General features: G+C 36.7%; 1 protein-coding gene across 1 annotated transcript; it reads right to left on the bottom strand.

Moving 5' to 3' along the window:
* Positions 1-28629: 28629 nt before the first annotated feature.
* On the bottom strand, positions 28630-29526 carry LOC121463469 (transcription initiation factor TFIID subunit 9-like). Its single transcript, XM_041675707.1, has one exon. The coding sequence runs from the start codon at positions 29413-29415 to the stop codon at positions 28630-28632; it is 786 nt and encodes a 261-aa protein (XP_041531641.1). The 5' UTR covers positions 29416-29526.
* Positions 29527-72089: the final 42563 nt, after the last annotated feature.

Raw genomic sequence — 72089 nt, 5'->3', positions numbered from 1 at the left:
CTTGCTCCAATGTTATTTATATTATATAGAGCAAAACTGAACCACCGAGCTGCCTCTGTTGAGCTGAAAGGAGGTACCCTTAGGGATGAATACATGAATAGCTTGCTATTAATTTCCAATTTCTAGAAATTCATCTTTGAAATTGCTGTATTTTACTGATATTTTTACAGTGATTTATGTTTATTTATTTATTTATTTTAAATGTGTGTGCAGTCCAAAGGGAAAAATGTGGGGTGGAGTTGCTGCAGTAACAGAATAATCATTTTATGTTTTTCCCTTTTGGCTTGAATCTTGCAAGATTGGCCATGATTACTAACTGAGCACCCAGACTAACTTCCTCTGAAACCGACATTAAGTTTCTCAGCTTCCTGTTCTTCCTCACAGAGATAGAATGAGAGCATGCTGGAGAGTATTTAAACAAGTGGTGTGATGGTATCTATGCTATCCTCCTTTGCAAAGGTACAGACTTGCTGGTCAACTAGGAGTTCCCAGAGGCTATTATTAAAATCAAGATATCCCATGTCCATTATTATCTGATATCCAAATTTTGTGGAAAAGAAATGCATTTATAAGTGAAGCAATAGTTTAATCCTTATGTAAATATAATTTCCATTTTGTTTTAGACTTAAGCCAAATTGAATAAACTGTTACTAGTTAGTTTTCCATCTTGAAGTAGTTATTTTCATATTCAAAATAAGCTTCACGGTGGTTATAGATAAGGTAACTGATATTTAAAATAACTATAATATAGTTTGCAACTTTTGTTTTATATCTCATCTAAATATTCATTAGACTATGCCTTTCATTATTATTGATCTTTTTTTACGAAAACTATACTTCCCAGCTTCCCTTGCAAACTACTGAAGTGATTTCCATTTTTTAATTAATTTTTTTGTTGAAAAGATTTCCGCCCCCTCCCCGCCTCCCATTTCCCTCCCCCTCTCCCCACTTCTCTCCCTCTCCCCCCACTCCTCTCCCCATTTCCCCTTCCCCTCCCCCACTCCATTCCCCCTCCCTCTAGAGTCTGAAGAGCAGTCCAGATTCCCTGCCCTGTGGAAAGTTCAAGGTCCTCCTCCCCCATCCAGGTCCAGGAAGGTGAGCATCCAAACAGGCTAGGCTCCCACAAAGCCAGTTCAAGCAGTAGGATAGAAACCTAGTGCCATTGTCCTTGGCTTCTCATCAGCCTTCATTGTCCACCACGTTCAGAGAGTCCGGTTTTATCCCATGCTTATTCAGTCCCAGTCCAGCTGACCTTGGTGAGCTCCCAATAGATCAGCTCCACTGTCTCAGTGTGTGGGTGCACCCCTCGTGGTCCTGACTTCCTTGCTCATGTTCTCCCTCCTTCTGCTCCTCATTTGGACCTCGGGAGCTCAGTCCAGTGCTCCAATGTGGGTCTCTGTCTCTATCTCCATCCATCACCAGATGAAGGTTCTATGGTGATATTTCTATAAAGAGCCACATTCTATCTCCTTTGGACATTTTGGCCACCTGCTCAAGCTACAAAATGCTTCCTCACCTTAAATAAATGTGGTCCTTCCTAAGGTGACACCAAGCCTCTCTTTCCACCTTCCATCTCTGTGTCTACATTTGCTCTTTTAATAATCTAACAATTATGATTATGTATGGCAAAATACTGAATAGCTAAAAATCAGAAAACAATTTATAATTCTTATTTTATTGCTGTTACATATATAAATTCACAGCAGCTGTGGATAGACCACAAGATTAAGAGAAGTAAATAGCTGTGATGTCCCACCCCTATCTATGGAGATAAAAGCTGTTGGTGGCTTCTGGGAGAAGGAGTGTTGTTCTTAAGGAAAGTGGCTGTTGGTAGGTCTCTCATACTCCAGGGGATGACTCACCCTGCCCACAGAGAAGATACACACAACACTAACTAGACTTAGTGGGTTATTTAAAAATAAAATACATAAAGCTGGAAAGGAGATGAGAGAGATGTTTGGAGTAGAAGCTAGAGGGGAGGTGTGAGGATAGATATAAACATGATGCATTGTGTATATCTGTGACATTTTCAAAAATATTCCTAATACAATAAAATTCAAACACCAAAATTCAAGATTAATAGAAATCATATTTTATATAGCATTACTCATTAATTTCCTAATTCTGATCCTTGTAAACATTAGCAAATATCAATTATATTTAACAAAATTGTGATTATAAAATTAAACATATTGCTAATTTATTAATCTCAACCCTTGCTTCTAGTACTTAAAAGCCCCATTCTGAAAGAAAATCCTTATATTTGTCCACATGGGAAGAAATAATTTTCAATTAAATTCACCTTGGAAAGCATCACTGGATACCTCCTTAGACTGGATTGTGAGGATGTTGTGCCAGAGGATTTGCAAACATACTTGCAATGGAGTTTCTGAGTTCACTAAAGAGTAAAGTGAATTTGTTAGGGTCAGTTTCTGAGTGATGATTTGGCCAAAACCTAGCCAGTGTGTAATGTTTTTTGTTCAGGTAATGGCACAGCAACAGAAACATATTGAATTACTAAAGGCTACTGAAGTATATCCAATTTGGTGAGCTTCTGACTTCATATAATAACAGATTTTAAATAATACTCACTGTTGGTAGTTCTCTCATACTCCAGGGGATAACTCACCCTGCCCACAGAGAAGATACACACAACACTAACTAGACTTAGTGGGTTATTTAAAAATAAAATACATGAAGCTGGAAAGGAGATGAGAGAGATGTTTGGAGTAGAAGCTAGAGGGGGGGGTGTGAGGATAGATATAAACATGATGCATTGTGTATATCTGTGACATTTTCAAAAATAATCCTAATACAATAAAATTCAAACACCAAAATTCAAATTGATTTAGCAATTCAAGTAAATAACTAATTCTATAATCATGTTTTTATTTTATATAAAAACTAAACGTTTACACTACCTTCAAAATGATTATAAACTTGGATAAGAGTGGTTCTACTAATTCTAATTTCAATGTGCGTATTTTAGTTTGTTGACTTTAAGTTGTTAAACTTTTAATTTATCATCACATCTAATCTTAGATGCATGACATTTCTAGGAGTCACAATAGCACAGCACACTGCTTTTTCCGCTGAATCTTGCAGTCTTTTCGTCCATTCGTCCTTCGTAATTCCTGAGTCTTGGGCCCAAGACAAGTACTATAGTTACATCAGCTGTGATTGAGCGTAAAAACGCTTCAGTTTGGTATGTCTGCTGCAAACTGCCTCAACGTTGCCTGAACCGGGATGACACCACACCAACAGGCATGCTAATGTGCAAGAGGGAACGTTTGTGAGGTTGCAACCCTAGACAAAGAACTTCAGACAACTAAGAAATATTAGGAGTAATAGAAATAAGTCTTTCCCAGTAAAGAGCAGACCAGTTAGCTATCCAACAGCTAATGTTAGCACCAAAAACATATATGTAAGTAATATAATATTTAATGAGCAGGATATAATAAATATCTGTAATATATATATATATATATATATATATATATATATATATATATATATATATATTGAGAGAGAAAGGAGAGAGAGAATTGAGAAGAGGAGCCCATGACTGGAAGGTTGGGAATAAGGGAAGAATGGATAGTATATGGGAGGGTTTGAAGGGAGAAAAGGGAAATAGAAACGATATGATTATAATCTCAAAAATAAATATTTACAAACATTACATATCTTTCCAATGATGCACCAACTTAAAAAATTAATCTACATGTGAAAAAATGGTTAAAAGGAAAACAATGTATTTTATTTTATTTTATTTTTTTGCTAAATGTTTGCATTGGTTGGCTGAAAGTGGTTAAGATAGAACATCATACATTTATTTTGATCTATTGGGTAGGTAACACAAGAGGGAGAGCAGAAATTCATTGGTGTACCTGAACATTAATGTTATTCTTCGTAATACATGTCTATAAGTGACTACTCACCTCAGAAGGGAGAATAATTTGTTCTGTTTAGGAAGCTACCACTACCTTTTAAATTGTTGAGTTGTTTTCTATGATTATTTCAAATTTCCTTTCTATTATTGAATAATTTCTACATTATCCTAAATCTATTTGAATATCTAATAGGTTTTTAAATAACCTGACATCTGGCTCCATGTTATTCTAGCCTTATTGTCTTCTCTCTGCTTTTCTACTCATTTAAAATTCAAGCAAATAAACAGCGAGCTTATTTTAGTATCTTTTTGTATTTTAATGGCACATCACAGTTTTATTGAAATATAAACTTTAATATTTTAAACCATTAATGCCTTTTGTTACATCTCTTTTCTTAGCATTCGTTATTGTATTATCTTGAGATTTTTTGAATTAATCATGGAATTGAAATCAGGGTAAGTTGAACTAATAAATAAATACATTTTTGGAAAAAATAATGTGTTTGACTTACTCACTTTGTTGTATTCAATGATGTTTTGGATATTATACTCTGAAAGTTTTTTTCTTTTCTTGAAAAATACATACATCTCATAATTCTTACTCTAGATGCACTTTAAATGTTGTCCTTATCTCTGCCATACTTACTGGAATCATAGTCACAACAACTACTTGACACGGTGATTTTGACTGATGCATGTGTGAATGGTATTCTACGAAACACAAAGATCTATTATTTATCTTTGGAGTAGAAGTTTATTTTTGGCTTCACAATTTCTTAAGAGAAATTCCGTAAGGGTACAATTTACTTTGGATAAAGCTCATTAGCTCCAGAGAGCTTATTTGAACAATTACCATTTAGGGATCTTCTTTATGTTCATAAAACCATAAAATAAATAGGTATTTTCAAGTTTAAATTTGAAGATGCCTTTTTGAGGGCCAAGAGAGAACCCTACTGAGAAGAAGTAGAAGTATTCCTGAACATGAATTTCCTGTTTGGAGACCAGACTGTTCAGATGGGAATGTTGAAGACCCAGGAAGGGCTACCACGGGGCAAGAGATCCTGAGGGGACTGGAGCTGGTTACCATAGGCTTCTTTGCAATGCACGCATTCATCTGTCTAAGACCACTGAGGTTTGTCTTGCTTTCCAAGATCATGATGACATATTCCCATTCAGTCCTGTCATAGGGTTTCGAGTGCTGTGATAAAATATCTTCACCAAAAGCAACCTACAGAAGAAAGGGCTCACTTCACCTTACGTATCCTGATAACAGTCCATCAAGAAAGAAATCAAGGCAGTAACCTAGACTAGGCCAGGACTGAAACCGAAGTCAAGAAGGGCTGCTTACCGACTTGCCTTCATGAGATTCTCAGCCTGTGTTCCTCTACATCCCGGGACCACCTGTCCAGAAGTGGCACACCAAATAAGGCGAGAGCCCTCCCACAACAATTGCAATTAAGAAAATGCACCACAGGCTTGTCCACATGCATTTTCTCAATTGAAGTTGCCTCTTCCAAAATGACTCTAGCTTGTGCCAGGTTGACATAGAATGTAAAGAACAAATTCATTATGTTTGTGAAGATGGTGCTTAGAATGAGATGCCTTCCACAAATCTCGGGCATTTAAATTTCTCCTGTATGGAAAGGACTTGGAAATGTGGGGGTTTTTTTTTGTTTGTTTGTTTGTTTTTCTTTTTTTCCGTTTATTTATTTATTAAAGATTTCTGTCTCTTTCCCGCCACCTCCTCCCATTTCCTTCCCCCTCCCCCGATCAAATCCCCCTCCCTCGTCAGCCCAAAGAGCAATCAGGGTTCCCTGCCCTGTGGGAAGTCCAAGGACCACCCACCTCCATCCAGGTCTAGTAAGGTGAGCATCCAAACTGCCTAGGCTGCCACAAAGCCAGTACTTGCAGTAGGATCAAAAACCCATTGCCATTGTTCTTGAGATCTCAGTAGACCTCATTGTTCGCTATGTTCAGCAAGTCCAGTTTTATCCCAGGCTTTTTCAGACCCAGGCCAGCTGGCCTTGGTGAGTTCCGGATAGAACATCCCCATTGTCTCAGTGTGTGGGTGCACCCCTCGCTGTCCTGAGTTCCTTCTCGTGCTCTCTCCTTCTGCTCCAGATTTGGAGCTTGAGATTTCTGTCCGGTGCTCCAATGTGGGTCTTTGTCTCTGTCTCCTTTCATCGCCTGATGAAGGTTAATATTCAGGAGGATGGCTATATGTTTTTCTTTTGGTTCTCCTTATTTAGCTTCTCTAGGATCACTAATTCGAAATGTGGGTTTGTTGAAGGTATGTGACTTTAGGTTTCAAAATGATTTCAGTATCCCAGTAAGCTCTTTTCCAGTTTGTATATCAGGATATGAGCTTACAGATGGTGCACCACTGTCATGCCTGACTCCCTGTTGCCTTCCTCCCTGTCATAATGATCATGGGTTCCTACCTGTAAAAACTGTAAGCCCTAAATAAACTCTTCCTTCTATAAGTCGCTTTGGTCAGGATGTTTCATCACAGCAGTAGAAAAGTGACTAATATAAACCCCTCAGTTTCTACGGAGCATGTAGAAGAGTGTGTCCATCTTACCTGCTTTGCTGCTGACTCTCAGCTTGTGCAGGGGTACAGGACTTATCCTTGTGATCTCTTTAGTTCATGAAGAAGCTAGGCATAGTCTTAGGGTGTTTCTCTCACAGTCTATGAGGTCTTATAACTAAGCCTGGGGATCCTTTAATAGTGTCATGCTTTCAAAGTGTCCTGTGGTTACCTTGAAACAGAAATATGATCATGTCAACAAGCATTCACCTGCACTATTAATGTGTGACGGTGTATGTGGGACTCAATTTTTAGCATTTGATCTTTGTGAGAAGCACTTCTCCAACATCATAGGTTTAAATGTTTCTATTGATTTTCATGTCTAGATTTATTGTGAACATATAACCTCCAGTTAGCCTAAAGCAGATTTTCTGATTTTTTAAGAAAAAAAGAAAGAAAGAAAGAAAGAAAGAAAGAAAAGAAAAGAAAAAAACAAACCAGTTAAAACTTAATAGTAGCACTATAAACCTATGTGATCAATGTGTGAAAAATAGTTATGGTCGTAGTAAGAACTTCATATAAAAATTTCTAACAATGGTGCTTTCAAAATATATTATAATAAGCAGTTTTGGTGGATCATGCAAACTTAAATTAGCTTGAAATTTCTTAATGTGATTTTATACATAGCAAATACAAAAGTTTCTTTAAAGTGATATGATACACTTACAGAGGTCAAGCTGATTTTGGCAGATCTGTGGCTTCTGTTTCTTCCTATCAGACAACCAAACTGTATCATTTTTCTGTACATTTGTGATTATTATTGATGCTACTTTATATAGGAAAACTGATTAGAAAATTTAGAGAATAAAAACCATTCATTTGTGGTTTCTTCTTCTTCTTCTTCTTCTTCTTCTCCTCCTCCTCCTCCTCCTCCTCCTCCTCCTCCTCCTCCTCCTCTTCTTCTTCTTCTTCTTCTTCTTCTTCTTCTTCTTCTTCTTCCCCTTCTTCCTCTTCTTCCCCTTCTTCCCCTCCTCCTCCTGATCCTTCTTCTCCCTTTTCTTTCTCAAAAATACATTTGTTTTATTTTATGTTTATATGCATGCATGTGTACCTTGTGTGTGACTGGTGCCTACAGAGGCCAGGAGAAGGTATCAGACTCTTTGGAACTTTAACTACAGAAATGGTTATGAACCATAATATGGGTGTTGGAAAACAATGAAACCCCTGTCCTCTTCAGTAACAACAGGTGCTCTTAAGCACTGAGCTGTCTCTATTCTTATTTAATGTTTGAGAAATTATTTTAAAAAGTTAAAAATCATGCTATTTTTTTCTTATAACATTTTAGAATATATATATATATATATACATTTAAGATAAATCACATAACTTCAAATATTAGTGTTTGTCAAATGCTACAAAAGAATTAATTTTAGTAGTTGTAGAGTGGAATACCAGATCCAGCAGAAATGATGGCTAATCTTTTTGTCAACTTGGTGGACTTGAGAAATCACCTAACAGGCATACCTCTGTTAGGAAGTTTCTAGGAAGGTTAACTTGAAATGGGAAAATTCTCCATTAAATTAGGCGGTACCACGCTATGGACCAGAGTTCCAGAGTCTGGATAGAAAAGAAGAATGGTGAAAGTGTGAACACCAGCCTTCCTTTCTCCGTGTGTCCTAACTGCCAATGCAGTGTGACCCATGGCCCCACATTACTCTCACTGTGCCTTCTTACTATGATGCACTTTATACCTTGGACCCTGAGCCAAAAGAAATCCTTCCTAAGCTACTTCTGTCAGGTAGTCGTATTCTTACTTCAATCAAGTATTTCCTCCATTAGTGATGAGAGCAACTAGTACAAATAGCAAGTATTTCTACACTTAATATTTTCATAATTTACTATATCATAATTTAGGTGTTAATTCTAATCTTGTCAACACAACGAACTTATAAATTCCTATGTGTTCCCCTATAAATAATGGAGAAAACTCATAATACTCATCTTCAGTAAATTTATTAAATAGGAAAGTTAGAGTTGACAATGAAAATGTTTTATTCTTGGTGGAATTAACAACTGAAGTAGATTGACCTCATGTATGAAGTTAGATAAAACTTACTAATTTAGACAATTAATTGCTTATGATTTTACTTGCTTACATGACTTCATATTTTCTATTTCCAATTTCTTTTCATTGTAATTTTTGTTGTTATTGAGAATCCTTTCTTCATTTGACCTGCCCTTTATCAATTTCATTATTTCCTTACTAATGTTTATAATCTGCTCATGCTAATAATTATGACTTAGCTTGTTGATTTATAAAATATGAGCTATCTATTTATATTCATCATAATATACTTTTATAAATTTGTGATTGGACAGATTTTTTTTAAAGAGAAGAGACCAGAAAAATCTGCTGTAAAATTGTTATTGCATAAAATGACTATATATGAATTTATATGAATATCAATATATAACTATGAGTGTGTGTATATGTGTGTAGAAAGAAGATGCCATGAGAGATTAGAGGAAGGAAATGGGTGAGAAAATGGTGTTATTACCTTTCTAATTTTAACAATCAATAGAAAGCTACGTTTCCCTAAATTCCTTATGTCATTAAAGTGGTAGAATTCAAGGAAGCAAATATTTCTAAATCTACTGACACAATTGCAGACCACCACTTCAATGCATAAACAATTGTCTTAAAACATTCTGACAGAATAAAATGAGCAGCCAATATTAACATGTGGCCCAGGTCACTTGGAACTCACTGTGAAGTCCATGTTGTCCTCAAACCTATGGTGCCCATCTTGCCCAGACTGAGACTGCTAACATTATTGGACATTAATTATCACACCTGGCAGGAGTAGTCTTATCATAACAACTTCATCAGAAATTTGATATTTTACTTTCAAAGAAAAAGAGATGTTTTGTTTGCCCCCTCTTCTTCCCTCTCTTATGGCTCTAATGTCTTTAAACCTCCCACTCTTTGGTTCAGCTAGTTCTTGATCTTTCTAATTGCCCTCAGTCCATTTATCACAGATCATGCATATTTTGCACTTGTCCATATTGGGAGATGTATGGAAGAGGAAATAGTGCATGGAAAGGAAAATGAAGTGTATCAATATAAACCAGTATGTATATTGTTTATGAGAAAAGCTACTATTATGTTCTAAATATATTACAAGTTGATATTACCATAATAACGTCTTTCTCCCTAGTTATTAATCTATACTACAAAAAATCACATGCATATTTAATCTTTCTTCAAAGGAACTAAGCATATTTACGTGTTCTATACAGAGTATAGTTTTAAGGTCATTTTAATATTGGCTACTAATTTTATCTTGTCAGAATGTTTTAATGTAATTACAAAGAGATGTTGCTGGGTCTTAGTTTATTTAATCTATATTTTCTGTGCTCAACCTTTCCTGTAGGTATATATGAAAGATATCCACACCATCCTACAAAATTCCTAGCACAAGATTCAGAGAAAAAATAACAAAATCTCAACAATAATTATTTTGCATACCCATACCTTGTGATCTGAATCCTGTGACAATGAAAAAGATGAAAACAGTCAAATATATGGCTTCCTTGTTGCTCACTTATTCAGTCCCCTTAAATTAAAGTAAATAACATATGAAATAAATGGTTTCCAGGGAGTACAGTTCCTTCTCTCTGGTGACTGTATTTACTTTTAAGTAATAGTGCTTACAGATAATTTACAAGAGTCGTCATAATTCTTTCCTTTATTTGACTATAGAGCCTGGATCTCAGGAAGAGGACAAAGAGCAATTGGTTTGTTTTCTGAGTTATTTCTGATTCCATTTGCATGTCGGACAGACCATGGTGTTACTGTTTTAATTTGGATTGTTAACATAAAACCGGAATCCAAAGTAAAGGAAAACTGTGAAAATGAACTTGCTAACAGTATAGGAGAACAAAGCATGGGCATTATGATAATGTAATCATCGAGGATCTGAAGGAAAATCCATTTTAAAGACAAAGTTAATGGTTCCCTTTGAAATCTCCACGTAAAAATTGAAAACACAACTTTAATAGAAGACAGACACAGGTAGGGTATGAAGAATTACAGCTGGGGAAATTAATAAAAATAGTATCTAAAACAGTATTAGTAAGATATGAAGCTCATTCATTAATGGTCTCTAGGATAATATATCACTGAAAATGTTGCATGAAGGACAGTCTTTGATAGGATTATGTACAGTATAATAGCAAGCTCCTGGAATTAAAATTCACCGAGAAGATACATCTTGTGAACTGAAGGGTAAGAAGATAATAATGGTAACATTAATAATAGTAAATAACAAGAATAAAATGACTCACATAAATAGAATTTCCATCAGCAACCATTATTGCAATTATAAGAATGATAAGCTAGTAATCTGGGAAAATAGCTAATCTTTATTGATTCACTGTTTAATTTCTTTTTATTTTACAGGCTTTAGAACTGCTGTCAATAACAATAATGTGTACCCGAGGAAAAAAAGTTATGCTAGGAAAGAATAGAAGAAGAATGTATCTCATTGTGCAACCTAAAGCATTTCTAAAGGTTCTTTTCAGAACTGCATTTATATTCTATTGTGGAGGAAAACGAAAAACTGCATTCAAAAGATTCCCCACCCCCTTTTAAATGATCCTTGTGGGATTTGCTCTAACTGAGTTTACAGGGTTCCAGAGACAAAGTCAGAAAACACAATAGTGCAAGCCCTGGCTCTTTAATAGCACCGAGTTCAGGATTATTCTTCCTCAGTGACACCTGGGAAAAAAGACAGGCCATCAACCAGCTGACCCTACAGCAGCCCTAGGGGCAGTTCCACCGCCACCAGCAAAGTGGGCGGTTAGGGAACAGAGCACTTCTCCAAGGTCCAGATAAGAGCAGGGGCAGCAACTCATTTCCTGATGAGGGAAAATAGTTCTTTGTTTAGCACATGGTTTCTGGCAGCCAAGTTTCTTCTAGCGAATGAAGGTTAATTTTCTCTAAATGTAAATGAAAGATGAGAACGCGAAACGATGACTCATGGAGGCACTCCATCAGTGGCATGGATGAGTGGAGGGGTTGCTAGGAGATGGCTGGAAATTTTTCCTGCATTTGATGTAGAATAGAGGAGAGAAAAAATTACCGCCTTCTTTCTTTTTTTTGTAAATTAGATCAGACAATTCATACTATTCTTTTTTTTAAAAAAAAATTTATAGAGAAAAAGAAAAAAAAAGTTTCTGCCTCCTCCCAGCCTCCCATTTCCCTCCCCATCCTCCCACCCTTCTCCCCCTTCCCCCACTCCTCTCCCCCTCCCTTTCCAGTCCAAAGAGCAGTCAGGGTTCCCTGCCCTCTGGAAAGTCAAAGGTCCTCCCCCCTCCGTCCATGTCTAGGAAGGTGAACATCCAAACTGGCAAGGCTCCCAGAACATGAAGTAGGATCAAAACCCCGTGCCATTGTCCTTGGCTTCTCATCAGCCCTCATTGTTCGCCATGTTCAGAGAGTTCGGTTTTATCCCATGCTTTTTCAGTCACAGTCCAGCTGGCCTTGGTGAGCTCCCAATAGATCAGCTCCACTGTCTCAGTGGGTGGGTGCACCCCTCGTGGTCCTGACTACCTTGCTCATGTTCTCCCTCCTTCTGCTCCTCATTGGGACCTTGGGAGCTCAGTCCGGTGCTCCAGTGTGGGTCTCTGTCTCTATCTCCATCCATCGCCAGATGAAGGTTCTATGGTGATATGCAAGATATTCGTCAGTATTGCTATAGGATAGGGTCATTTCAGGTTCCCTTTCCTCAGCTGCCCAAGGAACTAACTGGGGACATCGCCTTGGGCTCCTGGGAGCCACTCTAGGTTCAAGTCTCTTGCCAACCCTAATGTGGCTCCCTTAACTAAGAATTGTGCTTCCATGCTCCCCTATCCAACCTTCCTTTATCCCAATCATCCTGTTTTCCCAAGTTCCCCCCATCCTCCCCTTCTCACTTTTCTCTCCCCATCTCCCCTTACCCCCATCCCACCCCACCCCCAAGATCCCATTTTTTTCCCCAGCAATTTTGTCTACTTCCCATAGCCAGGAGGATAATTATATGTTTTTCTTTGAGTTCACCTTCTTATTTAGCTTCTTTAGGATCACCAGTTATAGACTCCGTGACCTTTATATATGGCTAGAAACCAATTATGAGTGAGTACATCCCATGTTCATCTTTTTGGGTCTGGGATACCTCACTCAGGATAGTGTTTTCTATTTCCATCCATTTGCATGCAAAATTCAAGAAGACATTGTTTTTTACTGCAGAATATACTCTAATGTATATATTTTCTACACTTTCTTCATCCATTCTTCCATTGAAGGACATCTAGGTTGTTTCCGGGTTCTGGCTATTTCAAACAATGCTGCTATGAACATAGTAGAACATATACTTTTGTCGTATGATAAGGCCTCTCTTGGGTATATTCCCAAGAGTGGTATTGCTGGGTCCAGGGGTAGGTTGATCCCGAATTTCCTGAGAAACCGCCACACTGATTTCCAAAGTGGTTGCACAAGTTTGCATTCCCACCAGCAATGGATGAGGGAACCCCTTCATCCACAACCTCTCCAGCAAAGGCTATCATTGGTGTTTTTTGATTTTAGCCATTCTGACAGGTGTAAGATGGTATCTCAAAGTTGTTTTGATTTGCATTTCCCTGATCGCTAGGGAGGTTGAGCATGACCTTAAGTGTCTTTTGGCCATTTGAACTTCTTCTATTGAGAATTCTCTGTTCAGTTCAGTGCCCCATTTTTTAATTGGGTTAATTAGCATTTTAAAGTCTAGTTTCTTGAGTTCTTTATATATTTTGGAGATCAGACCTTTGTCTGTTGCGGGGTTGGTGAAGATCTTCTCCCAGTCGGTAGGTTGCCTTTTTGTCTTAGTGGCAGTGTCCTTTGCTTTACAGAAGCTTCTCAGTTTTAGTAGGTCCCCTTTATTCAATGTTGCCCTTAATGTCTGTGCTTCTGGGGTTATACATAGGAAGCAATCTCCTGTGCCCATCTGTTGTAGGGTACTTTCCACTTTCTCTTCTATCAGGTTCAGTGTGTTCGGACTGATATTGAGGTCTTTGATCCATTTGGACTTGAGTTTTGTGCATGGTGATAGATATGGGTCTATTTTCATTCTTCTACAGGTTGACATCCAGTTGTGCCAGCACCATTTGTTGAAGATGCTTTCTTTCTTCCATTGTATACTTTTAGCTCCTTTATCGAAAATGAGGTGTTCATAGGTTTGTGGGTTAAAATCCAGGTCTTCTATATGATTCCATTGTTCGACTTCTCTGTTTTTATGCCAGTACCACACTGTTTTCATTACTGTATCTCTGTAATAGAGTTTGAAGTCAGGGATGGTAATGCCTCCAGAAGATTCTTTATTGTATAAGATTGTTTTGGCTATCCTGGGTTTTTTGTTTTTCCATATAAAGTTGATTATTTTCCTCTCAAGATCTGTGATGTTGTAATTACACGGGGCTTGGGGTGGGGGGGAGTTGAAACCTTTTATATACATTTCAAAAACATTTCACTTAAAATATGGATATGTTATTTCAACATCTAAGTTTCTGTATGAGCTTAAAACTATGTGATGATCATTACAATATGAATTTCATTTATTTATTTACTTTTAATTTCAGATTTGATGGCACATTTCCATTATCCCAGAACTGGGGAGATGAGGCAAGTCCAAGACCAGCTTGATATACACAGTGAGAACTAGTCACAAGAATTAAGACACAAAAGGAATGCAGAAACCAACAGGAAAAGAAGAAAGAAAAGATTTTCTGAATTATTTTGTTTTACTCTTTGGCTCACATATCTTAAGTACTCCAAACTCTGGAAAATTCTGAGCTCTGCAATCAAATCAAAGCTTCGATACTCTAAAGTTTCAGCAGTTAGAATATAGATCCAAAGCATGAGAACTGTGTCCTTGTTTAATAATGCTCCTTGAAACAGAGATGCAGTAACTTCTCTAATTAACTGCAAGCCCTGCTAGACTATGTCCCATCCTCTGCCCTTTTATCCCAAGAATGCACCTGCCACAATTTGTAATCAAGCAATCATCTCTTTCTTGCTCTATAAGTCTCTCAATTCAGTCTCTCAGAGACTTTTCTCTGGCTCCAGGAAGGCATATTTTAATGTTAAAGAAATTTAATATCGTTAAGTTTTTGGTTTATTTATAATAGAAAACACCGTAAGTGGCATTGTTAGATCCCAGAAACTACTGCTGTCTTTGCTCCTTGTTGGGAGTGGTGGCACCTCTTCCAGGTGCAGGGAGAGAACCTTTGTTTGTCCACCACCACTGTGATTTTGAGGTAGCTATCACTGTAGATGTGCATTCTTTATTCATACAAGTTTGACCTCTATCATCCTCGCCCCTTCCTGTGACCATAACGAGACGAGCATGCAAACTTCCCTTTACGACATTCCTAGAGACCCAAGCAGATTCTATCTCCTATATCTATTCACAAGTTATGCCTCAACATAACTTTTATCAGACTCAGCTCCTCTATTAAATTTGTTTGTTTGTCGTTTTGTGACAGTGTCTCTCACTATAGCTCTGGCTGTCCTGCAGCTTATTGTGTTGCATGGCATGGCCTCTAACTCACAGAGAAGGCTCCTCCTGCCTCCAGAATGCTGGGATTAAAGGCAAGCTTGATCACACCTTGCAGCAAGACTCCTAACAATTTGTAGGTGAAACTAACGGAGATAAAGTGCAGAACAAAAGAAAGGTCTCTGTAAAAAAGTTACCACGGTTACCGATTTATCTCTGGACCCAAATCTACTCATCCACTCATTTCAGGTATCCGGTCAACCAATTTTAATTACTCATATAGTATGTGCCTGTTAGCTACACGTGGGCTGTGCATTGGATACAACAGCTGACCCCAAAGAGAGCATCCATTCTTTCGGAGGGGACACCAAGGGCACCCGGGAGGCCTTTACATAGAAGATGATGCTTGAAACAAAGCAGACTGGGAATGGGAAGAATGAAAAGCAGTGAGGAAAGAAACAGATGTTCAAAAATAGGAGACAACGTGTATTTTAATTTTTAAGTTTCTATATGTGTGCATAGTGTATACGCATGTTTGTATGTGCCTGTGTGTGCGTGCATGTGTATGTGTGTGTGTGCATGCACAGGTATTTGGAGGCCCGAAGTCTACACTGTGAATCTTCTTCAAATACTCTCCATCACGTTTCCTGAAGCAGGGTCTCTCAGTGAATCTGAAGCTCATTAACTCAACTGGGCTGTTTGACCAGGGAACTCCAGGGACCCCTTGGTCTCTGCCCTTCCAGTGGTTGGTTAACAGATGATGACTACCACACCCAGAGTTTGTATGGACGATGGAGATCCATGCTCACATTCTAATGCATCAGCAGCAGGCACTTTACAAAGAGGCCCCTCTTTGTGTAGTTTAAATTGGAGGCTGTAAAATGTAGTCCACAGAGGAAAAATAGGGCACTAAAGAGGATAATGTGAGGCAAGTAAGAGGACATTTTCTCATTAGACTATGTGAAGAGGCAGATGTGATCACCTTGTGCGCATCTTCAGATGTTTCAAACGTGTTCCTGTCAAAGTGAGATGTACACTCTGCAAAAATAAGGAGTTGGAATCTAGCAGAATAGAAGCCATGTCTATTCTCCTCTTTCCTTTATCTTCCTGTAGTCTCTGACCTCTGATGAATGAATGACTTAAGCCCTTGCTTTCTCTTCCCAATGTCACCACTTTGATATCTCTGCCTCTTTCTGCGCCTTTCTCCACTTTATTCTTCCCATCATTATTAAAAACACAAATCCACATGATGTCACTGCTTAACATTCTTAATGGTGAGTAATCAGAGGATGAGGCATTAAGTTCTCTTCATGAAAGATTCCTGCTATTCAAGTCAGTGTCATTTTCACCCCTGTCTCCACACATTACAATTTCATTCTATACATTTGGTCCTAACTGCAGGTCCCCCCAAACAGGGTTCTGGCCGAGATGTCTGTAAATTTGTCTGGAATTCACTCTTCTTTCCATTTGGTGATATGAAAACTCTTGGTTCGTCTTCAAAACCTCAACCAAGTGTGTTGACAGAGATATCTGTCTTGCCTGGTCCTGCAGTCATTCAGTCCCAAAGAAACACACAGAGGTCTACATTAATTATAAACAGATTGGCCTAGTAACCCAGGCTTATATGTCTTATATCTTATTAAGTTTTATATCTTAAATTAACCCATAATTCTTGTCTATGTTAACCACATGACTTGCTACCTTTTATCAGTGAGGCATTCTCATCTTGCTTCCTGTTTGTCTTGGTGACTACAGCAGACTGAGACTTTCCTTTTCCCAGAATTCTCCTATTCTGGTTGCCCCACCTATACTTCCTGCCTGGCTACTGGCCAATTAGTGTTTTTACTAAAACAATACAAGTGACAAAACATTACAGAGTAGAAGACTATTGTCCCAAAACACATGTGTCTCTTTTTGTATGGCACTGTTGCTGCTCACTATCAATTTGTGTAGAATTTATGAATTAACCAAATTTATCTGTGTTTCTTGCAGTATTTCTGCAGCACACACACACACACACACACACACACACACACACACACACACACACTTGTATCTGTGCTGACCTATAGGAAATACCTAATAAAACAGTGAATTGAATTTAATTGTATTAAGTAAAAGAGGTGACACAAACTAGGGAAAGGTGGTGAAGACTTTTTTGTTTACCAGAAGGATCCTGTGGAAGAGGAAGACATAATAGCTGGACATGTCCAGCTAGACAACAAAAAGTATTGTTTTCTTTTGTGATTTTCCTGTGTATCTGGAATCAGAAACACAAGTAAAATAGTTTCGAAATGATAGAGGAAAGAGCATTTGGGTAACACCCCATCCTCAGAGAGTACACCGTGCTTTCTTCCAGAAATTCCCTACTTCCTCCTTGCCAGTACTTTCAGCATTATAGTAAATTTTCCCTCCTACACACAGCACAGCTTTTTATTTGATATTCCATGTTCCTTACCTCAAAATCCTCATGATTGTGCATTTATGATGCTCATCAGGTCGTCTCTGTCTCCTCCTCCTCCTATTCTCCTCTTTAGAACTTCAGAGACAAGTACTGGATTTAGAGTATTTCCACCCTATCTTATATTCCATCTAAGTCCTCTCTTGTTTCCTCTTTAGATCCTAAATCTATGTTTTATTCTTTTATTATATTGCTACATATACATACATACAAATACACAGATGTATATATAAATACAACCTGGTGAATTCTTTTAGTGTTGCCCATATATAATGTGTTTGACACTGATAACTGGGGATTGGATAACATTTCCAGGGCTTCCTCCCTAGAGATGACTGATCTCTCTCTTACTTTTACTAGAGTGCTATGCTTTAGCGAAATAAATATTTTTTAACACATAATGTATTTATATGGTATGTTCTCTAAAAAAAAGAAAGTATAGATATTAGAAATTAAACACCGGGGAAATTTCTGGAGCCCTGACATTTTCTTGCAAAGACACAAATATTGTTACTATTTTCTCATCTGGGGGATGAGGCCTTAATGTGAGCACCTGAAGTTTTTAGGACGCAGAACATGCCTGATGAGTTAAGGGATAAATTGTTCACTCTATCAATTTCTGACAGTGATTATTTATGAAATTAACTATAATTTTTGTCCTGAATGTTAAAATGTGCATATTTCGTTTATTTAATATGGTCTTTCATTGCATGCTGCTTTACTTATGTGCTACGCAGTGATTTTTACTGGAGGACTCACTGATGTTTGTCTTAAGTTCTTAGGACAATGTGTTTGTGTCTCTCTGAGTATAATCAAGTGTCTCAGTATTTCTGTAATACACACATAAAGGCAAATATGGAACAAGGCTAGACTTGTTAAGACTCGAAGGGAGACACATAGAGAAAGAATTGATGCAGTATAAAAACACAAATATTAGACTCCATGAATACATAAGAGAGAATGATACACCCTAAATGGAGCATGCAATTTTTGAAAGAATAAAGCTTTACAACTTGGCTGTTCCGACTATTGTTAATTAGATAATTTAAGTATAAAAATTAACCACTCACTTTAAACTAGCACCTTTTCTCTAGTTTCTGTCTGCTGTTGATTTTCAGTAATGGCAAAATGATCTTACAGTTATTTGACTGCTTTCCACTTTGATCTGGGTATTTTGTATAAAATATAATACAGTACAGATGTCAGCTCAGGAACTAAATAGCACATATTTCTAAAGAACCATAAAAAATAATAACAATATAGAAACAATGGCTCAGTAATTACTTTTTGCTGTGGAATGGGGTTAGACATTTATCCTTATGGAGTCCTAATACACTTACACTCAGATCTGCCCCTGTGGTTCTTTTGCCGTTGTTGATAAATGCATAGTGCATGTGCCTTGTATGGCCATGATGGTATTTGAGGTCATCCTATACTGTTAGCACAAATGGTGTGAACAATAGTTTATATGCCACTTAACTCCTTGGAAGAAGTGGTTAACCTTGCTAGAAAGGACAGATCAGTCATGTATGGTTATTAAGGTCTAGCAGGTTTTGTTATGATCTGAAATCCTTTCATACGATTCAGTGTAACTGTAGTCAGTCTGTTTAAGCAGAAAAGCAAAGGATGGAGATGCCACCTCTGAAATTTTTTTTAAAAATGTGTGTGCGGGATAGGAGATGGAAGTTTCTCCAAGATCTCTTTCATTAAGGCATGTACACTGCAGAAGTGGCAAACAGTATCTCCCTCAGAAATGGACTTTCTAAAAATGCGTAGATGAATGAAGAATAAAGGCTTCACAGATATAAAAAGTTTTTTTTTTTTTAAGAAAAAATTCAGCCTCCTGAAAGGAACTAAATGTGATCACTTTGTTTAAAGGTTTCAGAATAAGCTTATTATGTTTTAACTGACTGCTTTTGCTATGAAATGGAGGGTCCCTATTAAATTTACTTCAGGTCATTAGCGGACTTCATTTAAAATTAACTTCCAACCACTGCCCTTAGTAACTATGTATTTTTAATCTCAAGAGTCAACTGCTGATGGTAGTCTCAAAAGGAAAAGACTGAGAATAAGACAACTCTAAGCTTCCTTCTAATAATTGCAAGGAGACCTGCCTCCTTATTCATGGCCAGGAAAGGGTTTAATGTAAGAATGTCTCTCTCTCTCTCTCTCTCTCTCTCTCTCTCTCTCTTTCCCTCCCTCCCTCCCTCCGTCCCTCCCTCCCTCCCTCCCTCCCTCTCTCTCTGTCTTTCTTGCTCCCTTTTTATTAATATCAAACAATACTCTCTTGGGTTAAGTGGTGAGTTTTTTTTCCTAAAATAATTCCTGATAATATTTTACAGGTGCAAGTGTTAAACAGACAGAGACAGCTAGGTAGATAAACATGAGGAAGGCAATGTTTCCCGAAAGAAGATAAAGATAGAAGACTAAATTTCCTCATTTGTCGCGTTCCGCATAAAGCAACTGTGCTGGATTTGTTGTTATTGTGGTTCATTAAAGCTATTAACAAGCAAAAGTGCATTCAGATGACTTTTTCCAAACAGCAGAAAATCAGTTTACCACCACTGCTATTTAAATATCTTCTAACTGGCAAAATTAAACCATGTCTCTTTACTTATTTATTGCACTTGTGAAAAGATTAATGGGGATGTGATTCCTTGAGGCTTTTACATATAACCCCTCCACAAAGAACGAAATTATACAGTTTGGCAAATGAACTAAATTAGCTACATTTATTTAAATAATCACTATAGAGGAAACAATAAATCAACAACATTCTGCACAAAAAAAGTGTTTACAGAGTGTCTTGTAATTTGTTTTATCAAGGACACAGACTTTTTGCTCTTAGCTAATCTTGCTTCTAACACTCTATTATTACATCAGCCATTAATGAGTATTTGCAATAGAAATTTAACCAAGGCTTTGGAGCAGAGGAATAGAAACCAGAAACCAATTCCACCTACATCCTGGTGCAGTTACCCTGAGACACATTCTTCTAATAAACATGTTGTCAAAGGTTTCTAATAACTTTGGAGACAGTCAAAATTAAATGGCAGAGCTTTGTTAAGTCTGGGGAAAAAGATGATTTGAATAGTCATAATCGTGCAATTATCTCAGTCTTTCTATATTTCAAAGGGCTCTGTCCATATCTGTGTCTATATCAGAAGTAAGTGAGTAGGGAGCTCTAATGCTGAACCTGTGATATATTCATAAATCAGCTCTTTCAGAGCCCGTCACCAGCACCATAATGAGGGTCATTATTCAGGCAGAGTGTCAAAACTACTATCAAAGGACCTTCTCAGAATTACAATCATTCTGTTTCTTGTTAAATAAGCAATGTAGTACACAAAAATGGCAAACAAGGCCCAGGTCAATTTGATACAGTGTGGGGGCACAGAGATCTCTAGAGTAATTTACCTTCTGGGAATTCTGATGGCTAGTGAGATGAATTATACACACCCTCAAAACAGATTAATGGTAATAAAGCCCTTTCAACATTTTTACCACAAAACCTTTGCAAATTGCTCATAAGCAACTTTAGAAACAAAGCTGGGAGAGAAATGACTTGATCCTGCTAGAGTTGAACCTCAACAAAATAAAAGTTATCATCTTAAAAATGTATATCAGTGGACCCAGAAAAGTTTAATGTGACTAACATAGCTTTGGTCATTACAAAGATGGGAAATTATGAATTATTTCATGTTAACACATTCCCACATCTGTGGAAGTTCTTGTAGATTCACTCACAAAAGAACATGTAGCAGTATTTGTCACAGATATACATAAACTCTAGAACATTCAACAGTAATATAGGGAAGAATTTTAGAAAATCCCGTTTTCTCCAGTAGACACAGTGTTATAGATAGAGAAAGACAACAAAGGTGGTTTTATAAAATCTTTCATTCTTTGTATGTCAAAAAAGACATACAAAGAATCTTTAGAATTACATGGCTATTAAATATATCAGTAAATCTTGCAAGGGATGTTTAACTCATCTCTCTCTCTCTCTCTCTCTCTCTCTCTAGTGTGTGTGCATGTGTGTGTGTGTGTGTGTGTGTGTGTGTGTGTGTGTGCGTGTGTGTGTGTAGGTAGTGCTCAACCTAAGGTTTGCTGGCCAGTGAGCCCCAGGAATCTGCTTGTTTCCTTCTCCCTAGTGCTTCAATTATGAGTGTATTCTACCATACACTTCTGAGGACCAAACTCAAACCCTCATGCTTCTATGGCAAGCACTTCATCCACTAAGCTATCATCCAGCCTCCCAGACCATGCCCTTGAGCAACCTAACCAGAAAATGATTCAGCACAATAGACAAGCTTGTCAAAACTTCATGGGCAAGAGTTTGGGGAACTTTTGTCTTCCTGACCAAAAAAAAAATAATATGTTTGCAAGAGAGTTTGACAATATGAATAAAATTTTTAAGAACTATCTGTTCAAATCTGAATATGAACTCAACACTTAAAGAAAATATTCTTAACAATACAATTATATATGGAAATAATAATCAAATGTAAATATCTGATCTGGCTATGTAGATATACATATCAGTTACAAGGGAGTTCGAAGCAGGAAGACCACATGTTCAGGAGCATTAACATTGAAAGGAAGAAAAAATGAGACTTTTGGAATACTTGAACACTAATTTTAGGCATGCTTTATGCTAGTATATTTTATTTTATTTCATTTATTGTGTGAGAGAATCTTACTCTGTGCCCCAAGATGGTCTGGAACTCACTGTAGATACCAACCTGACTTTGAACTCATAAAGATCTTTCTGACTCTTTCTCTTAAATGCTGAGATTAAAGGCATGTGTACCACCACACTGATCTCTATTATACTTCTGTTATTAAGTTTAGATGTAGCAATACTGATTAAACACAACAATATTCTTAATAAATCTTTCACTAAGTTTTAAATCCCAGTTTTTGAGCCTGAGTTCAAAAAGTACAAAAAAGGAGATAAACTGTAATAAGTTTTATATATCATGGCAGATCAGAGTCTCAATAAGTAAAAGGCTATTTAAAATGAGAACATTTTAGGTCAAGTAAAGAAAAAATGAAAATAAAGTAATAATAAATATGAATAAAATCTTTGCATATTGCATGCATAGTTATTCAAATAGCTTTTAATAGCCTTTGGGAAAGGAAAGGGTGGAAAAGCTAAACACTCCATGGGTACTAATTTACAACCAAAATTTCCAGGTTAAACTTAAATTGTAGGGGACAATGAAAAACTGTTACATGTAGAGTATATGAATAAACTAGAAAGGGGGACTTTGATTCTTTCCATCATAAAAAACTGATAAATATGTATTTTATTGTATTTATATGCCTGCTTTGGAAAGAGCACAATTCTCAGTGAAGACAACACAGATATGTTTTAGCTTCACCCTTTCTTACCTGTGGAGTGGTAAACTTGTTCATGCCCTTGACTATTATTTCTGCAAAATGGACACAGTGTTATCCTTCACTCTGAGACTGGGACCATCTTTCCCTCATTCAGTCCAGATCCCCTGGAATTTAAGGTTGTACAGGACACTTGCAGGAAACATTGAGGATTACATAGAAAACACAAGGGGTCTATGAGACAAGAAGGTCTGGGTTCTCAGTTTTCTTCTTTTGTTTTAATTCATGTTTCCAGTTAATTCAAAGAACGGAAGGAGGTTGATGTCTGGTATGATACCCCAACATCCTTCAACAAAGTTGAATATTAAATGACCCAAAGACAGATTAAATTTTACCCAGGATTTGTGGCAGACACCCTAGCAAAGACGTGTGTGGCAGCTGGAAGAACACTGTTGAATCACTCCACTGCTTTCTGTCAAGTTGAAGACTCTGTGACAAGAAATCCTACCTTGTCCAGGCTTCCTCTGTAAGGAAATTGATATCAATGAAATAATCAAAAGCAAACCAATTACATTCTGGTATCTTTTATCCATCTATTTGGATTTAACTATCCTTTAAAAGGTGTTTGCCTTTGAAGGGATGTTCTGTTTTATGCAGAGGTACTCAATTATTTAGATTATACATTTGAATAAACTGTTCACTGGAAGGACCATCCTTGTAATGTAGGACTATTACATTTTCTTGCGTAGTTTACAGATTATTAAACTAATATCAATTTGAACCACACCATCAGTTACTGGATTCTAACCTTTGCCTTTGAGACTTAGCCACTGTAAGGGTCTAGCTACTACCCTATCAATGAGCAACTTGCGTCAATCATTTCAAATTATGCCAAATTATGCAAATTTGATTGGTGAAAAGAATTGTATGAGAAGAGACCACAAAATTTAACTCCAGGAGAGATCATAGGTGAGGTGCGCAGCTGCTCACTGCTGCTGGAGAACTCTCAACAATCCATGGCTGATAAGTGAGGAGTCTCTTGTTTCTAAGTGGCTTTTCCTCACACAGGCAGGTCAGCAGACTGCTCCACAGGAACCTCCTTCTCACAAAAATGGCCATTCCACTTTAACTGTGCATCAAGAAAAGACTACTATGCTTTCTTTGTTCGTGTATCACTTTCAAGACACTAGGTTGTGAATACACGTGCTTATGATGGTGCACACTGTTTATCGAAAATCGCAGGCAACCAGGTTTAAATTCTTCACAAAATTTGGTTTCATAGATTTCTCAAGCCATCCTAGGTTTTTCTTTCACTGCATTTCACTTTTAAATTACATAAAATATAGTTCTTTGCTGGAAAAGAAATCACACAAACATCCCCTGTCCACCTTACTAATATATTGAAAGAAATACATTTGTTGTGGGTAATAAATAAAGACATATTTTATAAATATCTTATGGAAAATATTAAAGAGCATCTCACTCAGAAATGGCAAACCACAGACTTTATTCTCCAGTGTGATTTGTTTGGAAAACTGGCTTTGCAACTGTCTATTTACATATTCTCAGTCCCACATCACTTGTTTATATTTTCCACCTGGTCACCGAACGAATTTGTGATGGCTATTGGAGAATCTTGCTTGTTAAACTGTCTTTGTTTTAACAGATAAATTGAGGGTCAGAGAGGTTAAGTGGATGCTCAAGATCCAACAGCGAGTTAATGGCATATGGGGGAGGAGGACCGGGCAATCTCAATGCCTTGTTAGTGCCTTTTTCTCAAACCTCAGCTGATTCCATGCTATGAACAGGCAAACGGAAATTTTTACAACATATTTCCTTGTGTTTCAATTAAAGGATTCAAATTTGTGAATTTCTTCTGTTATCGGGAATGGGCTGGGGGTAGGGTTGGTCAAGTCAGCAAAGCGCTGCTTTGCCACATGAGGACCAGAGTTTGTCTCTAGCATCCACGTAAAAAGCCAAGCGTGATAACATGGGAATGCAGAGAGGCAAATCCCTGTGGCATGCTGGCTAGCCAGCCTAGTCTAATTAATGACACCCCCTCATTCGCATTAGACATGCTGTCTCAAAAAAAACAAGGTAGAGGGCTCCCGAGGAATGATGCCTAAAGTTGACTTCTCGTCTAACTCATATATGCACCTACATGCACACTTACACACTCACACACCATACAAACATAAACACAAAACAAAAACTAAGTGTACTCTAGCATTTCCCAAAGCATAAGAAAGATGAAAACTGCTTTGGCTTTTTGCTTGTTTTCCTTCCTTTTACGTATAACTAATGGTGATGGTCATTTGTATATGTCGACTTGGCTAGACCAAGCAAGAGCTATTAAGTCCCATGGTGAGTTAGGTGGTCCTGCAGACATTCTGTACATTTAATCACCAACTATAATCAGATGGTTTATGTAAAAATTATCTTTCATAATTTAATAGACCTATTCCATTGAAAGACCTTAAGTTCAGTACTGAAGAATGTGTTCCTAACACACTCACTATTAGCTCTTAGCTAACAGTTTCTACTCTGCTCCTCCTGAAAGCTTGCTGTACTACTAACTATGGACTTGTTAGTTTTGATTCCTATAATCCCACAAACAAATTCATTAATGCAATCAATAATACATTATATATGCACATAATACATATTTAATATATATGGGAAATCTGGTGCAGAAATTTATGAAACTTTTATTTTGTTTCCTGAATTGGTGAATACATGAATCACTCATAATCTTTTTCATTAAATCTATATTTTTTGATTTGAAGTGCTGTTATATCACAAACTGTTTTTTTTAACACATCTAAATGCATTTATATTGATAAAAAGAACCCAAGACTTGGGAATCAGATATCTATTTCATCATTCTTAGAAAAATCTGTTTTATTGTCTTTCATGAGTAAAGAGGAAAGACTTCCTTTGTTACAGAAATATACAAGAGGTCTACTAAAAAAATAACACTTGCAGGAAAGTCTGCACAGGGTTATAATCTGTTTCTACCTCCTGAAGAAGGACCTGGTTAAATCTCCCCTGACCATTACGATTCCCTTGTTTTAAATCTCCAGTCCTGTAAATAATGAAAGAGCAATATCCTTCGAGCATCGTATTGACTGTGGTATCTCTTTGAAGTAAGACTGTGCGTATGAGTTACTCAGATCTTGTTCTTCCACTAATTAAAATCCCTGTATACTTTTTGATGAGGTGAGCTTGTTCAAAGTTTCCCTAATGGTAACATACTTAGCTGACTTTGTAACCAATCAAACTGTCTCCTAGTAGTTAAGACAACAGCGTCATCACCACAAATAAACATCTCTCTTTTATGGCTGAGAGAAGAATAAAAACAAATCATGTTATCAAATAGTTGATCAAATTGATTTTTTTTATTATTTCTAAATGCTGATCTTAGTTTCAACCATATGGTATTTAATTCCACATAAAACTTTACCCATAGACGTGAATGAACAGACTCACAAATGAAACAAGAGCTGCATAATCAGATCTTTGAAAGACAATGATTTACAGTGAACACTGACGGCAGCTCACAGTCATGTAGCAACAGAGAGACAGGTGTGCTGCAGATTGTACTGACAAAGAACGCAGACTGGCACACAGCTCTGACTCCAAAGGCTATTTATCAGAATCATTCTGGGACAGCCAAACATTCAGGTAAACAAGGTTTTGTGTAATCGTGGGAGTTGCAGAGTAATTGATTCGTGTCTGGAGACATAACCTCCATGTGGGTAGGAGGTAGTTTTAAATAGGAGATTTAGGATCTGTGGAGTTTTAGATACATAAACAGATGATTCCCACATTTCATTAGCAACATTAATGTGCATGGCGGTTTGCATTTTAAACACATCAAAGTAAATTATCTGGAATCCTTTAGTTAGCCCCAGAGATGGTGGAAATTTAAAACATAAACATTCACTTGTTTGAATAAATAGTGTTCTTCAAATGTAATTGGTATGGGACTAAATGCTAGTCACAGTGAAAGAAGGGATTTGCCAGGATGTTGGAACAGGAGCAGAACTGTTGTTTCTTCCTGATTCTTGTATTGTTCTTCAAATGTTAGTAATAGCTCTCCAATTCTTTGTGTAGGGTTGAAGCCTCATCCTCATGTACTTCCCAGATCCACTTTAGTGTTTTTAATGGCTGTGGCCCTTGTTCAGTTCTTGTGTAGGCAGCCACATTGGCAAGACCTTATCAGAGTTGTCTCTGACATTTGAAGGAGACAAAGTCTTATAGCTGATGTCCTGACCTCTGACTCTTACAGTCTTTCTGACCCCTCTTCTTGAATAATCTCGAACACTTAGATATATCCCTTGGACTGGGCTTCATAATCTGGCATTTTGACAGGTTAAGAAGCAATAATGGCAATTAAGAAAAGTTGAGAATGGGAGAAATAGTCATCATCAGGGAAGAATACATCAATTGGTTATTCAGTACCAAATTCTCTGAAAATATACATATAGGTAGCATTACGCAGACTGGGCAAGTCATATTTCTGTATTAAGAGATATGGGAATTGACATATACGTATGCATATATATACTTACATGCCATATATTCATGTAGTGACAATTAGTGAGAAATGAAGTCATGAATTTGATAGAAACCTAGGAGGGCCACATGGGTGGGTTTTGAGTTTGGGAAAGGATGCAATTATATTATAATCTAAAAAAAATAATTAAAAATAAATAAATAAGCCGGGCGTTGGTGGCGCACGCCTTTAATCCCAGCACTCGGGAGGCAGAGGCAGGCGGATCTCTGTGAGTTCGAGACCAGCCTGGTCTACAGAGCTAGTTCCAGGACAGGCTCCAAAGCCACAGAGAAACCCTGTCTCGAAAAACCAAAATAAATAAATAAATAAATAAATAAATAAATAAATAAAAAGTCTGAAATACACATAAAATTGTTCTGTTCAGAAATTTAATGTTATGTATAATAATTCATTATATATCAATTTCTCCTAGATTTGTTGTTTGTTTCTTGCTATGAGCTTCTACAAGCAAGAAGAATGAAGAACACTGTTAATCTTATGAACCACATCTCTCTGTGCTCTATCAGACTGCTCAGTTTCAATGTCCTGAAACAGTTACTTGTGTGGGTTTTGTTCAGCTCAATAGTTCCTTCTTTTTCTCCCACATCTAGATTCACTTGTTGCCTCATGCCACCACTGCCAAAGTACAACTTGTTTTTTCTCTGATTTTTAAAATTACAGTTCCTTTTCTTAAATTTATTTCAGATATTTACAGAGTTCTTTAACTTTTTATGTGTCTTTAAATCTCGCTTTTGTAAGTAGAGTTTTCCTGTCCCACAGTTGCTCTCAAAGAAACGCATTGAAACTTATATTAATTGCAAGTGCTCAGCCAATAGCTCAGGCTGTTTCCTAACCAGCTCTTACTTTTTAAGTTAACCTATATTCCTGATTTCTACTCTGTCATGTGGTGGCACCGTTAGTAACATGGCATGCATATCTCCTGCTCCCTCTTTCTCAGGCTGGTAATTCCAGACTCTGTTCTTCTTCCTCCCAGCATTCGCTGTGTCTGTTTGTGTTGCCTAACCATTTTCTGTTCAGCTATTGACCAGTCAGCTTCTTTATTTTTTTTTCAAATTGATAATTGACAATTTTATTTTTTATGCCTAAAGGTTGACCATTACTAGCTCCATTAAAACTCAACATTTCAATTGAAAAGCATGGAAAGCATACTTATTAAATACCCCTTTCTAAAATACAGCTTTAGAACATCTAACATGCTTGCTTAATTTCAGTACAATGGATTCAAGACAAAGTATACATGTTACATGCATCAAGACTAGATTACAAATTATCATAGTCATCATTGTCATCGTCATCATCATCATCGTCCTGTTTTCTTTTCAGTGCCTTTGCTGACTCATTGGCTGTATACTGTGATACCATATTAGTGGTAATCAGAATGTTTTTGGACCCAATTAGTGACAGATTAATCAGAACATTCTGAACTGTTGATGTTGCAGGGATTGAAGCTTTCACAGCAGGGGACTGGAAAGCAGGCATCTGCACTGTGAACCTTTGTCCTGTGAGGGACATTGGGGTGCCCATTTTAGTTGAGACAGACATGGTCTGTGGAGTTAGTGTGCATAGTGTGGGAGTACTTGGTCTGCTAGAAACTGAGCCAACACTTAATCGCAGAATTGTGATTCTTCCTGAAGGAGTAGGTGCCTTTTTTTGCAAAGACTTAATCCTATAGTTTGGAGCAGTTAAAATATATTTATCAGGTGGCAATCTAGGACCTGAGTATGGCTTGATCAACGGCAAAGGGGTTTGATTTCTTTGTCTTGCAATATCTAATAAAAAATCTCTCAGGGGAGAAGTGGAAGACTGATCGGCCCAGCATTGGATTGCCAATTGCACATCGTCTGCATCAACAGTAGCTTTCTTAGCATGGCTGGAATAAATTTTAGCATCATCTAGAATTGTGGTCACATATTGGAAGGCAAACTCCAACATCTGATTTATAACTCTAGGCTCATTTTCTGTAATCTCCATATCCTTCATGATTTGGGCTATCATCTGTGCATCTTTTGGCATGCTCTTGGGAGACGCCATCTTGCCAGACTCCATGAAATCCGGTGATCAGACTTCTTGAGCTAAATCACCCACATTAACGTACTTCAGTCCTGATCTTGATGCAAGTTCTTTGCCTAGTGTGGTTTTTCCAACCCTGGGTGTACTGGTGAGCAGGATGTTCAGAAGCTCTCAGCTTCTTTATTAAACCAAACACAATGACATATATTCACATAGTGTTTCCCAACCACCATGACTCAAAATAATCACACAGAAACTATTTTACTTGCAATGCTGTTTGGCCAATAGCTTAAGCATATTTCTAGCAAGCTGTTATATCCTAAATTAATATGTTCCCATTAATGTGTGCATCATCACGAGGTTATGGCCTACTGACAAAGTTTCAGCTGGCTCCAGCAGAGGTGTCTGTCTCCTACAGGCAGCTACATGGCTTCTCACCCACTCTGCCTATTCTGTCTTTCTCTATCTGCTTGGAACTACCACCTTGCCCTATTCTGCTAAGCCACTGGCTGAAACAGCTTTATTCATTAACCAATAAAAGCAACATATAGACAGAAGGACTTCCTACACCATTTCCACTTTCCTGTTTAAAAAAAAAGGGAAGGTTTTATCTTTAACATAGCAAAAATGAATATAACAAAATATGTATAAGCAAGAATTACAGTTACAATATTTATATCTACTTTATCTTTTATCATAACTAAGGAAAACTATAATTATAACTATTATAATTATATTATTCTTCAACTGCATCAAAGACTCCAGGATATAATATCACCCAAGTTAACAGGAAATATATCGTAAGCAACTTCCAAAAGTCTAGAATTGACAGAGACATCTCACTGCCCGGACAGTCACCTAAAGTTTCTCTGCAATACTGGGACACCTATCTTAGCCTCCAGGTCCATTGTATCTGGCAGACTTTTCTATGAAGCAGGAAGTTTCAAAGACAATTCCATCTATATTGGCAGCTTGTCAGTCACTTTCTTCTGTGTCCTATAATGCAGAATGTCTGACAGACTCTTTCATGAAACAGGAACCCTGTCAGACTGTCTTACCTTCTTTTGGCACCTTTAGCAGTCATTTTTCTGTGGGTTTTGCAAGTCAAGTCAAGTAGTTCAGGCAAGAGCAATCTCTTGCCCAGATGGCTAACAAACTCCACAAGGCTCTTCGATCCTCTTGAAGTAGATTAGTGCTGCCAGGAGCAGATGTGTCTCACTATCATGAAAAGTCGAAGTTCTTAAAACATTTTCCATGCCATATTCTGTTAGTCTTTGAGAGGTTTGAAGAATAACTATCCATCTGAACTATATCTCTGTACATCTAAAAAACCTAACTAACATGACTACAAGCTTGACTATTATAGAAGACTATCTGTTAACCTACATTTCTTAATTCTACATTACATAATTTTAAATGATCTGCACAAACACAATATTTTAATCAAGAGTAGAAATATATATATATATATATATATATATATATTAAAATTGATCTTAAATTTGTATCAATAAACCAAGATCCACACCAATGCAAATCTCTATAGCATATACCTCTTTAAATATAAATAAAACTGATGGAATCCTGGCCAATGAATTTCCATTTCTCCCCAGAACTCTTCACAAGTATACACATGTGTTTGAAAATCAATACTTCCTTATTTAAATTTCTTTTACATAATCCTAGCACATACTTTATTATTCAATTATCCAGACTTTAATGTGTATTTATTCTTCTCTATTATTAAGCATTTAAGATTTTTTTAAGTAAGGTATTATCTCATGTGTTTCGGGTTTCATAAGATTAGGAGACTACTTGGGGAGTGGGAAATGCTGAGACACTGTTTGTAGATAAACCCTTAACCTCCTATAGTCCACAAGTCAGAAACTGCAGATTCTCCAATAAGATCACATGGTTGTCGTCCTCCTCCTCCTTCTCTTCTTTCTCTTCTTCTTAGTCTTCCTCCTCCTCTTCTGCCCTCTCTTTCTTGTAAAATAAAGTTAAAAGAGATTACCATGAATTTCAACTCCATTTATTGCCAGACTTCCCAATATAGTACAAGAGTAATCAAATTTCAGATTTTAATAATAGTGTTCCTATCATTTATATAATTATAACCAAATGCTTGTATTTTAGAATTAGAATTTTGAGGGATGGAGAAATGGTTCAGTGGTTGAGTAACTGTTACTCAGACAGAGGACCTGGGTTCTGTTTCTAACACTGACATGGTGGCTTGCAATCATCTCTAAACTAAAGTTCCAAGGACATGATAGCTTTTTCTGGCCTCTGTGGGCATTAGGCACACACATGATACACATAAAAGCATGTATGGGAATACTTCTACACATAAAACAAAATATAAATAATTTTTAAAGTAAGAGATTGATCACCAAACTGGAAGAGTAGAATAAAGCCAAATGTTATTACTGCATTAAAAGTACATACGTTGCCCACAAACCACTGAAGAAAAAAGGAAACAAAGCAGCACCCAGCGTTACTGTAGAGATCCATAGCCTTGACACTGACGGTTCTTGCAATCTCCACCACCACTGGCTTTGATACAATGAACAGATGCAGGCTTGTTTGTGCCAGAATTAAGGTACCATATTCATTATATCCTCTTGTAGTGCCAACATCTGGAAAGGCTGCTTTACAGTACAGTGGACTAGTGAAAGTCAAAGGGTGTGTCTGTTTCACCAAAAGTACAAACATCAATACAAGCCAAGGAACAGACCCAAGGCGATATCATACACTCGAAAGAACAACACTTTTAGTATTGGATATAAATGAAATGGAATGTAAAATTTAAAAAATGTTTTAAGAAAATTTAACGACCATTAAGAAAATACAGGGAAAATTTTTAATAAAGTTGGAAAAATATTAATCAATAAAAGCAAGAAACTTCACAGAGATAATGAATTTTAAATGAAAAATCTATAACTGAAAAATCTTGTCATTCAAATGTCAAATATAAGATTATGATAGCCAGTTCTAAGTCATTAAGAAAAAAAAATCTCTGAACTCACAGGAAAATTAGTGAAAAACGCAATTAGAAGTTAAAAAAAAAATCATGGAACAATATCAAAAAAGCAAACGTTTAAACTATTACTTGAAAATCATAACAGAAAACTTTTAAAACGTTTAGAAATCTAAATATATGTAAGCAAGTATGTATGTATAAATATTTTGGTATCAGAAGGTCAAATGTCTTTAAAATCAGTTTCTATCCTACTAAGACTTCAACAGTCCTGAGATCATTTTCATACATAAAACAAACAACAGTTACAGACTCAACCAAACTATTCACACATATTTGTGCACACACAGACATACATGTGATGTGGTAGGGATGGTGTGTGTGTGTGTGTGTGTGTGTGTGTGTGTGTGGTTCTGCGAGGCAATTAAAATTTTGAAAAGAGGCAATCAAATTAAGAGTGGGGTGACATTGGAGGGTTTTGAGGGAGAATAGCTAAAAGTACCAGAAGGGAGGACAGTGAGGAAGAAAGTGTTGCATTTCAATTTCAATTAAAGTATTAAAATTTTCAAATTAAAACTTCAACAATCTGTTTTAACCACACTGTCAGAGAATCTTTAAACTCACAAGAGAGCATAACCTTGCACACATAGGAGTCCGAGATACTAGAGCATAACCTAGCACACACGGAAGTTCGAGGCCACTAGCAGCAGGTTTCTCAGGTGACACCTTACAGAGGAGGGAAGCAGGAAGCCTGCAGCTAAGTTATGAGAAAGTGAGTTCACTAATACCTACCTGGAAATATTTTGTCCAAGAAAATTGCCCTTATGACATAAAGGCAAGATGAATAGAGTCAGAAGCAGAAGGTGTTCATTACCACTGTGCCATCTTGAAATGCTAACCAACTACTGGGGTTTTCCTGGGGAACCCTGTTTCCCCCACTCTCAGCATGTCGGTTGTTCTTTGTGCAGGGTTAAGGCCTTATGGTATGGCAATACCAAATGGTCAGACCAGAAAACATGAAAGCAACATTAAACAAACTGAGCAGGTTATATTCAGGAATATATTTGTATATGTTGTATACATAATATGTGTATATATACATATACATAAACATATACATGCATGCACACACAGACACACACATTCACACAAATGTAACAGCAATTAGTGAAAAAAGAGGCCATGAGTTTGATAGAGAGCAAGGGAGGGTTTAGGAGCAAGAAAAGGAAAGGGGAAAATGATGTAATGATATGAGAATATTTAAAAAGATATTAAATGGATCTAATAGAAATAAAAGGAGCTAGTTGTTAGTATAAATCATGGCATATGAAATTTACTGGGAAAATAAGTACATTGTCATAGAGAATCATCTCATATTTAATAATGATAAGTAATCACATTCATAATATGAAGAATATAATATTCTTAAATAGAAGAGCTACAATTATCAAAAGGATATACAACACAGAAATGTAAACATCACATCATCAAAATGAGAAAAAGCTGGGAGGAAATATAAATTGTCTTTGTCCACAATCAAAGCAAAATTGTTTTCAACTTAAACCATCCTCGTATAACTATAAAATGTCTGATAAGCCCTGTGATAGCTATGGGGGGAAAAAGGAGACACAGGAAGTAGTAAAAGTAAGATATCAAAGAATGCATCAAGAAATAATTACATAATCATGTGGGAAGATGGAAAGAGGAGAAAGCAACGAATGTAGGGTCTATAATAGAGCCAGAAAAATTAGCATAATGGCAGTACTATGTTCTTCCCCATTAACAATTTCCTTGGAAGAAAATGGAGTAAATTTTGCATTTAAAACATATAGAGAGGCTGAATGGACTCAAAAATATGCTACTGACAAGACTCGTTTTATTTCAAAGGACACACATAGATCAAAATTGAAAGTTAAGGAACATGTAAATACAGGTCACAAAATAGCTGAGGTGGCCACCACTGGATGAGATACATTAGTATTACAACAGGATAAATGAATATTTCATCAACAAAACAGAATAATTTTTATATGAGCACTGAATTCTGGGTCTCTTCAATATAAAAACAAATATTAAAAGATTTGAAGAGAGAAAGCATAGAGTAACAGTAAGAGACTTCAGGACTAGATTTTCAGCATAGGTCATCCAGCCCATAATTAATAATCAGCACCAGACTTCTCCTGTGTGTGAAACAGGGCTGACATCAGATATTCAAATCATTTCATCAAAAAAACAGCAGGACATATACTTTTCTCTAGTCCTTATTTCTCCAGAATAGAGTAGCTCACATGACTGGGAACAGAACTAGTTTTAACAAATTGAAGAGGATTAAAATTGTAACAGTATTATTTTCTAGCCAAACTGATGTAAGAACAGAAATCAATAAAAGAGGAAAATTTGAAAATTGAGAAATGCCTGAAAATGCCACACCATGATCATGAATTGATCAACAAGGAAAATACAATGAAAATTTAATTGCATCTTTAGAAATCAGGTCTGGTAGGTGCAGGACTATAACTTTGGCTACCGGTGACTAAGGCAGAAGGATCCCAAATTTATATACTGATTGGGCTCCAAGAGATCAAGGCTATCCTGGGCAAACTTACTGAGAATGTAAAATAAAATATCAAAAGAAGCCAGGCAGTGGTAGCACACCCCTTTAATTCCAGCACTTGGAAAATAGAGGTAAGATGAACTCCTTGAGTTCAAGGCCAGCCTGTTCTGCAAAAGCTAGTTCTAGGACAGGGTCCAATGCTACAGAGAAACCCTGTCTCATAAAACCATAGATAGATAGATAGATAGATAGATAGATAGATAGATAGATACAATATCAACAGAAAGATGGGGATGAATACATTATTTAATTGGAAGAAAAATTTCTTATCATACACAAGACACAAGTTTTAATACCCAGTACAGAAAAAAATGACATAAGCAATCAGTAACAACAAAAGAAAAAAAGAAAAAAAATCTTGAGGCAAACAAAAATAATGATTCAACTTACCAACTTTCTATGATGAAGCAAAAGCAATTCTAAGAGTGAAGTCTCTAGCAATAAATGTGTGTATAAAAGATTCAGACTATGCAATCTAAGCATACTCAACATGTTAGAAAAAACTGTAGAGATAAATAATGAAAATGAATGAAGAAATAAGTAGCAACAGAGACTATAAAATCAATACCAAATCAATAAGACAAAATGACTTTCCTAAAAATGAAACAAAGATTTCCTTGACTGAGAAAAAAAACAGGAAAAATGGAATAGATGAAGTAAGAAATGGAAGACAAGTGATTATAGTTGATCACAAAATACAAAGGATTGTAAGAAACTGGATTGGCCATTACCTGTGTTTTTTTTTTTGGCAGAACTAAGCAAATATTAACATACATAAAGCCTATGAAGATTGAATGATAAAAAATAGAAAATGACTAAACCAGTAATTAATAAAAGGTCGGAATCAAGCAAAAAGTGTATCATAGGAAAACTCAGAATTAATGAGTTTACTAATGAATCATACCAATAATAAACAACTAAACTAAAATCACCTTTTTCATTTTTTGGCTGCATGCGTATTGTTCTCTCAACAAAAAGAATAAGTGAGTTAGTCTCAAGCTTTTTTTATAAGCAAATGAGCACCTGAAAGATAAAGTTGAAAAGAAAACTATAAGAAAAGCACAGAGCAGAATCTTTATAGAAGTTTGAATTTAAGATCCTCTACAATATCACAGCAAAAAAGAATCCAACGTCATTACATAAGAAGTCTACAGACATCAGAGTTCCCAAAGAGAAGCCACAATTATCATCTCCGTTTGAAAAAACAAAGATACAAGTGCTTATTCTTGCAACTTTTTATCTTATTATTTTTTTGGGGAATTTCACACATAGATATAATTAGTTTTAGTCACTTCTCCACCATTATCTTTTCATGCCCCTTCACACCAAAATCCCATTCCCAATACATCCCCTCCCACTCTTATGTCTGTTCTTTCTGTGATGCACTGGGTTGTATTTTTGCATCTTCCATCCAATACATTGGAGGTGTCTGACCAGAGCACTTTATCAAGAAAAAAAATTCTCTCTCTCTCTCTCTCTCTCGCTCTCTCTCTCTGTCTCTCTCTGTCTCTCTCTCTCTCTCGCTCTCTCTCTCTGTCTGTCTCTCTCTGTCTCTGTCTCTCTCTCTCTCCCCCTCTCTCTCTCTCTCCTCTCTCCTCTCTCTATCTCTCTATCTCTGTCTGTGTGTGTGTTCCCACTATTTAGAAGGACTGTCAAAATAAAGATTTGAAAAATATTAGATATTAGTTGATTTTTTTTCCTTTGGAGACAGCATTTCTTTGTGTAGCCTTGACTGTCCTGGAGCTAGCTAGCTCTGTACACCAGGATGATCTCAAACTCACAGAGATCCACCTGCCTTTGCCTCCCGAGTGCTGGGATTAAAGGCATGCACCACCACAGCCTTGCTTGTCTTTGTTTTTATGTGTGATTATATTCTTTCTGCCAAAATAAAAATAATACCTGACTAAAAATAAATAAATAATAATTAAAACCAAGGACAGAAAAAAATCATAAAAAATATCTTGCAGGATATAAGAAAAATGAGCATTTACTAGAGAGAGGGCTCAATGGTTAAGAGTGCTTTGCTCTTCCAGAGGACCGGAGTTTTTTCCCACTACCCACATCAGGTGGATTGCAAACTTCTGTAATTTCAGCTCCAGTAGATCCAATGCCCTTTTCTAACCTCCATGAGCATTTTACGTACATGAAGTACACATTCAACACACACATACACACTACACACACACACACACACACACACACACACACACACACACACACACAGAGTTTAGTGATCATTATAGAGTCTTCCAAATAATGATGTGGCTTATATCATACTCAGTAACCTTACTAAAGTGCATCTAGATGTGCCTTTCAGTCTGATGTAATCCAGTTCTTAAGAGTATCTCGGGTGGGTGCTAAACAGCCTGGTTAAGAATCATACACTGCTTAAATTGAAAGTCATCACTTAACACTGACCCTGGCTGGGTGTGTACTTCAAAATCTTCTTTTCAGAAAGTTGACTATTCTGTCATTGTGTTTACTTGAAAAGTTCTTTGACAGAGGGTCTCTGAAGAGCAAAACAGAGTATTTCTTGACTAAAATTTTAAGGGAACAGCTTGAAGAAATGACCACTTTCAATCTGTAGTTCTCCGAGGGGGTTGACTCACCTTCATCATTGATCTTTCTGTTTGAAGTGCTCATTTAGCATCCTGACACAGGCTAGGGCCGCACTGCGTGATGCTGATGATACTTTTGTCAATGTGAAGAATGTGGTGCCATTGTTAGTGAAACTGTACAAGAAACAGAGACCTTAATATGTACCATCTGTTTTACAAGAAAGCTCGGTGTGGTAATGCATTCGCAATACCAGAAGCAATTTCTCTAAGACATGAAATGAACATATGTTGTCTAAGAGCCTTCAGGCTGACATTGAAAAAAGAGAAAAGATAGGACTTCAAGGCAAATACTGTCCCAGTAGTAAGACTGCCAGATCCAATATGGCTCAGCCTATTGACAAGTCTCTGGTGAACAACTTCATATAAAGATTTTCACGTTGTTATTGCTGCACGGCGCTGTGGCCCAGCCTTTCTGGGAGGGTGGAGTGGTGCAAGGCACCTTCTTTGTCATTCTGGTTACTCTGCTGTTTGAAAGCAACAGATGCTGTCAGAAAAAGTCAGACCTTATGATCAAACGCTTGAACTTTCGTTTTCTAGAGCAAACATGAAATAACAACTTCCTGTGAGGGCGAAGAGTGCTTGTTTTTAAGATAGATTTGGAAATATGGTGGTGAACACTATACAAAAATACCAAGCTATTTAACATGAATGCAGCTATGAATTGTATTGATGGTGGTTTATGTAATTATCATATATGTGCCTGTGCATACAGGCCAGCATGTACTGAGCATGTACTAAGACTTTTGGTGTCATATGCCAGATAAAAATCTAATATAGAAGTATAACATAGAAGTATAATATTTTATATGTATTTTAAACATATCCATGTATGCATGTTTATTGCAGTATCTACATGACAATAAATATGTGTAAGTGTGATACTTAAGTGAGTATTATGAGACTTTATAAACGCCAAATGACTGCTCGTTAAAATCATGGAAATGACAAAAAGTTAAGTAGCTCAACAAATGTTAGTTTGCTTACATTTCAGTTCCAAAGATTCATTGTGGGTTTAAATTATTCTATGCCATAATCAGGCTTAGTTCTTCATAAACATGTCAATGTAAAACATAAGCCTACATAAAAGAAAAAGTTGAAAAAGACAGCGGCAAACTAAGAACCAGAAATGCTGACTTTGAGAGTCCCATCTTCATTTACAAGGTGCATGGCCTGAAGAACGTCTGACCTCGGGTCAGCCTTCAAAGCCTCAATTATTTCATCTTTATAGAAGGGGATTGAACTAAAATCATCTTCAAGATTCTTTCCAAATTTAAGAATTAAATTATAACTACAAGTAGACAATCACTAAGCCTTAGTTTAAAAGGAGAAGTGGTGTTTAAAATACAAAGTCAAGATAATTAATTAACTCATTTGTTTTACAAATTTTGTGTTTAAAATTAGACTGATCTGTAGGAAAATTGGATTAAACAAACTAAAGGCAAAGAGCAGCTCTATTTTATTAATATCTCAATTTTTAAGATATAACATACACGCTGTTCATCCTTCATTTAAATTTTTCTTGGGAAACCAGAAGAAACTACTTTGTAACTTACCTATTAGTACATAGAAAGGGGAGAAAAGAAACTAAAAGTCCCTCTCCTATTTTTGGTGGTGACCTAGCTGAATACCTTTAGAACTATAGACTTATTTGACAATCACTTTTGTCAGTTTTTATTTTATTTTCTAAGATTCTTTATCTTCTACTTTGGTGTCCACAGTCCATGATACCTTTCTAAAAATCAATTTATTTATTATGTATACAGTATTCTGTCTGCATGGTTGCCTGCAGGCTAGAAAAAGGCACCAGCTCTCATTATAGACAGTTGTGAGCTACCATGTGGTTGCTGGGAATTGAGCTCAGAGCCTTGGAAGTTAGCTCTTATTCTCTGAGCCATCTCTCTAGTCCAAGCATCCACAACTTATTTCATTCTTCCCTGATGCTGTTCACAGCTTCATCTCAAAGATGAGTTTAGTGCTGTTGTGACTTTCCTCGGTGTTCTAGATCCTGTCATTTAAGATGCAAATAGAGCTCTCTAATACAGAAATACGCAAACAGCATTTGAGTTATAACTTATAAAATATTTTTCATATCCCAAACTGGCACTCTAACTTTAATAAAAAGAATTCTTGATTGCTTTGCACCCCTTATGTCTACTCCATGATCACAATCACCAATCCTCTGTTATTTATGAAATATATTCTATACACTGCAGAGCCACACAGAGTAGTAACCTCTCTGGTTACCACCACATTGAGGGCTTTATTCAAACCATTTCCTGGTCTCTCACCCTGTCAACAGTAAGGAGTGGATCAACAGGGACGCTTCTCTTTTCCATGGGTCAGAGGAAAGCCACCGAGGAAATTCACTTCCAACCCCACGAAGTTCAAAGGCACTGGCCTGAGTGGTGTGTGTGTGTTTATTCAGGAACATGTGGATCTGGTGAGTGCGAGGAGATTGGCTCAGTATGGCTCAGATGCAAGTGGTTGAGTATAATTGATTTTTAATGGGCTGGCTACCTGCCACCAGATGTTCCTCAATTAGGTATGCCTTCAAAACCAACACAGCTGCTTCTTTCCTGCCGGCTCTCCAGTGACAGATGTATCGTTACAGCGCCGGTCGTATCTGTGTAGAGAGCTCTCCACCAGCCATGCTCTGGCTCTAGAATTGTTAATAACATCCCCTTTGTCTTTCGAAGGTATTCCAATTTAGACAACATACCTCATGGGCATCCTGTTTGTCACGATGTTCATTCCCCGAACAAAGAAAACCAGACGAGGTTCTTGTCCTGTCACGGCAATGACCGTGTTAACGTCACACACAAAGAGAATCATTAAAGACTTAGAAGGAATTTATAGGTTGTGTTTTGTCTAACAATTCCCATAAATTCCTGAGTTTTTCTCATTTTGTCTCAACTTCTGCATCAGTTTTCAAAGCAGCAATCCAATGTTCTCCCTTTAACCATCCTTGTTTTCTCTCTCCCTCCCTCCCTCCCTCCCTCCATCCATTCCTCCTTTCTTCCCCCCTTTCTCCCCCCCTCTCTCTCACACACACACATGCACATGCACACACATACACACGTTTGCTTCTCCTCCCATATCTCCACCCAGCTGTTTTATTTCTCTATCAAATGTCTAAAGTTCATAACCAAAGGAGACCTTTCTTTTCTATAACTAATGTCTGTCATACAAAAAGTTGATTAAATGACCTCATTCATTTGTTATAAAGAAATTGAAAATCATATTTGGGCATAAAAAGCAAACATCTTATCCTACATCCTACAATATCGTACCTGGTAACTTAATTTTGTAAATGGGAGAATAATACCTTAGTGAAGGTAGGTTCTCTACCGTTTCTATCCTGCCAATCTTATGAGAATACAATGCTGTAATTGTTTAAAAATGTAATACAGCATTCAGTTTTTGGAAGTGACCTGTGGGTTTTTTTTTTATTTGACCAGCACTAGTCCAGTCTATACGTACTAAGACCATATATTCCCCTCTTCCCCCACTCATGAGATTGACAAAATATTTGCCCTCTAGTGGCTGCAGACACAAATCTACATTCTTTTTAAAATACAGATTTTTTTTAAAAAGTTACTTTTATAAAAGTTTTAAAAATATAATCCGTAGAATAATAACAAAACACAGCAACCCTATTCTTCTGGACAATTATTTTTACATTACTAAAACTGTTAGTTAATATACCATTTATAGAGTTTTGAATTTTAAATGTCCTCTTATAGAAATTTCACCATCCACCTTCCCATCACTAACTGGACTATCCTCTTCAGTATATGACAGTTTTCAGTAACTAAATGACTGCTGTTTTACCCTTCTAGGCAAATACTGTTAAAGTTCAATCACATGGCACATAATGTTCCAATATGCAATTCTATGTATTTTTTTTTTTAGTTTCATATCCTTATTAGTTAGAAGTGTGTGTCTGCGTTCGTGCATATGAAGCCAGAAGAAAGTATTGGTTGATCCCCTGGAGCTGGGGTTATAGGCAGTCATGAGCCACTCAATGGGGGTGGGGAGAGTTCTTGAACCAAACTCTATTCTTCTGCAAGAGCAGCGAGTTCCTACTCACCAAGGCATCTTTTCAGTCTTTGAAACAGGACAGCTTTCTTGTGTGCTGCTCACTCCTGAACCCAAGGCCGTGTGGAGGTTCAGCAAACGCTGTCCCCAAAGACACATCCCCAGGTATCTTTTATTTTGAAAATATGACTACTTATATGTTTAAAAATATTTCCTTCTTCTCCATTTGATTTTGTGTATCTATCACTAATTTAGCAGGTACAGCATTCTCCCTACCTTTATACCGTTTCTACATTTTTCCAAAAACTAGTTAATCTATGTCATTTTTTTTCTGTAGGATAGTATCATAAAACTTGTTTTTCACACCATTGTGTGCCTTCGTGGGACTTTGCTGTCCTTCGTGGTTGTTTCATGAATGATGTTACTACTGAAGAGTTCAGCATCCTTCTGAGCTCACACTTTAGAATGTCAAGCGCTACTGTTCTGCATCAGGCTTTGTTTTCTTCTGTTTGCTGCTCTTTAATACCCGGTGTTCTGAGATTTTCTACTTGTTCCTAACTGCCATACGTCTGGTCTGACTGCATTCATTGTGTTCTCCAGTTATTGAGTCCTTTTGATGTGAAAACTCACATCCTTCCTGTCCAGAATTTCGTTTTTAAAGTATTTAAATAGTAATTGCTTTCACATTTTTCTTTATTCTCTATTTTTGAGACTTGTCATAGTTGTTAAGTAAGTTTTTAAACTGAATTTCTAATATGCAATTTTTTAAAAAAAAACTACTGTTCCTTAAAGTTTTTTTATTTTAAAATTATATTTTCTAACTTTAATGTTAGGATCATTCCAATTTTCTATTGTATAAACTGCATAAAATTTCTATTTATGTGTATAGTACCATGTCTGAGGGTCTGATGTCCAATCTTGATAATGTTTATTGTCTTATTTGTATCTCATTGTAGTTTCTCAAATATTCCATGCTTGAAACTCTGTATGAAGTATATATTTGTAAGGAATATGTGCTTGCTTTGCTATGCTTTTTTCACATAGTATGCCATCAACGATTAAAACCTAAGTATGTCATAAGCATGTTCTTGTGTTTATTTGGTATCTTATTCAATTCTAACACACACATCAGTCCCAATACAGCTTTGGTATCTGTTATTATCACTGTAATAATCTATCTCAATCTTTGCATATTATTAGGTAAATAAGTACAGTCATTCTTTTTTCTTTATACATGGACAACAAATACAGTATTTTATTTTAGGTAGAGTTCTAGATTGAAATAAATACATTATCATAAATCAAATCTTAAAATTTGGGTCTAAGATGCCAATTTGATAAACAAAGACTTGCTCAATAATTGATACTACTAAAGGGAGGCAAGAAATTGTCATTGTAGACATAAAACAGAAATCGTTTGTGAGGCTTTCTCTCAGACTTCAGTTTACATTTCTTCTTTGCAACTGATTTGGCTATTTAACATATTTAACTTATTTGGGGTGAGAAGGGATATAGCTTTGTAGCCCAGGCTGTCCTTGATCAGACTTCCTATCTTAGCTTCATTCTTTTTCGTTTTGGGATCTTTTCTCATTGTAAATATGTATAATATTACCTCCATGATAATGATATGTTCTATGTTCTCTAGATATCATCATTACCTATTTTTTGAACTGTGAAATGTTTTGCACCCTTTGCAGGTCTTTCCTCCATAAATATAAAAGAAATGTCTATCTTCCCAAATAAGGAAAGAACTGGCAGATCAAAGAAAGACTCTTTCAAGTACAGCTTGGTAAAATCAGGCTTATTGGTTTGATTACAGGAGCATGAGTAGACATCATGGAGCTTACAGGAGCATGAATAGACATGGAGCTTACTGGAGCATGAGTAGTCATGGACAGCTGCCCCACGGAAGCCTTCTCCCATTGAACCACTTGACAATGGCTCCTCTGCCTCCTACTTTCTCTCCTTTAGACTTTCAAGATTATATGAGGAAAACCTAGACAATCCAGGACAATCTCCCTTTGTGGAATAATAATGGTAATAGTAATAATAAATATTCTTGTTGTTTGAGAATTGCACACAAATCTGCCACCCCATTATTTTCCCTAAAATTCTTCTCCTTTTCCTTCTAAGACTTTCTCCACCTAACTTAATGTTCTCTTTTTGAAAAATGCAGAGTCCCCTTAGTGCTATCACTATATGCATGAAGGCAGGGTGTAGAATATTACTTTACACTGTGTGATTATATGTCACTGTGATCAGGTTAAAAAGAGAAGCTGACTGGCCAACAGCTGAATAGCTAGAGGTTATAAAGGACTGGCAGACAAAAAGAGAACATGAAGAAGAAGAGAAGGTGAGGAGGAAGCAGGAGATGAACTTGCTGTACTGAGAAAAGATACTGAGCCATGTGGCATAGGGTAGCAAGGAACATGGGTTAATTTAAAATGTAAGTTAATTAGTAACAAGACTGAGCTATTGGCTGAGCATCTATAATTAAGAATATCTCAAAAATATTTAAATTGGCAAAAAAAAATAATATCTCAGCATGGTTATTTGGGAACTGAGGAGTAGAACAGAAAAGTCCACCTAGGGCATTAGTTTACTGGATCACTGGTAATTTCCTGCAGTGCTTACTTGTTATTACGTTGTTAACATGTTTAATTCTCACTGCAGTCTTAATTTCCCATTGCCTTACAGACTCACACATTAACAATCGCCATGACAAGGGCACAGAGCATGCTGGACAGTCATTTGCCTACTTATTATATGTTCTTTCCTAACTTCATGACAAAAGATAAAACCTATATATAGCATTGAAGGCTAACATCTGTGTTGAGCAGTTACTAAAATAATAATATATGCTTCCATTAACACATGCTTATAGTCCAGTGTTAGGTGAACAACTCAAGAATTCTCCCATTAAAAAGATGAGAGACTAATATTTATGAGACTCAGATAAATTTAAAACATTTTTAAAAGTTTTAAATTTTTATCTAACCATTAAACTTGATAATCTGGACTCTCGTTCCATTGTCCCAACTCCTTTATTGCTATTTTCTTTTGTAGAAACCATGGAAACTTATGAGAAAGAAGAATAATAATGTGAAACTCTTACTGGATAAAAAATAGCTTCTTATCTAGTTGTAATACACAAGTAAAGTAAATTGAGATTTAAATAACAATATATGTGAAAGAGTATGAAATCCACAACATAGACAACAAACGCTAGCTTATGCAAATAACATTATCAGAGGGTAATCAGCAAGTGTCTGATAGTAGACGTGGAATTAGTGCTGGGTGTTGAAGGAGAAATAAGTTGGGAGCACACATGGAGAATGAAGAATAGAGAAGGTAGACGGAGGGGAGGAAAGGAGGAAGCACACAACCTGCCAGGGTGGGAATATTTAGGGGGAAATAGCAACTGCTGCAGGCGGTTGCTGGCAGACAGGACTGAGACACAAGTCATCTGCCTGGTTCAAGGTTTGCACGTGTGATTCCTGATGGATAGAATCTGTTGCCTGATGGTTGTTCTGGGATAAGAAAAATTTAAACAACAGAGATGAATGTGAGGCTAAGATCTAATGCAAAAAGAATGGCTTTATAAAAAGAGGAAGGTAAAGAAGCTGTGTTCATTTAAAGAGAAGGCAGGGACTGTGGCATTCCGTCCAGTCTATTTTCTGGGCGATTGTTGGTTTTCTTATGCACCGAGGAAACTAGCACATTTGATATGCACTAGGAAGAAAGGGGCCTTTCAGGATTTCAAATGTGCCGACCAGATTATCATGCTAGACAGCTCTCAGGGATCCTGGGCATAATTAGCAGGTGATCACTTCCATTTTCAGGGCACCAAAGTCATAAGAAATACACTTTGGCAAATACACATGGAGTCATAATTAAACCCCTGTTGCCACAATAGGGTGTGCCTATTTCAGGCCGCACGCTTGTGATTAATACAAAGTAATGGAAACTGTCAACAAAAGAGTCACAACTTACACTTACGGCTTTTTGCTATTCTGAGATGATATCTGAAAACGAGCAGTTTGGAGGGAGAATTTTTCCATTAATGTTGCTGATCAGCATGTGCTTGCAATTCTCTACTGCTTTCAATTATTAGTAGTTATTATGAATTCTCCATTAACTTTAATGATTGGCATGAGCTAAGGCGTTTGAGTGCTTTCTAAGGCCAGTATTTGCTGAAAACGCTCCTCCTAATTCTTTGGCCACTCTTTGCTATGATTTTGCTTTTTTTTTTTCCATTTGCTGTTGTTTTATTCTTAGTATTAATAATCAGTCAAAGACGATTGTTCAGTGTTTCTTAGGAACCCTTCATTCACTGACTTTTGTTTTAAAGTAAATCAATCTGAACTTAATAGAGGAAGGCTTCTAAATGATATTTGTAAGGTAAAGCATCTGAAACACAGGTTTCAGAATAGTTAACAAAAAAAATCTGGCACCGAACTAATTTTAAAATTTTTTATTTATTAACTGCTAGCTACCAAACAATGATTTGTGAGCCATGAATTGTCTCAAAAATTGCATGCTACTTTATCTTTCTACAAATGTGGGAGTCAGTCAAGCATAGTTAAGTACCCACTGCACTCCTTCCTTTTTGTGGTAAGAGCACATAAAATTCACACCTTTAAGGTGTCTACTATACGGCCAATACCAGCAAATATTGTCTTAGTGTAATATATTGTCTCTCCAAACTTGCTAACTATACCTAACTTCTTCCCATTCACCTCCATGAATCGTTGTTCTATACCCTGTTTCTATATTTTTGAGTGTTTTAGGTTTTGCATATAAAATGATGTCATACAGTATGTTTCTTTTTCTTCTTCCATGACTGAATTGTATTTCATTATATGTAGTGTTTTATATACTTTTTTGACCTTCATCTATCAGTGGACACTAAATCTTCCTCAGTGTGAGTAATATTGCTCATTACTTTTCGTTTGGCTAAAATCAAGTATGAATAAGGCTGTAAACATGATGGTATACATTGATCTTCATGGAATTGCTGTTTTTGTTTCCCTATTTGTGAACACTGGATGAGCAAATACTGCATAATGACAGCTCCGCTTTTACTTCTCTGAGAAACCTCACACTAATGTTCATAATGGCCTCTCAGTACATTTACACTAATAAGATAAAAGAGTTCTCTTTTCTCCACATCTCAAGCAAGACTTTTAAATCTATTAAGTTTTTGATAATTCCCATCCTGACACTATCAGTTGGTATTTCATTGTGATATGACTAATAATAACCTAAACTTTACATGAGGAAATTTACACGGATTATTTGAGTGAAAGAGTAAGCTATAAGATCAGGTTAAAAAAATAAATTCTGTTTCTTTGTATTCTGGTAGAAATAGATGATTTTAAACATAAGGCTCATTTGAAAACAATTCTGAGAAAGAATTTAGTGCATTGTGGTTTGGAGTTAAAGTATCCCTAAAAGGCACATGTTTTGAAGACTTGATTTCTAGCTGGTAGGATAGGTCATGACAGTAATGACATCATCTGATCCAGTGATCGATTCAACATATTAATAGACTACTTTGAAAAGGCTGAGCTATGGATGAAGATCCCCAGTTGGAGGAAGTGAGCCATTGGGGATCTGGCTTTGAAAGGTGTACCATTGGCCATAGCCCCTCCCTGTTACTTCATTGTTTTCTCAGTTGCCAAGTTATCAACAGCTCTTTCTTCTACTGAGCTCTTCTGCCATGATGGTCTGCCTTTTTGTGAATGTTGGAGCAATAGAACTAGCGGTGGTGGGGAGGAGGCAGAAATCCTTAATAAATAAATAAATTTTAAAAAAAAAGAACTAGCTAGCCATGAAAGAAAAACATTGAAGCCACGAGGTAAAGTATATTTTTCCCCTTGTTTTTCTCATGTATATGCTATGGTGATGGAAAAATAGCAAAAAGGATTTTATCTCCCATCTTAGCTCTTGGTTCCCATGATTCCTGCCCTACCTTTCCTTCCCTAGCATGTCTCAAGGAGTATGACCCAGCTAACACTCAGACATAACTGTGCATATGACAAGCTCAGTTCTTTTTTCCCGTGCTATAACAATACCGTCATTATTAACATTATTACTATTTTCATTATTGTCATTAGTATTTTGCTTTTGTGGTGGCCTGTTATCTGAAAGGGATAGAAAGTTTGTTTTTCTGGAAGGCACAAGAGGTATGTACAGCCTGTGGTTCATTTTTGTATAGTTGTTCCTTTGCCCATCTGCCGCTGATTATTATTGAAAAGGAGTCCGGTTTTAAGATTGAAGGTCCCAGAGAGATAGCATGCAAAACATGCTGAATCTAGGTTCTGAGTTATAATATGCTCAGATCTGAATGAGAGCAGAGAAAGGTTCAGGATGGAGTCCAGGTTAATTGTAATTTTGTCAGAAAGTTAACTTTAGTGTATGAACAATATTATTTGCAAAATGTGGAAAATATTTTTACTATATTGATTTACATTTGTAACCACATTCTCATCTTTTTATGCTGCCCTTCCTGATGTCTTAATGATGTTTTCTTAATCTGGATCTCATCAACTTTTCTTCTGCTGATTGGGAATTTCAGATTTAAACTGCAGATTGAGCTTGTGTTACCTTACAAATGACATTTTCCTAAATTGAAGCTAAATTTAATAGATTAAAAAAAGTCATATGTCAATGCGGCTGTGGTTTTATCACTGCGGAATGTTTTCCACTGTAAAAACATTCTAAGTAAAACATTTTAAACTTCCAACTGGACTTTATGCTCTGTCTCATTCCATGTTTTAATTGTATGCTTCCCAGTCGCTCCTCTTCCTCATAAACCAGCTCTTTCTGAGACAATCCAGAGAGACACTTGTGGCTGTGGTATAATGGCACCTTTCTTAAGAGACTTGGGTTCCCACCTCCTTAATGCACATTTCACAAGCGTCACAGGGGCAGTGAGTTGTTAGTTTTATGTTTTCTGTTTAAAAAGAACCAGGAGGTGAAGAAGATTACCTCTGGCAGCTCTGCTCCACACGTCACTTTGGTGTCATTCTTGGAATGTCTCAGAAGGTTTTATTAGGTAAAAGCCTCGATCCATTCCAGGTGTGGGCCATATGTTCATCCCTGCATCCACAAACAGGAAAAGGGTTTGATTTTGCAGTCTGACTTCCTCATGGGAGTGTGACACATCCTGCAGACTTGTTGGTACATAGTTGTGATCATCTTTACCCAGTGTCAATTTTCTTTTCAAGCTAAGTGAAAAGTCAAAGGAAAGCGGAGCAGTCCACTCCAAACCTTGCATTGTTTTACTGTGCTGAAGGAAAGTTTTTGTGAGATTTAGAAGGGGGGATTAATTACTCTTCAACCTCTGCTGAAAATTAAGGGATGAAATTCTTACCATGTTAGGGTCTCATCATGTGAGAATTGTTTGAATTCTTTCGACGTTATTGTTGATCATTTTACCTTTAGGAATTAACACTGTATAGTTCCAGCCTGCTTTATAGTTTGCCAGACAATTTAACACGTGAGATAGAAAACCAAATGGCAGTCAAGAAATGGACTCTGTAATCAATAAAAATCTGTAATCAATAAAAACCACAGGAAGGAAGGAAGTAAGGAAGGAAGGAAGGGAGGGAGGGAGGGAGGGAGGGAGGAAGGAAGGAAGGGAGGGAAGATGAAGGAAGGGAGGGAGGGAAGGAGGGATAACATGATCATGCTTAGTAGTCTTATCATGGTCCCAGAGGTTTTTGTATGTTTTTTTATTTTTATTTTTATCTATCTACCTTTTCAGGTGCTTTGAGAAAAGAAACAGAAGATGAAAACCAAGAGGGGCCCACATGTAACAGAGCTGTGGATACACTTCAGTGTTGTGCTCTTCTGGTCACATGGAGTCTCTGAGCACCTAGCTCCATTTTGTGCTCCCACAAATCGACTCAGGACAGGTTAATAAGCCTGGTGAGTTTGGGCTTGTTTGAGCAAAAGAAGCAGGATAATATTTCATCAGTCCCAACTGAATTGGAGTTATTTATGCAAACGTTTAAAAACATAGGCATGCTGGAGAACACTGCCTTGGAGAGGTGATTTAGCAGACAAGTAGCAGCTACAACAGTCTTGAATTTTAACAGTGTTCTTCTTTCCTTTGAAAGTTTACTTTGTTGAATTGGGGCTTCAGTTTTCTTAACAAGGCGGTAAAACATGCGTCAGATATGTCAAACGTTTCAAATAGTTTGTGTTTGGTGAAACAGACTTCATTTAAGCTAAAAACCATCGTTTTTTTTGGCGAGGGCATTAGAATTAAAGCCTGGGAATGTAGTAACCCCAGCTGTACCTAATGTGCCAGCTAAATAGACAAGCATTTGTGGAAAGTAGAGAGATACGAAATTTATTTAATGTGCCCACATCAGAAGGGGGAAGCACTGAAAAGCTCTAGTAACATGCCAGGTCTCTCTGAGAGTTAGCAGTGTGCTCACTCACCTGCCCGGTGTGGTCCCACCCATTTTTTCTGACCCTTCATTGTCTTGTCTCTTTGTCTATTATACAAGTTGTTGCCATAGGTAACCATAACTGTGTGGTATCTCCTCCTGGAAGGGGAGTCCTACTCTGGTTGGTACCAGTGTTTTGGAATTCTCCTTTCTCTAACATAGGATTCCAAAGGAAATTTTTGTTTCTTTGGAGCCCATTACTTCAGTAGTGTGATGGTCAAAGGAAAAGCCACAGTGGTCTCCTTTCATGACAGGGTAGTTATAATTTGAAATAAAATTACGAAGTGAATTCTGACAACTGTGTTTATTAATGGTTCTTTCTTGATGCATATATTAGTTCCTGTCTCTGACCTATAATATATGCACAGTCAAATCTTGATTATGGGAACTAATGGAGGAAATTTGTGAGTAAGGTGACACATTATTTGAAGTGATGGAAAATTCTGAAATGGCTCATGTTTGACTTAGATGACAACCTATTAGTAAATGTACATCTATCAGCTACCTGTGAGCTGAAAAATCTGCAATAGTACTGATTAAATAGTAAAGCTACTTTGTAAAATTTAAAGGGTTTACCGTCACCATTTTTGTTCCTTATTCATGTCCTCCGCATTCTCCCATCCAGATCACGGGACAAACGTGGCATGCCTCTTCCAAAACAGAAGCCCGTTTTTATCTTTTGATCAGTCTTCTTTGAACTGTATTATTTTCCAAAATACCAGCAGATGGTTACAGCCACATAAGACACAGTTTATGACAACAAAGTCGTTACAAAAGCTGATCATATGGATGCTTGTTGTGAACCCATTAGTGGTTTTTAGCACGGATTTTTTTTTTTTTAGTGTTGTTATGTGATTTTTTTTCTTTCAACATTTCTAGAGAAATACCCCATAGTTTTATCCCTAAGTTAATCTTTTACATGTCAGAATACACTTCTTAAAAAAAAAAGTCCCTTTACCGTTATAAAGTTCTATTTAACATTTTCAATGTTGCCCACTTCTGGTATATTTTTTGCCCTTTGTGAGAAGACTTGAATTTCCTATGAGATTGCACAAACTCAGAGAAAGTCATAATGAATTCAGATCCAGGACACCTAAGCCTTCACTGTCTGCAATGTAAAAGCTCTTCATATTAGGTTGCTTTTATTAAAATAGATAAACATCGTAGTTCACAGCCCATTTGTCTGTTTCCAACTCTCTGCAAGGGCATTCATTCTTCACCATCAATCACTAGGGTTAGCAGACGTGATCCTGGAGTTTAATATCTACTCATTCTCTAGCATTGAATTCGCATCCGTGTTGCGTCTGTGTTCAGCTGAGGTTTAAGGTGGGTGATATGACTAATTCCTCTGCCTTGTGCATCTACGTACAAGTGATTAGCCATGTCAATTCATTCAGGAATGGAGCATTACTAGTAACTTTTTCATCAATAACCTTGCCTCATAGAAATTTTGAAGTTAATTGCTTAGCTGTTTGTCAGTTTTCTACTCTTACAAAGTATATATCTCTTTTTGCAAAATAAATTTACTCCCTATTACTTTCTTCAGCGCTTCCCTCTCTTTTGAGATTTTATTATACAGTTTAAAATAATATAGCTCTGTGCATATACCAACATTTATCTAGTCTTAAATTTTTTACTAATTAAAATAGGCTTCTTTCAGCTCACTTTCAATAATATTAACAACATTCTTATTACTGACATGACTCTAAGTAACTCAAGGCTGAGCAGGGCCTGCTGTAATTGGGAAGGAAATGATTTCCATTGGCATTCCTTCCTCCCAGAGCTGGGACTGACATTTCATTATACATGGTGACATGGCCTCTCTGCTGGAGGAGAAATAAAAGGCATTTGCGACAAATAGGCAACAGGCACCTGACCTGTTGGATCAGGTTATGTTGTGTTACATGATGTGACATGCCCTGCAATGACCTGAGGCAATGTCACTCTGTGTTACCCTGGTGGAACTGTGTTGCTCTTTATTAAACCACCATAGGGAAGGCCCGTCCACAGTGGCCACAGAGCACCGTCATGCCATCTTTGTAAGAAGGAGGGAGCAAGCCATACTCTGAACATGTTTCTCCATGAGACATTTAAGGAAATCAAAACTACTACCCACCAAAGTCTCAAAGGCTATCATTGTCTTGAACTTGGAATTCCAGTTCTCAAGTATAGAAGACAAATGAGCATTCTGTTTGACAAGGGTCCTGACACAAAGACTAAATTACACTCTGAAAGAAATCTCATTTTATCAAAATAATCCATTTTTTTAAAAAATCACTTAAGCCCTGCAATTGATTTACCTACATTTTACAAGTCTTTTCATAAGTATTCCTTCTCATAAGCAAAAGCTGTCTTTTAAAAATTATGTATCATAAAAATTAGAAACACCAATTAAAAAGTGTGATAAAAGTAAGCTTTTGCTTTAACCTTAGGAAGATTTTTTTTATCAAAAAAGTGGCTTTCAATAAGAATCTATCTTAAATGATTATATTATGTGATATTATGTAAAAGGAATCCATTGTGTTTGGTCATTTTTTCTAATGATTCTAATAGTATTTTTCTATTGATACACCTTGCACATGAATTTCATTTTAATGATCTGCATAAAGAATGGGACAATATTACATAGGTACATCTATCTAGTGATTTTAGAGTAATTACTGGTACATGGAACAGAATATAACCTTTTGGTTATGCTCTGCAGTAAAAGGAATAGGTTAGAGAGGTTTTTATGCAAATTAGAAATTCTCTGTGTTGGAAGCCTAATTGTACTTTTTATTGTTGTACAAGTCAATAGTGCTTTAATACACATTTTATAAGCTCCTTGCTGAAACTGTATATGAAAGGGATTGGGCAACACAGATGAAAGGCATAATCTTAACAAAGAGGCCACATAAGCAGAGCGACAGAAGTACTGATAAAAGATTTGCGAGCTCCGACACAGAATCAGCCTTATTAGCCTTATTAGTCACTGCTGTTTGACCCAATGCTGTTAATGTATGAGTCACACACGCTGCAATCTAGCGGCAGCCACTCCCTGTTTATCTGTTACACATAAACATAATCTAATATGAAGACTCTCTCCTCTGCAAAGAGCTAAAGATGCTGTCTTCTTGTCCTTTGGTTTCCTCCTTACTCAAAAGGAATTCTTTGCATATCAGGAATTGTAATGTTTAAGCATTTGATATGGAAGTAATTTCCAATGTAATCTTCACCCCCTTTAGCATTCCACACAGTTTCTTTGTGATAAGAAATATGGGCGTTATGGTCCTTGATGACAGCATCGTGGAAATTTGAGAGATCAAAAGTGTACAAAACAGAAGTTTTAATAAGCTGGGTCACATGTGTTAATTTCTTTAACATTCAATTTATTGTGTTCTTTATTTAATATAGTAATGCTATACATTAGCCATGGTTGTCACAAAAAACCAATAAGTGATAGAAGAAATATACTAAAAATCATAAAATCATCAAAGAAGGAAGCAACATTTGAAGTGTCAATCTTCAATTTGTTTCTGAGTTGCAGTACTATGAGATAGAAATTGCAACGGTCTTGAGTTTTTTTTTACTCCAGTCCTCTTCCTGAGTTGTTTGTGGATTGCTTATGTTAAGGAGTTTTGTTTGCATAGGTGTTTACTTACTCCCAAATTCAGAGTAGTCTATATTAATTATGTAGGGCATTTTATGTGTTGCTTGTAACCCAATAAAGCAATATTTAAAGTAATATCTTCAGTGAATTTTAAATAGTTTCATTAATTTTTATTGAAAACAAATATTATCAGAGATATAAAAGCCAAAATATTTATGAGTTAAGTTCAGATTTAACTGTAATTAATTAAAATAATAAACAATAGTAAAAGGTAAATACACATTCACACACACACACACACACACACACACAGTAGGAAAAATTCTTTATCTCAAATTCAGGGTGTGTGTGTGTATATGTATGTATGTGTTTAAATATAGAATGCAACCTGCTCAGTGTATATAATGTTACTTTTATACTTATGATTTTAGAGCTCAGCATTTGATATTGGACAACCAACTAGGGACTGTTCCCTGGAGAGGACATTTTTCCCATTCTCAGAAATTCCTGAGTTGTCTATAGGTCTTTGTCCGGAGCTGAGGCCTCGTGAGATTTCTTCCCTTCCGTGTTTAGTTATCTACGGATGCCATTCTTGTTCGGGTCTCTTTTAGGCAGTGATGTTGTTGAGACTTTAGGGGTGAAGTTCTTCAGACATTTCTAGGAGACGCAACCTCACAATGGATTTCTGCTTCTCTGGCTCTTGGGATCTCTCTGACCCATCTTCTGTGTGGACCTCTGAGCCTTAGGAGCAGGAATTGTGTTGTAGGTACGTCAGTTGAGTCTGGGTACCACAAAGTTATTTGTTCTCTGAATTTTGATTGGTTGTGGTTTTCTGTAATGATTCCAGTCTTGAGGGGGAAAGGGATTTATTAAAGAAGCATGAGAGCTACATTTATATCAGAGTGATAGATGAGAGAGAACATCTGGCATTTCTCTTACGTGGTTTGAATTACTTTACTTAATATATTCTTTTCTAATTCCATCCATCTACCTAAAAATTTCATGATTTTATTTTTCTTTAAAGCTGAATAGTATTCCAAAGTGTATATATACAATGTTTTTTATTTTCTGCTTGTCTATTGAAAATATTTTAGTTTTTTTCCCAGTCTGAGTAGAGAACAATGAGCATATCAGAGCAGGTGTCTATGCAATAGGATATCGAGTATTTGAACATATACAAAGAAGTGGTGTAACTGGGTCTTAATGTTGATTTGTTTTTGACTTTACCGGCTATTTTCTGCTTTGATTTCCAGAGTGTGTGGACTAGTTTGCAATGCTGGCAGCAATAAATGGGGACCCTTCCCTGCACCACCTCCATAAGTGAGGACCCTTCCCTGCACCACCTTCGTAAGTGAGGACCCCTCCCTGCACCACCTTCATAAGTGAGGACCCTTCCCTGCACCACCTTCGTAAGTGAGGACCCTTCCCTGCACCACCTCCATAAGTGAGGACCCTTCCCTGCACCACCTCCATAAGTGAGGCCCCTTCCCTGCACCACCTCCATAAGTGAGGACCCTTCCCTGCACCACCTTCATAAGTGAGGACCCTTCCCTGCACCGCCTTCATAAGTGAGGACCCTTCCCTGCACCACCTTCATAAGTGAGGACCCTTCCCTGCACCATCTTCAGAAGTCATTGTTGTTTCGTTGAGCTTCACAGTTATGATTCATTAAAGGTTTTTTATTTATTTTTATTTTTTTCCATTCAAAAATTTATACTTTCTCCCCCCCCTCCCATTCTCCTCTTATGTCCCCACTCCTCCTCTCTCTCCCTTTCTCCTTAAGAGATGGCAGGGTACCCTGCACTGTGGGAAGTCCAAGGCCCTCCCCCCTGAATCCAAGCCTAGGAAGGTGTGCATTCAAATAGACTAGGGTCCCAAAAGGCCAGCACATGCAGTAGAAACAAGTCCCAGTGCTATTATCGATGACTTCTCCATCAGTCCCCATTGTCAGCCACATTTAGAGGGTCCAGCTTGATCCCACACTCGTTCAGTCCCAGTCCAGCTGGCTTTGGTGAGCTCCCATTAGATCAGGCACACTGTCTCAGTGGGTGGACCAACCCCTGCCAGTCCTGACTTCCTTGTTCATCTTCTCCCTCCTTCTGTTCTTCAACTGGATCTTGGGAGCTCAGTCCATTGCTCTGATGAGTGTCTCTGTCTCTATCTCCATCCATTGCTGTACGAAGATTCTATGGTGATATTCGAGATAATCATCAGTGTGATAGTGGGGCAAGGACAGTTCCGGCACCCTCTCTTCTACTGCCCAAGGACCTATCCTGAGTGAGATAACCCAAACCAAAAAAGATGAATATGGTATGTACTCACTCATTAGTGGACTCTAGTCATAAACAAAGGACATTAAGCCTATAGTTCACAAGCCTAGAGAAGCCAAATAACAAGGTGAACCCAAAGAAAAACATATATAGATCCTCCTGGAAATTGGAAGCAAACAAGATCGCCAGGCAAAATTTGGGAGCATGAGGGTGGGGATAGGGGTGGAGGTGGGGATGGGGGAAGGGTAGAGGGGGAGAGAGAAGGGTAAGGTTTTTTATTTTGCATTTCTCTAATTTCTAGGACCAATGAAGTATTTTAAAAATATTTTTCGCAACTTTCATTTCTTCTTTAGAGAGCTCTCTGTTCAAATCTATAAACCTGTTTCTGTAAATGGATAGTTTGGTTTTTTAACTCTTTGTTGTTTTTTTTTTTTTGAGTTCCTTCATTTTAGGAAATGCTTTGGATACTGGAGTATGGGAATAGGAAAGATCGAATTCTAAAATATTTTGAAAGACGACAAAAGCAACTTCATTACTATTTTATTGTTGATAAAGGAGTATTTAAAAGCTCAGTAATGTACTTTAGCCATGCTAGTTGAGACAAGGCATACCGTCAGGACTGACGTCATATTTGGGGAAGAAGGATAACAAAAATAATAACAATTTTGAATTTGGTTTGACTTGTCATTTACACATCTGACTGGAAACTTGAGTGTTTAGTTGCCTTTGATGACAAGAATTTTATGTCTGCAATGTAGACATGAAATTCAGTGTCATATTTTTTAACATATACCACTAGTGTAAACATGAAAAAGTCTAATTTATCTTACAATTAGATGGTTATTAAACCATATCAATTTCTTTATTTGTGTATGTGAGTATATGTAGGTGTATATTTAAGTGTATAGTGTGCTGTGTGTATCCGTGTGTACATATCTGTGTACATGCAAAAACAAGAATGCATTGGAGTAACAGGTATATGAGAGATGTATGGTTTGTCATGTTAAGTGTTGGGATCTGAACCCCAGTCATGTTTGTGCAGCAAGTGCTCTTGCTTAAGCATTGAAACATCTGTCCAAGAGCAAGAAGTAAACTCTTTAACAATACAAGTTTCATATTTCTTGATTGAACCCAAATAACCTATATTTTCATGGCTTCTCCAAAAGAAAACAGTAGCATGCCAGGGTGTGTGGGAGATGGAGAGGGGATTGTTCAAACTCAGGTTCTACTAGAACTAGCATCAGAATGCCTAGATTTAGTGATTAGGTTGCTGTTTAAACTCCTGAATACTTACCTAATTTTTCTAAGCAATATGAACATAATTTTACTTAACCAGCGAAATGGGCAATTTAGCTATGAAGGCAAGTGTATTGTTTGTTAGTTTTTAAAACATCTTAGTATTAGCTGTATAAAACCTGGTTACAGTTTGACACCCATGCATATACAATGTTTTATTATTTGAATAAGTTATATAGATTTGAAAATATACATTACAGATTTGAGTTAAGGTGGCATGAGGTTTGAAGGAAACAACCCAACCAAATCTAAAAATTCTCATGAAAAAAATATCTTGTTTGTCTTGATGCAGATGAATCTTGTAACTGAGTTAAGATGAGAATTTCTTATCTCGATAAGCATTAGTATAAGTAAAAAATTATCTTAGGGGTACAGTTTATTAAAGAGTTATATGATTTGCTCAAATAAAACATTTATTCCTATCCTCAAAAAGTACTTCTGAAGAAATTATATTCATTTTTGCCTTTTCATTGAAGACAAAGATTTATAAACTAGAGCATGTGGAACAATTCAGATCTTCAACTTACAAAATATTGACCTTATATTATCCTTTATTTTATCTCAATGATAAACATAAGGCTAGACATAAAACTCTAGTTTATATGCCATATTGGAATCATAAAATGTAGATTATATACCGCAAAGCAAGAAAGTTATAAATACAGAAAGCAATGTTGAAAACATCAGTTTTATCAGAATGAAGTAGAAATCTTTTAGTTCTACTTTTACAAATGATATGATCCAAAAGAGAAATGAAACCAGATAAGGTACATATTTGATTTTAAAATACATAGAATGTGTAGAAACTGAGACAAATCCCAGTTTCTTCTAGATAAGACAGATCATATACATGAGTGAAATGCTCATTGAGAGTGAGCAGAAGAGATAAACCAATAGGACAAGGAACATTGTTAAACATGTGCAGCTACAACATGTGCCATGCAATAGTTTCCATGGCAAAGGCCTACAAATACTGTATAGATCATTAAAATTAAGCAAACAAAAATGTATTGCTCAGAAGATCAAAAGAAAGGATAAGCAATCAAGAGTCAGAAATAATTGGAAATTAAAATGCATGCTTTGGCTCTTCAGGGAGTGCTTTTTACATAGTGACCTGGAATATCTCTCTTGAATACCCAGAAAAATAAATTACACTTTATATTCAAGAAATTAATTACCTTTATAGCATAGATCACTAACAATAAACCTCAGAATATCAACTTCTGTCATGCCTAATGCCACGGTTAATAAAAGAAACAACCGCAAAAGCAGACAGTAAGAACTCTGTCTTAAACTGGGTTCAGAATAAGAAAATACTGCCATGTTATTGTAAACCTAAAATCGTGTGTCTCATGGCTTTCATTTTATATTTATTATCTGTATTACCTTCAGATTCCTCAACTTCAGAATTTATATAAAACACCCAACAAGGTTTACTGAACCATCTAGCACTTAAAGTAATAAACAAGTTGCTGTTGTGAGGACATGTCTTCATGTCATGACTACTACAATGATATACACTCTAACCTGAAATTACAAGGCATCTGAGGCCAGCACAGGAGACAGAGCCCAAAGCAGATTTTAGACTCCAAATGACTCAGTCAGGTTATCAGGGAAATATAATAAGAACAAGTCTGAAGCAAATTTAGTTATAAAAACAACCAAAAAGAGGAAGAAAAGACTAAAGAGTTGCAGACGAAGAATAGAAACAATTGTTTCTGTGAATAACCAACAAGAATTTCCAGACAGTTTAAATATTGTTAAGGGAGCTTAGAAATTCACTGGAAACATTAGAATAGGTTGTACACAGTGAACAGAAGAGTCATATACTAAAAAATAATAGAATAAATAGCTCAGAATATTTCGTGGAATTATAAAGATATAGAACATATTAGGGAGAAATTGATAAATAAATCAAAATCCCATTATATTTGTTAATATGTTATTACAGAAAAAGTATTCCTATTGAAAGGTGACAGAATTTTTGCACTCTTTGAAACAATTCTGCTGGTATTAAAAATAAATTAAAGCAATTACAGAAATCCTGGCAAGGCAAAAATATTGGGGTGATAGTAATGAAAGGAATGTTCAGAGATGCATCATGGCATAAAGATGGTTAAGCAGTCCTGCTAAAGAATTAGAACTGACATCTGAGGAAAGGAAAGTATCAAAAAGTCTTCACAGATTTCTGGCATGAGTTGCAGAGTATATTGTGTTGTTCTTTAATAAAATGGAGAAAATAGAGTAGGAAAAATGTAAGAAGTAGTTTTTAGCTCTTTTTAAAAGCCATGAGAGTATTGTTCAGACTTGGTTATTTATATGCACACTCAGCCCATTCCATGACTCCAAAGAAAAGCTCAAGAATAAACCCACTTCTAAGATAAGCAAGTTCAACCCAAAGAATTTCATTTCTTGCTGAAAATCAGATATCTACTTGACTTCAAAGCAGGTGGTCTCAATACTGATGTCTCCTGCTTCTTAAAATGTTTTATCCAGCTTGAGATAAGAGGTAAGAAATAATTGTAAAAAAAAAGGAAGAGGTTTTCTTGAAAATGTAATGACATGGTAAAAAAAAAAAAACATGGACTAGAACAGTGGTTCTCAACGTGCCTTCTTGACCCATTCTTGAAGTAAATTTGAAGGGACTAAGGAGCAAAGCAATGTAACTATGCTATGGCATAACTGTGTCTTAAAATGCTATTGGAAATATCCAGATCTTTCCTTTGTCTATCCTGCACTCTACAGGATATGAAAACCTTCTTTGCTGTGTGTTTCCAAGTCTGTAAATGAAGTAGGGAGTGATAAGACATGTATTCAGATTGACACACTACCAGGTTCATCAGTATAGAAGCTATATGAGGGCAGGTATTTCATTTTTTCAATCCATGGAAGCCATGTAAAAGGGAAAAAATAGAATAGGATCCATTATTCTTTGACTTCCACATTAAGCCACTCTAAGTGAAGATACATAATACACATACATACACACTTACTATAATAAATATGTCTTCTTTAAATAAAAAAGCCTGCCGGGTGGTGGTGGCACACAGCTTTAATCCCAGCACTTGGGAGGCAGAGGCAGGTGGATCTCTGTGAGTTCGAGGCCAGCCTGGTCTACAAGAGCTAGTTCCAGGACAAGAACCAAAAAGCTATGGAGAAACCCTGTCTCAAAAAATCAAAAAAAAAAAAAAAAAGAAAGAAAGAAAGAAAAAAATAAATAAATAAAAAAGCCTTTGAGTGTAGAGAGGTCCAGGCGCTAGGCCTAACAACCTCAGTTCCATTTGATGACCCATGTGGTAGAATTAGAGATTTATAATTTAATCTCTTGTCATGCCCCCTAAATTAATAGATTCTATAACAACTTTAACATGAAAGAAGTGATTGAAATACCATGCTCAAATCTCAAACATCTGATTGCTATCAAAAGCCTCACAGAAACTTCTAAAACTAGAAAAGATGGAAACAAAAACTTGGAGAACACTAAATGCTAACAACCATCTTCATCAAAATTCATGGAATCAACTACAGTTTGGGACATAAACAGTTAGCAACAGTATTGAAGGAAATCATCACACTACAAGATTGTTTTACCTCTCAAAAATTCCATAAAATGTAGGTAGGCAAATCAGTCTATGTTCAAAATAGGGGTATGAAGTTTTGATAGATATATATATATATATATATATATATATTAGGATGACCTTAGATTATGATAATGCACTATGTATTTCCAAAGTCTGAAAGAATTTGAGTGTTGTAACAATGATTAATACTGAAGATATAAGTATGCATAAGTTTATTTGAGCATTTCATAATGTATACATATACCAAACATCACGTTGAGGAAGAACTAGAAGGGTATAGAGCTAAAAGGAGAACAGGGATGAGCTTCCTAAAAGGACCATGTCTTTTCCTGTGTTTTGCGGGGAATACAGCAGGTAGGGAAGTTCCCCTCAGAACACATAAGTGGGCAAGAAATAAGAAATGAGAATCCATGCCTGAGTGAAATATGATCTCTTGATGAGAATTTCTAGGAGGAATGCATTCTGGGACTGTCAGTTGAGATGATTCTAAGACACGGGAATAAAAATGATCATGAATGGAGTTCTGTATAGAGGGGCAGAGATAATATGTGTGGGTCAGCTATGTACCTCCTTGAGGAGGTACAAATTCAGGTACTGATGACAAGTCCTGTGGCTCCAACTTGTATATAGTTCCCTGAAAGTAGTGTGAAAGATATTTTTAGATTTTTTTCCCTGCTGATAGAGGCAGGACTGTGTTCAGGACACTGTTTTAGGTAAGAAGCTGAAGTTGGGTTCTTCAACCCACCTCACTAAGTGTAAGTTACATAAAATGGAGAACTAATGGCCCTATATTAGCACAGTTCATACCCATAATCAGTACAAAGAACTTTGTTTTCTTTTCTAATAAATTCATCTGTCTTCTCCCCTAATGATGTCTTATAGTCAGGGAAAATCAAGATAGCACTGTATTGATAAACAAAATATCAGAACTTGAGTTTGCTAAAGGTATGGCACATGTTTTCCCATTATTTCCATGTGTGTGGTTATGTGTATCATGTTTTGTGTGTAGGAGTATGTAGAAATGGGCAAACTTGTGTTATGTACTGATTCCATGATTTCTTTTTTTTATTAAGATTTTAAGAAAATAAAAAAAACAAAAGTACAATAATAGTTTAAATTTCAATGGCTTTTAAACTGGTTTCTTGAGTTCACAGTGCTAAGCTATTTAAGGAATGTTCACATGCTGTTGCTCTCAGGTAATGCACCAAGTGTTCCTTTCCCTGTGGTTCCACAGGGGTGGCCTTTAATTTCACAGGGCATTTTAATCTTCTGTTATTCATGACAGCCACTACTGTGTGTCATCTTAGTGCAGGACAGTGCAGTAACTCCCATGCTTCGTTCTGAAATTGGTGAGTAGGTCTTTCTTCCTGTGACAAATGTTTATGAATTCTTCTAATTACACATCTGGTTTCAAGCTAAGACACCAAGAGAATACAGTTCTCTTTTATAGTATTCCCAAGGTTCTCCTATAATAATCAATTACCATAATGAGTTTTTTTAAAACTTCCATTCATCATTTTCTTAAAATATATAAACTACCTAGGATAAAGATAAATAGCCACAGCCAACGTGCCCTGAGGCTGTCTACCAAAGGCCTCCTTTAAATCAAAATCAACTAGAAGACATGTTGGGTTTTATTTCAAAGTCAATCCTGCCTAAGTGAAAAAAAAATGAAACAAAAAAAGAGTTTAAAAAAAAATGTTGACTTCATAAAAGGACACAAGACAATGCACCATTTCACAGCCATCTTTGGCTCCTATGCAATTAACAGAATCTCGTCAGCAGGTTAGTCGACCATTACAAGTAGGAACTGTTTCTACAGAGTCATTTCCTCACCTACCAACCTATCATCCCTCTTCCTAGAAGAAAGCAGCTCCAAATTTGTGAGCTCTGTTGTAGTTTGCATCTAAGCCAAGGCTAGACAATTCTTTGTTGTAGGCAAAAGCACCAAGCAATTTTATTCACTATTGGAATATATTCTGCAACAATTCTTGATATCTACCTACCAGATTCCTAGGTCATAAATGCACCCTTCTTGAAACTGTGACAGCACACTGCCCAGTCACTGACAAGTGACTCTAGGAAGTAAACCCCCCCCCCCACCTCCCACTTAGATTTCCATTGCACTATCAGTGAATGAAGAATTCAACAGGGTTCTCAGATGGCTTAGAAACAGGAGAAAATCCAGAAAATGAATAGCAAGGCTCACTTCTTGGCTCTTAGAAGAGACAAAATCAGGTGTGATTTTGGCAATGTCACAAGTCATAACAGCAAAGGCATGAAAGCTTTCCTCTAAGATGCCTTTCTTTCTTTCTTTCTTTCTCTCTCTCTCTCTCTCTCTCTCTCTCTCTCTCTATATATATATATATATATATATATGTCTTTCTTTTCCTTCTGTTCTTTAAACAAATTACTATTCAATAAATGCATACTACCTACAGAATAAATTGAAGCTCTCACCCTGCTCATTTCCCTGTGCCCCTTCCTCAACTTTTTTCAATATCCTTTTTTTCTCATCCACACCAGGAATCTTACTGGGCCTCTTGGCACTTACTAATCAAAGATACTTATTTAAAGTATGTGCTGTGTACTTGCTCCCAACATCCTTTGCAACATGGCAGCTACTTAACTAAAAGTATTGCTACTACAGGGCCCTGATTTGATAACTACAGACATACAAAAGTAATTTTCAATAAAATAGAAATTTTGAAATATCCTATGACTTATCTTCACCCTTCCAATTTTTCCATGATACTATATTCTATAGCCTACCTATAAAGAGGAAGAGGTAGGACACACTGAGAAGCTGAAAATATGTGCATATGAGTATGTGCACCTGCAAGCATGTGAACTCATATAAATTTGATTTTATATTTGTGCTGTTTTCACATTTTGATATCAGGCAAATAACATTTCTGAGTTTGAATATGCTGTTAAGCATGAGGCTTCTTCAAAATTCCCTCATGGATTAAATGGGATGTCACTGGAAATAAATCTAATATCTGGCATTTGATAGATGCTAAACACATGATATTTTTATTACTACCTACTGTGTCTACCTCTGCCTTTAGTGAGGGTCTTGATCATATTCACTCTGTATTTTCTCCCCAATTCATCTGCATCCCCGTCAGTCCTACGGTTTTCTCATGACTTTCAGCTATTTATATGTGACCTTTTTTTATCTGAGTAATAGCTAGATATGCCATGCAGATCATTGCACTGCCTGGAGATATCTCTGTGTATGGCGGCAGGAATCCTCCATGCTCTCCTGACTGTGCACTCTTAACAGTCCTCATCCCACCACCTGCCCAGACTGTCTCAGCTACTTTCCCAAGTGGGCATACAAGCACCCGGGCCCACAAACCCCATTCAATTGCTCCATAACTGGACCTCCAGAAAGAGTCAGTGTTCACGCCAGCAGCATGGCCCAGAAACCACAACATTTTCTTTTTTCATTTCCTACTGCTGAATTAGGAAAATCTCTTTTAAAGGAGCTCCAGCATGCTGCCAGCAAGCAAAGCCCATTCAGAAAAATAAAGGTAGGTAAGCTTTGTTTTTTAGTGTCTCAGCTTCCTTTTTAAGCCCTCTCAAGTTTTACATGAATTTAACTCACCATGTTAGCACACCAATTTGTTGTAAAAAGTCATTTGTTCATCCCGACTGCCCAGAACCAAAATAATCACACAGAAACTGTATTAATTAAATTACTGCTTGGCCCATTAGCTCTAGCTTCTTATTGGTTAACTCTGACATGTTAATTTAAGCCATTTCTAATAATCTGTGTATTGGCACCTGGCTGTAGCTTGCCCACTAAAGTTCCATCTAGCTCCATGGGGACTACATGGCTTCTCTCTGACTCTGCCTTCTTTCTCCCATCATTTCAGCTTAGTTTTCCCCACCGAGTTCTGTTCCCCTATAGATCTGCTATAGGCCCAAAGTCTTTCTTTTATTCATTAATTGTAATCACAGCATGAATATCATCTTCATCTGAATTGGAAAACTTGTTTCCTAATATTTAAAATTGTGTAGATGCAAGAAAGTATGTATGAAATAAAAAGCAAGTATGACATAATAATTCCACAGACAACTGGAAATCTTGACTATAGCATTTCTTTACATGGGCTTAATGTCCTCAAAATTTTTAGATAAATATTTTGTGTGTTTTTGCAATCAGAAATAAACTGAAAAATGCATTTTTAGTACCTTGTAAGAGCAGAGGGGCAGAAGCCCCAGGAACCAAAGTTTTCTGAAACTGGGCTTTTGTGAACCCTCTTTGCACTGTGTGCTTACAGGCAGTAACTGAAGAAAGAGGTGGTAGTTTTAAAAGTATCTTTTTGACTTATTGTTTTGAATATTTGGGAACCTTCAATTCACAGTGCAATCAATTACTATATTCACAGAGATCTGATTTAAAACAGGAACTATGAAAATTAAGTTAGATTTCTGTCTCCTTCAGTTCCTAAAGTTCTACCATAAAAAAGTCATGAAAATTTAACAGATTTGTTGAAAATACCTCCATCTTTTCTTTATTTTGAAAAAATTATACTCAAGAAGAAAAAAAAATTACAACAGTACTGCCAGGTAGAATTTTGTATTTTAGTTCTGTTAAACTGCCTGCAACTGTTTTGTTTCCAACAAGGTATGGACATACTAACTCAACATGTATATCAGGATACTCCTTTAAAATACTTACATGATATTAGTCAGCACAATTCTTTCCTCTTGTTGTAGTTTCACGGATTTAACTCTGATAGCTCCTCATTTATTTTTTTCTCCCACACATTTCCAAATAGTAGAGAAAAACAAAGGCAGAATCTTGAGTTTTAAACAACATCCAAGCTGTTCCTAAAATATAAGTGCAAAGATATAAAGCCCCACCAAGTTAACCTTCAAACTGAAGATGTATATGTTTATTGGAAGAAGGGATGAAGGCGGGTAATTCTGAAAGAAGTACAGCTGCACTCAGTCCCTTTAAGCATATCATAGACATTAAGTGACAAAATTTTTATATAATGATACTTAATTTGAAACTTATTTGTTGGAGGAAGTGACTGTGTTCAAAGAAATAACTTCTTTATTTATGTCAATGTTTTAAAAAAATGTTGCATTTAATTTTAATATTTTGGTGAGTAGCATCCTCCCTGCTTGACAGGGCCCATTATCCAGCTGCACATCCAATATTTGCCTTATTGAACCAGTTTATCACTCATCTAAGAACCAGAAATGGATTCAAACTAGAAAATATGATACACATGTGGAATAAAGCTTCTTAGTTCTGCAAAATTTCATCCTAAGTAGTAAAGAATAATGAAAAGCATAAATCTTTTTTTGCGGAAATCCTTGCCTGTCACTCAAATGCTGCATGAAGTGCTTGTTGGTTATATGAGCACATGAGTAACTGTAACTTCTATTTATTATGAAACATCATTGCTTCTATTCATAGGAATTGCTTACCTCCATCTTTGTCTCTGAATTCATCAAATCTCTGCCCTTACCACTTTTCTGTTGCTCTTACTTTGTCTCTCACAGTTGTTGTCAGTTTGTTCCTATTGTGAAATAACCCTAATCAAGTCCTGGTAATACAGTGTCTGTAGTGAGCACAGTCTAGATGTAGAAAATCTCATCACTCAAGGCGTGTCTGTACCACATAACTCAAGAAAGGAAAATCATGAATCAATCGCTTTGACTCAACTTTCCCTTCAGTTTTCACTCTATTGCTTTTTCTTCATAGTTCACTATCATGTTTTGCTATCATGCCCTTTCGCTTGTATATATCTATGCTTGATTTTTTATTAATATTTACTTCCCCTCATATAATTCTCACAACTTCCTCCTCTAAGTTCTCGCCTTATAAATTATTGCTTGATCTTTCATATTACACACCATTTCAAATTTGTTTTTAAAGCATTTCCCTTATACTATACATTTGGTAATATCAGGTGAATACAAGCTTTGGCCTGTCTCTCATTCTTGTCAAATATTTTAAGGCATTAATACCTCAGCTATAAAATAAAAAAATACTATCATATTTTAAAATGAAAATAATTACTGAAATTTGTTAAAGAGATAGTCATTGAATTCCTTTTGGATAAAAAAGTTATGATTTTGTAACTGAAAGAATTTTCAAGAAATATCTGCTTTTCCTATGTATTTTACTCATTATGTCTCTCCTACTCACCCTAGGCCTGTAGTTCACAACACTCCTAATGCTGCAACCATTAAATACAGTTTTTTAGATTGTAGTGGCCTCCAACCATAAAATTATTTTGTTGCTATATTATAGTTATAATTTTGCCACTTTTATGAATTGTAAATATCTGATATGTAGGATATCTGATATGGGACCCCTAAAGGATTTGTGACCCACAGGTTGAGAATTGCTGCCATAGACTATAGGGTACCTCAGAGAGCATGTGATGTGCTTACAGTTAAATAATGACATTGGTACAGCTCTTCTACATAGAAAAAAAAAGAAAAGAAAAGAAAACTGAACCAATCATATAGTATGCATTTCTGGAATACTTTAGCCATTGTGATCAACAAGGTGGTGTGATTTTTGTTCTCACTAAATTTTTTTAAAAAATTATTTCTCACATATTAGAAACTTAGAGAGAGAAGGTACTGTATCTGCAAGTGAACTGTTAGACTGTCTGAGAGTCTACTTATTCGCTTATGATTTCTCTGTTACTCTTTTGGTGCTGGGGACTGAGACTTTGCATAGGTTAGGCAAATGTTTAACAACTGAGCTATATGTACAGTTCCTTACCCTTTGAAAAATTGGGATAGAGTACCACTAATTTGCCCAAGGTGTCTTTGAACTCAACCCATGGTCTTCTTGCCTTAGCCTTCTGTGCGGCTGGGAATATAAGCAAGTGCAACCACAATCAGCTCTCAGAGATTATGAAAAAAGCTACTTTTATGGATTAAAGAATAATATTGTGAACTCATCTACTGTATTTTATCACTTTTGGAATACAAAAAAAATTATAAACTGATAAAAATACACTTTAGAGTCTTTTGTAATAATTTTCAGAATATTGCATAGTGTTTTAAAGGTATGATTCTCATTCATTTTTAAAGATCTATCTATCTATCTATCTATCTATCTATCTATCTATCTATCTATCTATCTATTATGTATACTGTTTTCTGTCAGCATGTATTCCTGGATGCCAGAAGAGGGCACCAGATCCTGTTATGGATGACTTGAGCCACCACGTGGTTGCTGGGAATTGAACTCAGGACCTGTAGAAGAGCAATCAGTGCTCTTAACCTCTGAACTACCAAAAATGTATAGAAAAATCATTTTAAAAGAAGGAAAAAATAGAGATATGATTCTCACTGATTTTTAAGACATATACTATTTCAAACACAGAGTGTTCATTACATCTTGTAAGTAACAAAATGGAGTGTTTTTTCTAGACATCTAAATATATTTCTATCAGCATATTTATCACATTTTCATATTCATACCTTTACCTGAGTTATCATTTTGCCATTGTCAGTAGTGTGGGAGAGACAACTTCATGTTGTCATGCTCAGAAGCCTAAATATAATCTGCTTAGTCTGAATAATGCTATTTGTTTATGTTTTCAGGACATGCTATTTGTTGCTGGATGAGTAATTTATGTGCTAATCCCTGGGGAAAACTTTCTCCCACTCTTCAGCATCTTTAGTTATGTGTTCTTTGTCTAGAGTTGAGGTGTTGGCTGTTTTCCCCCGACTATTGTTGAAATCCTTATCCAGCTTGTAATAGGCTGTTGCTGGGACTTAACAAAGGTAGATTTGAACATTATTAGGAGTCACAATCTTACAGCAAATTTCCTATTACTATGGCTGTTACAATCTTTCTTGTGGTTGTAGGTCCTACTTTAAGATCCATGAATTCACTAGCCTTTGGTAGTTTGCAAGTTCTAGTATTAGGCATGTTTTTCCTTCTGTTGAGCAAGTTGCTCATCCAATTAGAAAACTATGGGTTACCAGTAAGTTATGTGTGCGCCCTTTGTGTTATCATGTCATGCTGGACATTGTTGTGGTTCTTAGCTTTAGTAATAAATGGCATTTTGATTGTTCTTGTGTTGGATCTCAAATGGTTTGTAAGAAACTTCCTCCTTTTCTCCCTGATATGTACACTGTAGGATGAATCTTGAGATTTCATGGATTGAGTTAAATTGGGTAAAGCAAAGCATTCTGAGCTTTGTACAATGAATGGTGTCTTGTGAAATTTATTAAGAAAATTACAAATGTATAGCTGGGAAAGGAGAAAACCCTTAAGGAGTTAATTTTACTGGTGTCCTTCTGTGCTAATGAAAGACTTCAGGTAGATTCCATAGTGAGGGAATCCAGTTCTTATGCTGTCAGATTTTTCCTTCTTTCTACCCCAAGTCTCTACCTAGAAAGAAATTTACTTATTGAGAAATTTCTTCTCAACTTTCAATGTAGTATGTGTATGTTTGTGTATGTGACTTACTATATTTAATTGTGACAATACAGTATTATTCTAAAAGGGAAAAGTCTCTCTATATAAATTATCAGTAAAAAAATCATTCAGTGGGACAATTATTTTTTTCTGCATACAACTTTCCAATATAGACAATTATGATAGAATGTTCTGTATCATGGAAATATAATGACTTTTTGTTACAAAACAAATATAGCCTTAGTACCTTTCTGGCCTACTGTAAATATTTGACTTTTATTAAAATAAGATTAACTATTTAAACATTTCTTTGCAAAAATGTATTAGTTATGACCTGCAATGCAGCCATAGTTCTAAATTTCTTTTAAACATAAGGGCTGCCTGATGACTTCACAATATGGGCAAAATCTCACCAGAAACCATAAGGTGCTTTCAATTAAAGTCAGCAGTTACATCACACAGAAAAGCTATTACATAGTAAGTCATCTCAACAGCTTAGATTGTAAAACTATTGAAGAGAAGTGAATGGGTCAAGTTCATCCAGCTTTCTAGATATCTTGATAGTATTTAAGTAACATTCATTTTCCTAGAATTTACCACCAGAATGAATGAGCTCACAGTCTGTCTTTATACTTTCTTCTCCATTTTGCAGATAAGCAAATTTGTAGAAAATGTATAAAGTATTTTTCAGGGATCCAAGGGATGATTCGGTAGCTAACGGTGTTGCTGCTTTGGCAGAGGACCCAAGTTCAGGTCCCAACACCTATATTTGGTAGCTCAAAATTGCCTGTAACCCCATCTCCAGATTTAAAACCCCTTCAAATCTCTCAGGGTACCTGCAAACCTGTGATAATATGCATACATAGATTAAAACCACAGAGTGTTTTGATAATAAAATTCTACTCATATATGAATTTTAGTTAATTATTGTTAGAGCTTTACTTAAAACAATTGTTTCAAAATATCCTGGGAGTTTAAAGTGTTTAAACAGCTAGGCTCCCAAGACCATTTTATCCTTAGAGGAGGTCCCTTTGCTTTTGAGCATGTGCCGTACAAACTCATGTTTCTGTTTGATGTAGAACAGTCTGAGAGAATAGGCCCAAGGCAATGTTTACAGCAATCCCAGTTTAGGCAGAGACTTGGGAAACTGTCTTCAGGTCAGCTCTGAGTCGTGGCTATGGAATAAGTGTTTTTATTCCTACTCACCTGTGAGAGCCATGGTACTTGGTTGGGCCTTATGCAATCAAGTCATAGAACCCCTTTGATTCTGGAAGCCCTGTATTTGCATGGCAATGGGACAGAATAGAGCACATGACAACTTTCCATCTGGCTGTGAGTCAAAAATAGGAAGGCATGTTAGACAGAAGGAATGGAATGAGGGATGGGAGTGAAGTTCTGACTGTGGATTTAGCAGGTGAAGGAGCCAGAAGTCCACATAGAACTAGAAAGAATGAGTGAAAGAGGATATCCTTAATCTCATCCAATGCCCATTTGCACACTCACATAGGTAGATAGGTTTGGAACTACCTGGATTATACTGACACACATGGAGTTGAATTAAGCCGTATGAACCTTGTAAACTTGAAGTAAATGAGGTCACTTGGTTTCATAAAGTATCTTGTATCCCTGAAGCTTTCTCAAATTGCATTCTTTGATGTTTTATTTTTAGATATTCATATATGTATGGAAAGGGTGGGTACGTGTGCATGACTTTAGGTACTGTGGAGATCAGGTGCAACAGATATCCCTGGGGTTCAAGTCACAGGCTACAGTGAACTGCCTATGAAAAATGGTGTGAGCAGGGCAGTGGTGGCGCACGCCTTTAATCCCAGCACTTGGGAGGCAGAGGCAGACAGATCTCTGTGAGTTTGAGGCCAGCCTGGTCTACAAGAGCTAGTTTCAGGACAGGAACCAAAAGCTATGGAGAAATCCCGTCTCGAAAATCCAAAAAAAAAAAAAAAAAAAGAAAGAGTAATAGTACTTTGTTGCAAAAAGCAGGACCTTTTGTTTGTCCTGGCCACTGGGGTAGCTTACACCCAAAATAATCACACAGAAACTGTATTTATGCCATCTTGTGCAACCACTGTGGAAGTCAGTGTTTCGGTTTCTCAGGAAATTCGGGATCAACTTACCCCTGGACCCAGCAATACCACTCCAGGGAATATACCCAAGAGATGCTCTATCATATGACAAAAGCATTTGTTCAACTATGTTCATAGCAGTATTATTTGTAATAGCCAGAACCTGGAAACAACCTAGATGCCCTTCAATGGAAGAATGGATGAAGAAAGTATGGAATATATACACGCTAGAGTACTACGCTGCGGTAAAAAACAATGACTTCTCGAATTTTGCAGGCAAATGGATGGAAATAGAAAACACTATCCTGAGTGAGGTGTCCCAGACCCAAAAAGATGAACATGGGATGTACTCGCTCATAATTGGTTTCTAGCCATAAATTAGGGCCACGGAGTCTACAATAGGTGAACCTAAAGAAGCTAAGTAAGAAGGTGAACCCAAGGAAAAACATATAGTTATCCTCTTGGCTAAGGGAAGTAGACCCAATTGCCGGGGAGAAAATTAGGATCTTGGGGGTGGGGTGGGATGGGGGTAAGGGGAGATGGGGAGAGAAAAGGTAGAAGGGAAGGAGGGGGGACTTGGGGAATCAGGAGAATTGGGATAAAGGAAAGGTGGATAGGGGAGCACGGAACCACAATTCTTAGTTAAGGGAACCACTTTAGGGTGAGCAAGAGATTTGACCCTAGAGGGGCTCCCAAGTGCCCAACATGAGGTTCCCAGTTAGTTCCTTGGGTAGCTGAGGATTGGGAACCTGAAATGACCCT

This window comes from Microtus oregoni, unplaced genomic scaffold, assembly GCF_018167655.1.
Source record: "Microtus oregoni isolate MIOR12 unplaced genomic scaffold, Mior012 000026F_ref0000081, whole genome shotgun sequence".
NCBI lineage: Eukaryota > Metazoa > Chordata > Mammalia > Rodentia > Cricetidae > Microtus > Microtus oregoni.
This window is presented reverse-complemented; position numbering and strand designations above follow the sequence as displayed.

Coding starts and splice junctions, on each gene's coding strand:
- LOC121463469 (XM_041675707.1), bottom strand. CDS start 29,415: ATGGAGTCTGGCAAGATGGCGTCTCCCAAGAGCATGCCAAAAGATGCA.